The 72,089-nt window shown below is 34.3% G+C and overlaps 5 protein-coding genes across 12 annotated transcripts in view; 1 reads left to right on the forward strand and 4 right to left on the reverse strand.

The window, feature by feature from the left end:
• Nucleotides 1-12,931: 12,931 nt before the first annotated feature.
• On the forward strand, nt 12,932-20,649 carry LOC126703680 (protein PLASTID TRANSCRIPTIONALLY ACTIVE 10). The gene is made up of 12 exons (XM_050402729.1): nt 12,932-13,767; nt 15,172-15,231; nt 15,315-15,344; nt 15,579-15,652; nt 15,769-15,850; nt 16,048-16,121; nt 16,295-16,358; nt 17,510-17,602; nt 18,442-18,618; nt 18,697-18,747; nt 18,902-19,053; nt 19,788-20,649. Exons 1-12 carry the CDS (start codon nt 13,009-13,011, stop codon nt 20,254-20,256), a joined length of 2,085 nt encoding a protein of 694 aa, XP_050258686.1. The 5' UTR covers nt 12,932-13,008; the 3' UTR covers nt 20,257-20,649.
• Nucleotides 20,650-21,164: 515 nt separating this feature from the next.
• Nucleotides 21,165-25,729, reverse strand: LOC126703681 (3-oxoacyl-[acyl-carrier-protein] reductase, chloroplastic-like). Of its 3 annotated transcripts, none has more exons than XM_050402730.1 (11): nt 25,453-25,729; nt 25,208-25,350; nt 23,870-23,923; nt 23,478-23,558; nt 23,349-23,394; nt 23,186-23,280; nt 23,062-23,094; nt 22,392-22,526; nt 22,127-22,220; nt 21,504-21,586; nt 21,165-21,410 (listed from the first exon to the last, which is right to left on the reverse strand). In XM_050402730.1, exons 1-11 carry the CDS (start codon nt 25,610-25,612, stop codon nt 21,378-21,380), a joined length of 957 nt encoding a protein of 318 aa, XP_050258687.1. In that variant the 5' UTR covers nt 25,613-25,729; the 3' UTR covers nt 21,165-21,377. The 3 variants fall into 3 exon arrangements, with proteins under 3 accessions (XP_050258687.1, XP_050258688.1, XP_050258689.1); XM_050402731.1 differs by having other exon boundaries at nt 25,213-25,350; nt 25,678-25,699; XM_050402732.1 differs by having other exon boundaries at nt 25,213-25,350; nt 25,453-25,613.
• An 810-nt stretch (nt 25,730-26,539) lies between these two features.
• LOC126703682 (transcription factor GTE10-like) lies at nt 26,540-32,648 on the reverse strand. Of its 3 annotated transcripts, none has more exons than XM_050402734.1 (11): nt 32,452-32,648; nt 30,412-31,845; nt 30,281-30,329; nt 30,020-30,178; nt 28,377-28,450; nt 28,186-28,255; nt 27,989-28,069; nt 27,791-27,909; nt 27,609-27,675; nt 27,351-27,481; nt 26,540-27,270 (listed from the first exon to the last, which is right to left on the reverse strand). In XM_050402734.1, exons 2-11 carry the CDS (start codon nt 31,747-31,749, stop codon nt 26,998-27,000), a joined length of 2,361 nt encoding a protein of 786 aa, XP_050258691.1. In that variant the 5' UTR covers nt 31,750-31,845; nt 32,452-32,648; the 3' UTR covers nt 26,540-26,997. The 3 variants fall into 3 exon arrangements, with proteins under 3 accessions (XP_050258691.1, XP_050258692.1, XP_050258690.1); XM_050402735.1 differs by having other exon boundaries at nt 30,287-30,329; nt 30,412-32,228; XM_050402733.1 differs by having other exon boundaries at nt 30,412-32,228.
• A 13,106-nt stretch (nt 32,649-45,754) lies between these two features.
• Nucleotides 45,755-46,974, reverse strand: LOC126703102 (uncharacterized). Its single transcript, XM_050402015.1, has one exon. The coding sequence runs from the start codon at nt 46,888-46,890 to the stop codon at nt 45,973-45,975; it is 918 nt and encodes a 305-aa protein (XP_050257972.1). The 5' UTR covers nt 46,891-46,974; the 3' UTR covers nt 45,755-45,972.
• A 24,553-nt stretch (nt 46,975-71,527) lies between these two features.
• LOC126702916 (F-box/LRR-repeat protein At1g55660-like) overlaps nt 71,528-72,089 on the reverse strand; it is a 7,699-nt gene continuing 7,137 nt past the window's right edge. For all 4 annotated transcript variants that reach the window (XM_050401781.1, XM_050401777.1, XM_050401779.1 and 1 more), the window contains one exon: nt 71,528-72,010. In XM_050401781.1, the coding sequence (XP_050257738.1) occupies nt 71,705-72,010 (306 nt within the window). In that variant the 3' untranslated portion in view covers nt 71,528-71,704. The remainder of the gene's footprint in view (nt 72,011-72,089) is intronic.

Below are 72,089 nucleotides of genomic sequence, written 5' to 3' on the forward strand. Positions count from 1 at the left end.
GAGAGATAGTTGAGATATTATATTTCAATCTTGTTCAGATGGATTGCTCCAATTTTAGAAAACAAAGAGGAAAGGAATTTTAAGAAAAAGATTCATGGGTTTTTCTTTTAAAGAAAGAGGTTTTTTTTTTTTTTAAAAAAAAAAAAATCTCCAGTTTCTTCTAATTGAATTAATGTTGTATATGGAAAAGGAATGTTTTGAATTATTTTCTTTCAATACGTTTCTTACTTCTTATTTGATTATATTAATAGAAATCAATCACATGCTGATGCTAAAAAATAAAATCAGTTACATTAACAATAAACATGTGCTCCTATCAAAAATAATAATAATAATAATAATAATAAACAATAAACATGTGATTATTTTCCATAACAATAACTATAAAAATAGCAATTACAAATTTTATAAAATTGTGTTCTTATGAAAAAAAATTACTTTGCTTCATACTGGCAAAAAAACTAGTCTTTTAAGAGTTTAGAATATAATGAATGAATTCTTATGAAATGTAGTATAATAAAAATTATTATTTTGTTATATTGTGTGTTTGGAGTTTATAAACATATAAACGAAAAGCACGAAAATAACTTTATTATTATATCCTTTATATTTTATTTATGTTTTTTAATTGAAATTTCTTTTCAAATTGAAGGGAATGGATTCTTTCACTCGCTAAAGCCACAGAGAAAAATGAATAAAACAATCTATTCATCATGTTTCCCAATTTAATTATTCTAAAAAGTTTTTTTTTTTTTTTTTTCTGCTCAAATTTTTTTCTCTTCAAGTAATAAAATTAAAATATCTTATAATGCAACGGTTTACCTATGTAAAACACCTATATGCGTAAACCTTGTGTATAGTTGATAGAATTTGTTTAGATGAGTTTATTTTTGTTTACTTATCTATAAACATTATATTATTGAAGCCTTCGATTTTTTGTTAATTTCATAAGAGCTTGTCGCCTCAGCTTTGCAGCCTTCACAATTTGACACCTCATTGTTATTTTTTACTTTCTTGTGTTCCGACCCGATAAATTACCTCTCTCCTTCCAATGAAACTTTCTTCTTTACCTCTTTGCCATAGCCGTTCTCTTTGCCTATCTGAGTCATTCTCTCTACCTCTCTCTCAATCTCAAAACCTAATTCATTTTTTATCTTTGAAATTTTAGAACATATTATGAAATTTTAGCGCAAAGGAAAGAATGGTGCAAATTTATGTTCTTATTTTTTTTTTGAACAATTAATCATGATTTGTTTTTGCATTGCTTTTATTATTTTGTGAGAATGCTTCAAATCTTCCTTATTTGGATTGGTTTCAAAATTTGAAAATACAGGTTTTGTCGTAAGCAAAACTTTGACCCATCTCACCATATATGTACATGCTATCATATATGGCAATTTGCTCTAATGAATTCAGTTATCTATACACTCTCAAAGTGCTAAAGCTAAAACTTAATGAATGTTAAGAGGATAGTAAAGTTCCAAATTGTTTGTTATCTATATCTATATTCTATATATTACTAAAAGTTGAAGCGTAGCATTTAATGTTGCTACACTCATATTAAGCCACGTTAGCTGCCATGTCATTCCCATCCTATTTTCTAAATTTTAAATTCAATTTTAAAATAGTTTTTACCAATTAATAAAATACTAATAAAACTAAAATTATATCCAGCCCTATCTTTACATTAAAGTACACTTCTTATACATTTAAATCCAATATAAAGCCCAAGCCCACACCCAAACCCTTTTCAAGTAACTCCCTTTGTCAAACCGAATTGCTTTTCACGGTTACAACTTATGCTATTCCCTTGCCTTCTGTTACAACTTATACAACTTATGCTTTTCACGGTTACAACTTATTCATCGTTTCAGGTTTAGTTTCTTCCCCTTCCCCACCTTTTGATTCTCATGGTTTCAGCTTCTGTTTTGGATTCTAACGGTAGCCTCTCTTTGTCTTCCTTCCTCTCCTCACATCTATATAAATACTGATGTAAGTTGGGTGGTTCAGTTGAGGTATCCCTACATCCCAATTTCTTGCTTTATTATTTTGCTTGATGGTTTCTTTTTTCCTTTCTACGTTTGTTTCTGCCTATTTCATTTGTGGTGTGGATGGTTTCATTTTTGTTAGGGTGTTGAATTTGTTATTGCTGGACATGGTTCTTATAGATGAATAGGTTAGATTTGAATTGAGAATCTATTTTGTCATATATTCTTTACTCGACTCACACCTTAAAACTAAAATTGTGACTAACAAATTACTTATTTCACTAGCAGGATGATACTATACACGCTACAATTCAAAAAAACAATGTTAAGAAGTTTTAGGCACAACTACGAGAAGGTCAATTATATTCACTGTCCAATTTTCGAGTAGATACTTACAAGGAAAAAGATAGCTATCGGCCTATAAGTAGAGAGAAGAAAATAAACTTTCTACATACAACAGTTATTGAGGAGCTAAAAGAGGCTGAAGTTACTATCTCTCAACATAAATTTGAATTTGTTGATTACCAAACAATTGTGGATCGCTTTGACAATAACAAACAATTGACAGGTAGCCTAAAAAGTCTCAAATTTATTTTAACATAATTATGTTTCAAATTACTTAATCAACTTTATTTGCTGCAGACATCATTGGAAAGATAGTTGGTGTTGGACCACTAGAAAATGTTCATGTTTAAGGATCTACTGTCCCAATGAGAAATATAGATATCATGAATCCAGAGTAAGCTTTAGACTGTACATATGGATTCATTACATAATACTACTTCAAGCTCTTTATCACTTACATATTTGTTTGCCACAGAGAAATCAAAATAGGAATTACTCTCTGGGGACCAACATCAAATGAAATTGAGGACAATTTTTACACCAACAATCAAGGACCCTTTGTCATAATAGTGACATCTACTATTGTGAAAAGATTTAGAGGTAATGACTTCTTTTAAACATATTTTTTGTTTTACATAATTAACATATTTTTATTAAATACAGGGGAACACTATTTGTCATCTACAAGTGCAACAAAAGTGTACATCAATTTAGAAATACCTGAAACTGCAACATTGATTGATAGGTATTTAGATTTTCCATACCATACTTTTATTCTAATTTATTATTTTAAAAATAATCTTGATACTTTTATATAGTACAATAACAATCTTCATATCAAATAATTATTCACTATGTTTGATTTAAATCTTCTACCATCAAAGAAATGTGGAAAAGACTGAAATTGAAGGAATTCCTCTACAATTCAAGCAAGAAATATCAGTTGAAAAAAGAATCACTCAAAATAGAAGAACAATCAAGCAAATAACATCCTTGGAATGGACGTCAGATGATCAAGCACTTAAAATTTTTTCCTAATAACGTTATACCAATAATATATATAGTTCTCAATAAGCTTAACATTAAATAAGTTTCTTTTTTTCTTTTGTATTATAGGAAAATGTCTTCACATGCCTTGCAACAATTGAAAATATTGAAAAAAACTTTAGATGGTACTATATCGGATGCACAAAGTGCAACAAAAATGTTAAATCTGAAAATGATTTTTGGTGCAACCATTGCAAAAGTAACTCTAATTTTCCAATTCCAAGGTAAAATATAAATTACCAATTTTAGAATCGTTCAATATATGTAAACATAATATATATATATATATATATATATATATATCAAACAAAAATGAAACAAATTATATATTTATATTGTTGACACCTCATTTTGCAACCCGTATTTAATCTTACATGAAGGGTAAAAGGGTAATTTCACCTTGGGAATATGCATCTTAATTCTGGTTACTAGATCCTTAATCTCATTTTACCAAAAATGATCTTGATGTTGTAACGATCAAATCGACTGGTCATAAGCCCTAATCGAACCATCAGATTGAAAGTTATCATCAAATCAAGTTCTAATGGCCGAGATGCATTATCACAAATTGAGTTCGACTATATGTGATTATGAACAATTGATTTCAATTGGTTATAAGTATAATCAATTTGAGAACGATGATGTGTCATAATTTGATTGGTTAGGATTACATTTTATGGTAGGGTTGCACACACCTAATTAACTAGATAGTTAAACATTAATTATTCAATGAGTAATTTGTGTAATTATCTTTTAATTAGGGTAAATTTGGAACCAATTAAGTCTGAAATGAGAGTGATTGGAGCCATTTAATGTTAATTGGGAGCTAATTTGGGATCTATTAATGCTAATTGTGTTGAAATCATTTTCTAACAAATGACATCTGCTCACGATTTCATTGATATCTCTCAGAATATTTTGAATCTGTGAATGAGGTTGATTTTTTCAGAAACTAGACATCTGGAGCTTCAATTTGAGCACAAGAATGAGACAATTCCGATCAGAATTGAGTCAGATATGATTTTTCGAAATTGGCTCTACAAGCTGTTACAGCAACTACGGAAAAACCGAATTTTGGTTTGCTCCTCACTCCCACCAGTCTTTCCATTTAATGCATCAGATTTCCTCCAAGGCTAAAATGAGGTCTAGGTTCATGATTCTTTTTCAACCCTCATTAAATGGCATTCCATTTATATTTCTTCTACCATTACTATATAAACCACCCACTCTCCTTCATTTCAACACACAAAAAACCCCCTCTCTTAAGTTCTAGTGAAGTAGAGTAGTCTTATTATATCTTGGTCTTCCTGAGACTCAAGGTATTGAGTGAGACTCACTCTTCCTTTCCTAACTCTTATTTTCCTCCATCCTTAGGACTTCTACCAAGAGTCTCCTTCTCCACCATATAGATTTTGTATGAAAGTATAATCTTTTTCCCTAACTTGTTTTTTGTGTTGCCATGATGAGAATTTAGGATTAAAGCATGATAGTAACTATTTAAATTCTCTTGAATATGTTTAAATGTTCTTAAATGTTCGAATGTTCTTAAATGTTCTTATGTGTTCTTCATATGTTCTTGGTTGTTCATTACATGTTCATGCATAACATTAGTTTCGATCTTAAATCCACATCAAAAAACATGAAAAAGATGTTTGTTTAATAATTCTTTTAAGTTCTTGAATCTAGGATATCACCATCCACACACATTTACTAGAGTTTATTTTTCAATCCAAATGTCATGCTTAATAAATTGAATTAGGGTTTATCACATGCACACATTAAATTCAACATGCAAATTGATTGATAACATATTGGATGATGTGATATGAATGTTGGCCACCATCGTCTAGAAGACTGGTTTCACCAGACAAGATGGGTGCCTAACACCTTCCCACCTTGTAACATAGCCTCCGACCTTAGATCAAGGGTTAGTAGATCAAATGTTTATCTATGTAATTTTCGATTTTTAGATTGTAACTAGAAAATAAAGCCATGTACTTTATCTTAGATTGTATCTAAGACCAAAGCCATGTAATTTTCCTATGTCCAATGTAAATTCAATTTCAAATTAATAAAATGAGGAATTTTTCAATTATGGTTTTCTTATTTTTCCAATAATTAAATAAGTGGCGACTTCATTGTAAAACCCTTAATCTAAAGGGGAAAATATAACTAGTTGAACCTCCATTTTGAGAAGCAATAACACAACTCCACCCATTCATGTGGGTTTGGCCCAACATCCTACAAAAACGGGCCAAAGGCGCGGTCTCTCACATATACATGCAGGTATAGAATTCAACTTAACATTGATGATGGAAAAGAGAGTGCCGTATTTATTTTGTTTGACAAGGAAGCTGAAAAATTACTTCACATAACAGCAAGAGAACTATCAAACAAATATGCAACTGTAAGACCATACAATTAGCATGTATAATCTTTCATTTAATTTGAAAAAAATATACAAAATTATATTTAATATTTTATTAGATGAATGCAAATTCCACCATACCAAATGAAATAGAGAAGCTCATTGGAAAAACATTGGTGTTCCAACTAAAGCTTAACTTAACGACTGTAATTGGAAGGAAGGATGAGAATTATATACAATTGAAAAGGTATTTGACAACATTTCAAATGACGAAACGGCAATAAAACTTGATCATATTACAACAATAAGCTGTCAACTTTTACAAATTTAAGATTATTTGCAAATCCAAATATTATGTTTTAATCCACATATCGTGTTTTAGGAACCATTGCAAAATGATGAAATCAAGTCCAAATCAGACTTTTGACAAAAACACATTTGAAGTTTTTGATACAAAACCATCCACAAGCACAAATAACAATCTAGGTGACCCACCCAAAAAAAAAAAAAAATGGTGATATCATAACAATAAGCTTTCTACTTCTACATTTATTTGCAAATTCATTCAAAAAAAAAAAAATATATATATATATATATACTATGTACTTTAATAAACATTCTTTGGTGTAGGAAGCATTGGAGAATTATGAAGTCAAGAAAAATGCAGACCAAACTTCTGAGAAAGACAAATTTGAAGTTCTGGATACAAAACCATTAACAAGCACAAATAATGATTAAAGTAGATTAAAACAAGAACACAATAACGGTGCCATCCCATCAATGAGTTCTGCCTCTAATGTTGAAGATGCGGAACCAAGTGATGATAACATGTTCCTTCAAGATCTAATCAATCGGTGAAAAGCTACAAAACACAAGTCATCAAATAAGAAGAAGCTTCAAAGACGCAAATGATATTGGACTTCTATATTTTCTTCCTTTTATGAACTTATTTCAAGTTTCTATTATATCTTCATATTGTCTCAAAAAAGTCAAATAAAAGACTTTGCTTTATTAAAAATAAAAGTTTTTTGGAAAATCAAAATGGCGTACAATTAAGCACTAGCACTAATAAAATAAATACCAGTCACCAACTATAGCTACTCCTATTACATGAAATTCACTCATTTAAGTTTAATTACAAAGTGACCCGCTTTTGGACATGGGAACCTTGCACTAACAAAGAAGATGCAATTAGCTTTATCAATACCAAAGTTATTCCACACCCATGGTTCAGGGCAATTTGCCTTAATGGTAAGCCCATTGGTTCCATTTTAGGGACCAAAAATTCAAACAATGATAAGTGTAGAGGTAAACTTGGCTATGTTTTGGGCTCCAAGTACTAACGCAGAGAAATTGCAACTAAAGCAGTTAACCAAGTGGCTAATACTATATTTGCTGAAAAACCACACTCGAAAAGGCTTGAAGCTATAGTTGATACAAAAAATGTGAGCTCCTAAAGCTCAGTAATTGAAAGTTTAGTAGTTTGATGGTTATGATGGTATGATATTTTGAGTGTTATGTGGAACTTCGTGGAGTTTAGAAACCCTATATTTATGTAAGATTTTGGGTGCAAAAGTTTTATGCTCTATTTATATGAATTTGTTTGTTTGTGTTTGTGTTTAAATTAGACGAGCATCTTTGGCATGCCATTGAGGTTTTTGTGAGATTGCCTGAATGTCGTTTCAAAAATAAAAGGAGCTATTTATGTTGCTCAATAGTGCTATAACTTAACAGCCAAAAACACTATTTTATTTTACCTTGGTTTATTTGGAAATATCTCAGGTCTCATTTTTTTTAATGTGTTGTGGCTTTTTGGAAGAATGTAAGACTCTGAAGTAGTGAAGTATAAAGTGTTGGTGGCATGTCTCAAATCACCTTCCAACGTATTTCAACATGTAAGACTTCATTTCTTGAATTGATCAGATTGTACTTTTTATTGATGCGTCCATTGTATACTACATCATTTAGATTGGTATCCACATATACTAAAATTTTTATTAATTTTATTATAATATTGACAATGATAAGGTTATGCATTATGCCCGTAATTAATAAAAGTAACAGACAAAATTTTTCTTAATTTCCTAGTAGACTATGCTACTGGGTACTAAGCTTGGCAAATAGTATTACTTTATTCAATTGAAAATTCTAAATTGTAAAAATTTGGGCTAAAAGTGTTATAATATGTCTTTTCAGATGAAAGCTAACTTTGAACTCTTTTATCAGTTACGGAGTAAATTGGCTCCTATTTTAAATGATGCCAAAGCCCCACTTGAGGTAATTTACTTCATTGTGCTTTCTAAGGGTTTAATATTGTGCGTTCCTGCAATGAAGAGGTTCCTCATGCAATTATATTTGCATTAATGGATCGAAGTGCATCAGAGTTGGGGGAGCCCCTAATTCAATTTCTACCTTTACACCTTCGTCTTCTGTACACACACACAATATAAATATAAATATAAATATATATGCGTGTGTGTGTGTGTGCGTGCCAAAAAAAAAAACCAAATGAACACTGAACAATCAAACATAATTTACAATTTATATATTTTTATTCAAAACTATAAGATTTAAGATTAATAGAGAAGGGTATATGAAAGGCTTCTATTCAAAAAAAAAAAATTAAAAATAATTGCAAATAAATTCAACAATCACTCATCCATACAACAATCAAAACACTATAAATTACAAAACAAAACAACAAAAGATTACACACAAAAAATATCATAAAAATACTCTCTACACAATCACAGAAATGAGCATGCAACATGAATTACCAACAAAATTATTACTCGAAATATTTTCCAATGTTGGAAGACAATCGCCAAAATTTTTAGGCAACATCAAAATCAGGTACACAAATTTAAATTCAAATCTCATGTTTGTTACTTTCACATGAACTCCCCACTTTTTCTCTAATAATCACAATCTACCATGTCCAAAATTGTGGCACAAAATATTGATATCCTATATTTTCTCTTTTTATTAACTTTTTACTATGAAGTAGTGTGCAATTCTAGAGTCATTGTTATATTTCTAAAAGAAAAAAAAAAAATAGCTTCATCAATCCAATATTGCAATTGTGATGATAATAATGTTCATGTGTAATTCTTAGTATATGATTATTGTCATGTTTTGTCACCAGTTGATTTTTTTTTTAATGCATTAGTTTCTTAATATGTGTTTTCGTTTTTCAAAAACAACTGCAAGCAATTCAATTGGCTAACCAAAAGGAAAAAAAAGTTCTTCACTACATCAATCTAACTGGACTGCTCCAAAATCCTTTATTCCTTCAAAATGATGAAGAAAACTCATTCATCAATGCTTTAGGGCTGGAAACAAACAAGCACTATTTTGGGTTGGAGCTCACAAATATTTTGTACAAGATCAAACTAAAGTGGGAAAAGAAATCCTTCTTCAAGCAAACATAGGAGGAGACAAAAATTGCAAAGTATGGACTGGTAATTGCGTTATTATGCGAATCAAATGATAAAGGAATACAACTAATATTATCAATTCTAAACCAACTAGATGGAAAACAATTGCTGCAAAACTATCGACAAATCCTTCAACATGCAATTTTTGGAACAAACACATTTCGCATCGCAAAAAACCAAGCATGCAAGAAAAATGGAGTGGGTCATTGGGATCGTGAATGCCCTTACCCATATGGAAACGAAGAATTACATGTAACATGCAAAATGTGCTCAATTGACTTGGAAATGTACAAATTAGCCAACCGAGTTTGGTAGAAATTATGTTTCCAAAAAACATAATACAATAAAATTTCTTCATCCTATTTATAATACTAATCTCTATCTTCAAAGGAATAGATCTTTTTTAATTATTAATATTTATTTAAAAAGACTTGCAAGGACTTAATTACAGTTCTCTAAAGTTTTCACCTAGCATGACTCTAACTTGAAATTTATAAAATCATTTCTATTAAATTTTAAGTTAATTAAATTTTACTAACTTGGGAAGACGGTTGATTAGCTCTGGAGTGACTACAAGGCCAAGTATGGCAACTAAGTAAGGGCTATGGTTAAGAGCCTGCCAAATTGAAATGAATAAATTATAGTTGTATCCTTTCCACATCTAATTCCAAGACCAATACCTCCTATCATCTTGAATCCTACAATATATTGGTCATACATATATAATGCAACTTAAGTAGTAATACATTAAAAAATATTCAAAATAATAACATGATCATAAAAAAAATCAATCACGCGCAACGCGCAGGTCCACGACTAGTTATTATAATATTTATGAAAATTCTTTATCATGTGCATTTTTTTTTCCACTAGATAATAGTATATTACTCTGCATATATTATATATGTTACACATTTATGTAAAACCTTTTCGCGCATAGCACAGGTTGGTGACTAGTTTTTTAAGTAAATAAGAATAAACATAAGTCATGATTCTATTATATGGAGTGGAACACACATAAGAATTTAGACGCACTATATCATGATTCTATTATAATAAGTCATAACATATGAATCTTACCAATATATAGAATCCACATGTTATGAGTGCCCCATTTCATACAATAGAAGTGTGAAATTCTCATAATATATTAGATTTTATCAATACTTGGAATCACATATTATTGTGTATTATGTTGTAACTCGTGCTTACCCACATAAACTTTTAACAGTAGTGGCAAGTAGTAATTTTGATTTTCGTGATGAATATTATAAATGAGTTACTTGATAGCAAAATTAAGAAAATTAAAATGGGCACTTGCCTTTAAATTAATTTACATTTAAAAGCTAATATGGATTTTATTTAGATTTTGGTTCTGCTTCAACTTTAAAATATATATTCTATTTAGAATCTACCACTTTAAGCATAGCCATCCAAAACAAACATCCAGTTGTTGTGCATCTATTACCCAGCTAGTCTAAACCATTTAACAACACAATTATTCCAATGTAATTACTCAGAGACGGTAATGGGCTTTACCGAGCTAAAAGTTTTCCATAAGAGAGTTGCAATTAATTACATATCAAAACTTCAAATACTTTTTTTTTTTTTTTTTTTTTTGAGAAGATAAAACTTCAAATACTTGGTAAGCTAAAAAATTATATAAATTGGCCTAAATAAAAAAAAAAATTGATATAGAATTTTAATTCACACAATAAACTAACAATGCTATGTCTACATCAAACACTTTTTTGGGGGAAAACAATATTAAATGTTAAGGGCATGTTTGGGTAACCTTTTTTCATCACTCAATTTCCGTCACTCAATTTCCATCACTCATCACTCATCACTCATAACTCATAACTCATCACTCATCACTCATCACTCATTTTTTCACACTCATTTGGCAACATCACTTTTATTTTCATCACTCAATTTTTTCACACTATTCATGGGTCCCACACCTGTCAGCCAGTACAGTAGTTTTTTTTTTGTTTTTTTATTAATACCCAACTCACCGAAGCTTAAAAAAAAAAAAAAAAAAAAAAAAAAAAACCGAACAGCCAACCCAGAAAAGAAAAAGAAAAAAAAAAAAAAAAAAGAACAACGCCAACCCAGAAAAGAAAAAAAAAAGGAAAAGAAAAAAAAAAAAAAAAAAAGAACAACGCCAACCCAGAAAGAAAAGAAAAAAAAAAAAAAAAAAAAAAAAAAACTGAACGGCCAACCCAGGAAAAGAAAAGAAAAGAAAAGAAAAAAAAAAAAAAAAAAAAAACAGCCAACGCCAACCCAGAAAAAAAAAAAAAAAAAAAAAAAAAAAAAAAAAAAAAAAAAAAAAAGTCAAAAGGTGGTCAAAAGTTGCGGCTGTGGGTCCCTCATGTGTGTTTATTTACGGAAATGCCATTGAGTTATGAGTTATGGAAACTGAAAACAGCCTTTTGTTGTTTTCAGTTTCCATAACTCATAACTCAAAAATCAGATAATTGAGTGATGGAAACAGAGTTATCGTTTGGCCAAACAACCTTTTTACTATGGGTCCCACCATTTTTGAGTTATGAGTTATGGAAACAGAGAATTGAGTTATCAAAAAACTCAATCCAAACAGCCCCTAATTCACCAGCAGATTGATTAACACATATTAGAGAGCACTCTTAACCAAATATGTACATGGCTAGTCTTGTGTTGATGTCAATTGCTATCTAATCCCTCTCTTAAGTCTATCACTTTCCAAGTTGTTCAACCAATGAGAAGAAACATAAAACACTCAAAAATCATATTATATATTATTAAATTAGACAAAAGAAAGGTAGCCTTTTCCATGAAGATAGAAGGGATTCCTCAAAGAAAGATTATAAATCAATGAGAAAAGTTAGATAGAGAAAAATTAGATATTAGATAGCATATTAACAAATTAAATGGAAAAGGTAGCTTTTGCACTACAAAGATATAAGGATTTTTTCAAACAAAGATTAACAAATCAATAAGAAAAGTTAGAGAGAGAAATATTAGCAATTAGATAGCAAGATAGAGGGGACTAATAAGTTGTTCATGGAGGACTCTTTTGTGTGAATTGCATATATAATTATTGGCAATCACAAATATGATTCCTTTTGACATTCCATCTTTATACAAAATTAAATCGCGCCAAATTCATTACATTTATTAAAAGCAAAAAATTGACTCTTTGATTTTTGCAATGTGTGATAAATACTGCAGCAAAATTAAGAAAATAAATTGACACAATGACTCACTCGGTACAAAGATTGAAAACTTTAAATGGGACATATGGCGTAAAATTGCGAATCCAATTAAGAATCTAATTGAATTTTCTTTCAATTTTGGCTATTAATAGGTATATATAGATTATGTTTGAACTTTGAATAAAATATAAACATAAGAATTTTTTTTTATAGTAAAATTAGTCATATATATATTTTTTTTTACAATTGAGTTTATCAACTCAATCATTGATTCATTATGAAAAAAATATATGTATATAAACTATAAAAGACGTCACTACCTTCTAAACACTAGGTGGGTTCCAGTTAGCTCAACTGGTAAAATCTCTTATAGTTGAATAAGAAATTTAGGGTTTAATCCCCGCCTACACCAAAAACTGATTGGTGTCTTGGTCTGATAATAAAGAACTATAATTAAGAGCAGATGCCATAGGTTGAACTCTCTCTAAACAAAATAATAAAAATAATAATAATAATAATAAAAACACTCTTTATCCACTCATGTAAAAACACTTCCAGGCTCCACTCTCTCCACTCTCCGCACTCTCTCTTCATTCATCCCAACACAGCACTTCTACCAGGTCCAAATGCAACTCCTCCAAACCCCTCATTTCTTCACCTTCCCTAAACCCCTAAACCCCATTTCCAAATCCCATCACCATATCCAACCATGTCACTCTCCTCTCTTCCTTTCCAAAACCCCACTTCAACTTCATTTCTCCACCACCACCACCACCCCCCATTGCTTTAGCTCCGACGAGTTCCCTGTAGACGAGACCTTCCTCTCAAACTACGGTCCCAAAGACAAAGAAACCGAAGACGAAGCTCGAATTCGCAACTGGGTCGAGCGAGATTGGGCTCCTTGGGAAGAAATCCTAACCCCAGAAGCCCGTTTCGCTCGCTTAAGCCTCAACGAGGGTGAAGAAGTCCCTCTCCAATCCCCAGAAGCCATTGAAGCTTTCAAAATGCTCAAACCCAGTTACCGGAAAAAGAAAATGGAGGAGGTGGGTCTCACTGAGGATGATTATTATAGAAAACAGTTTGATTATAAGGGTGAGGTACCTGAACCTTTGGAGACTTTGTGGGCTACTCCAATGATTGCACAACACGTGGTGCCGAGGGATTGGCCACCGCGGGGTTGGGAGGTGGATAAGAAGGAGCTTGAGTATATAAGGGAAGGTCATAAGTTGGAGGGTGTGAGGAGAGTTGGGTTGGAGGAATTGGAGGAGGCACAAATGGTGAGTGATACTGAGGATGTGTGTTTTGATAGGTACAAGGTGTTTTTGAAGCAGTACAAGGAGTGGGTTGAGGCCAACAAGGATAGGTTGGAGGAAGAGTCGTATAAGGTAAGGAAATTCTAAAGCTACTTTAAATTTTATGACTTTACAACACTGATGTGGAAATGAATGTGATTGGTGACACTTCGATAACATGATAAATGAATTTCTAAATTACTTTTTAGTGATTGGTAACATATGAGTTTGTAAAGCTTATGTGGAAAATTTTGTAGTCTCTCTAGCTTCATTCATAAGATAATGTGAGATTGGAAACAATGAAGAGGGTAAAACTTATGTATAATTACTGTAGCTTAGGTTCGCAATTAAATTCAACTATGTGGCTGAATTAGTCAATGCAGCACCTTTTTTCTGTAAAGACAATTAAATTCAATCATGTGATTTATTGGTCAATGCAACCATATGTTAAATTTAATGGGAGTTTAAGGTGTAGCATCTAAAGAATTGTACCTAAGTTTTGCCCCAGTGAAAAATTATAAAGATGGAAACTTTTGGTTGTGTTTCTTGTTTAGTTGTGTGTAAGTGCTTATGTTTATTGTGATGTTTGCGTGTTTATGGTGATGTAATTCATTTCATGCTAGCATGGTTTTATGGTTTGTTAGTAAGCAGGGTTGGACTGAGTTATTCATTTTGAATTATATGAAGAAAATTTAGTGTAAAGTTGGCATTTTTGTGGGGATTGTAATAATATTAGAAGGGTAATTATTTTTTAAATGTTTAAGGTAGCTTTGGGGGTTTTATATGTGGTAGTATATTTCATCCAAAAAAAAAAAAACTTTATGAATTTTGGAGTTTACGACAATTAGGGATTATTAATTGAGGTTGATATTGTCAAATTGGCTTAAGTTTGCCATAAGTTTAGGATTTTGAATTTGTATATTGTATGGAGTCCAGCTGAAATATATGGTTGTGAATTTGATGAAATCTTCATTCATTTTGTGATAAGTATGTCAAATAAGTATATTCTGAATTTCTGATTAGTTGGCTACAAAATTGGCTGAAATCTTTAGTTCATCTGGACGGATTGGGAGAATTAGGCATATACAGATTTAGAGGTTTCAAGATATATGTTAGAATTATGATTAAATTTACCATTTCCTAACAACTTAAGCTTTGGGAGAATTTGTAATTTAACATGATATCAGAGTAGGTGGTCTTGAGTTCAATCCTTGTCTCCACTTTATCTTCCATTTAAAATGTCAAAAACCCATGTGTTGGGTCTCACTTATTAAGGGGGAGTTCAGGCCCACACGTGAGGAGGAATGTTAGGATTATGGTTAAATGATTAAATTCATCATTTCCTAACAACTTAAGCTTTTGGGAGAATCGGTAATTTAACAATATATATTAAATTTATGTGCAATACTTGAAGCAACTAACTTTGCTACTCTATTTTCTACAAGTTTGAGTTGTCCATGCAGGAGACTAATGTGCATGTTTTTAATGCCTTTACAGTATGACCAAGATTTCCATCCTGGTAGGAGGAAAAGAGGCAAGGACTACAAAGAAGGAATGGTAACATAGGTTGCAAATTTTCTGTGTTTAGTTTAATTTGGATTGGGAGAAATGATGACATTTATGATCCTTGTTTTCTGCAGTATGAACTTCCTTTTTATTATCCAGGACAAGTAAGTTATTTTGCTCATTCTCTTTCCCTTGAGCAATCTCTCTCTCTCTCTCTCTCTCTCTCTCTCTCTCTCTCTCTCTCTTCCTACTGGAAATTGTACTTATAGGTCTCATTCCAATAATGCATTTATGGACTTGTGTGTCCTCACTACCATCCTCATACTAGAAATATCATCTACTTGATGCTATATGCAATTTCATGGTATGGAAAGTCATTGTGGGAAATTTCTATGCAGATTTGTTCAGGGAAGGTGACTACCTTGCACCTTTATCAAGGAGCATTTGTTGACATTGGAGGTGTATATGATGGGTAATAATTCCCTGTGCTGGTATTCCTCATGGTTATGTTTTAGTAAAATATATCATACATACCTATGAGTAATGCAAAAATTTACCTGTTAATTCATGTGTCTTGATTTGTTTCAGGTGGGTCCCTATAAAAGGTAATGATTGGTATTGGATTCGCCATCACATAAAAGTTGGTATGCATGTCATAGTTGAAATTCTGGTGAGTGTTTAAGACTATCAGTACTGAGCTAGTTTCCCACTCCCCCCCCCCCCCCCTCCTCCTTTTGTTTTTGGGAGTTGGGACCAATTATCCCTGAATATTGATTCCCTTTGTTTGTACAGCATCCAGGGGTTAGTCATTATAAGAAATTGACCTTTTCACTAAGGTTGTCATTATACATTTCATTGTTTTTGCAGGCAAAGCGAGATCCTTATCGCTTTCGATTTCCTATTGAAATGCGTTTTGTCGATCCAAATATAGATCACCTGATGTATGTAATCCTGTACTTCTGACTATTCTCCACACCTTCAAGTCTATTTTAGAATATTACTGAGGTCAATCTCTGTTCAGTCTATAACAATAATTACCGATCTTATTTGATACTGTCTATAACTCCTAATTTGCTCACTCATTTATTTTTGACACTTGTGTCCATACTTCCAGCTTTAAGAGATTTGACTATCCACCTATATTTCATCGTGATGATACTAATCTAGATGAATTACGGGTTTGTACCTTTCCTTTTATATAGTGCCACTATCTCTATTTTTCTACCTTTGATATGTCTATAATAAGTTTATCATATCTTTACTCAATTACATGGGTGCTTTACAAGAGACTACTAAAAATTAAAACCTAAGATTACACAAATCTTTTGAGTATTTGAGGCCAGATTAGTCTGTTGGACCTAGGATTTTAAGCTAGTGGGGGCCGGAGTATAGAGAAAAAAAAGAAAAGAAAAGAAAAAAACTCCAAATAGGCATCCATATAGTATTATAAAATTATATATATACAAAATCGTAGTTTATAAATACATTAAAATGCAATCATCTACCAATAAAGACAAAAACAAAAACAAAATAATGTTTATTTTTTAATCTAGGTTGGCTAGGATTTTTTTTTTGGTTGAAGTTAGAGCATTCACAATGGTAGTGCTAAATATTTTAGCTTTTAGCACTTCAAAAAGTTACTTTATCTATTTTATCACCTCACTTTACAATACACCCAATTAATATTAAATGTTCTATTTTTTTTTATCACTTCATTTAAAATAATGTAAATATCTCATTAAAATAATAAAGAAAGAGAGAGAATTTGAGTTTTTTAATTGAAGGTAACAACTTGCTATAGTCAACTGGTATTTATACTAGTTTACTGGAGTTGCAAAAAATTTAGTTTTTAACTTTTCCAAAAATACAATTTTTTGGTTCATTGGTGGTAAAATAATTTTTTTTGCTAAAATACAATCACTATTGTGAATGTTTTTATTGTTTTTGTTAAGTTTTCGCGTTTGATAGTTGCTATTTGGGTTAGGCTAGTTAGGTTGATTAGGGAGAAGGGGGCGTAAGGTTTTGGAAGGGGGGCCCAACTACAAAAAAGAAATATATTATATCTATAAAAAAATAAAAAATAAAATTTGGACCCGGGGGGGCTGGGCCCCCTCCTGTGTCCATCCCTGCTCCTAGCTCATTGTTTTATTTAAGAGGCAATGGAGAAGGTTTCTATTGTTCCAAACTTGTCAGTTTTGGATACGTTTTATATAGGAAGTGGAGCAATCAATTTCCTGCATGTGCAATCTGCTTTAAGATTGTTTGTTCATAAAATTTGTATCTTTTCAACCATCCTTATGCTTTTGATTTTGAATGTCTCCGTTTGCAGCGTGATTGTGGAAGACCTCCGGTTCCTAGAAAAGATCCAGGAAGCAAACCGGAAGAGGAACCTTTGTTGTCAGATCACCCTTATGTTGATAAGGTATGTTTTTTTGCAAGGAATTCTTTTTTTGAGAAGTCACTATATTATCAATGTTGTGATTCATTTGTTTTCAATTGAAGCAAAGGGGCATATGCATACAAATAAGAGAAATGCTATGTCCACAACATTTTCACAACAAATCCTAAGTGGCAGGTTGTTATTGGTGGGGCAAAAAAGTCATTTCAGTGGTAGATTCAAATTATAACCAATAACAACTAACTATCTATGATTTGTTGTGAAAATGTTGTGGACGTAGAACTTCTCTACACATAATGTAACATATTTATGGCAAGCCTCACTAAAATGCATATTCTACATGTGTACATTATGACTGCACCAGGAGCTGGTTGCCTATCACATCTTAAGGAAATTTTCTGTCAGTAGAATTTAGAAATTGTGGATGTACATATACATAATTTCATGTTATATGTGCTCCTTTCTCTATTAGAATTTGGACATGTAAGGAAGTTATGTAAGTGTATTTGAATGCATCATACATTTAAATTTCCTCCCTCCACATCTCCCTGCTAGCTCGTGGGACTCTTTCCCTTTGATGTTTGCTGCTGATTTCATATGCACATGCAGCTGCATGAACTCCCTAATGTCTTAATTCATTAAAGGCTAAAAAGAACAATGGAGTACATTATAGAGAAACATATAAAAACTATCTTAGTGGACCTTTCTCTTGTGTCTTTAGTTTTTAAATTCTTTGATTTGTTGCAAGTTATGACCGAGTTTCCGCCATCTTTGAACAATTTTGTGTGTATGATCAATATTTACCATTGTCATGTTCATCACTGTGGACTTTCGATTTTTTATTTTTTATTTTTTTTATGCAGTTGTGGCAGATACATAATGCTGAGCAGATGATTTTGGATGATTTGGAGGCTAATCCTGAGAAATACAAAGGCAAAAAATTATCAGAGTTAACCGATGATGAGGATTTTGATGAGGAAAACAGTGTCATACACACCAAAGCTTATTATAAGAAAGCTTTACTGCCAAAAGTGATTCTGGTGAGCACTTTTATCCAGTCATTGTATTGACTTGTATGCTGTTGCATTCACCTGCTTTTTATGTATATTAATTGGCAGAAAACAAGCGTTAAAGAACTTGACTTGGAGCCAGCCTTTGCTGAGCGTCAGGTTAGCCATTCCCTTAAGTTTTTGCATGTTTCTTGGTCAAAATGTTAAATTACCTCAACTATTTGATATTTATATTTTCTTTTCATGTTGCTTGATTTTCCATTGCTTTGAAATTTGAGAAGGTCCTTTTCGTTTCCTGTTCTTGTGGATACAGCACCATAATAAACTAAGAAGGGAAGCAGAGGAAAGAGGAGAGAAATACAAAATTGACAAGCTGAGACGAAATATTGAAATGGATGAGTATGACTTATTACATTGGCGTCGATCATTTGAAGAAAGGGAAGCTTTGATTAGAGACATCAGCTGGTATTCCCATTGGCATTATTATATTAATACTTGATATTAGATCTCTCACAATCTTATTGACCTCTCCTATTGGGTTCTCTCCATTATGGTGCCTGCAAATAAAGCATTTTATTTCAATTTGACCATCATACACTTGAGATTTCCAATTTCAGATATACTGAATTGTGGGTAAGCTGGTCTGCATAATTAAGGTAGTCAACTTTTCCATAGAGAAAAGTAAGTGATGCTGACAAGTACCTTTTCCACAGTTTGTTCCTGGAATAAAGTTCGTTTACCAGCATTACAATTGGATTTATATAATATAGATGAAGCATTGATATATGGTGATTTGAGTTTCCACTCCTTATATTTGACTGTGCAACTGCAGAGATATCAAGCTAATTGTTAGACTGATCTCGTGCTTATGTGAGATCAGACTAAGTTTAGAATTTAGATAGCCCTGAGCCCTGTGATGGTCACTTAAATAAACTTAATTTAAGCAGCACAACTAGGTTTAGAGGCATGCATTTGGTTCACAGAAGGTGGATTTCTACTTTACATTTTGGATCAAATATATTTAGAGAATCCTGCAATGCAGTATCAGTGAATATTTTCAGACTAAAGAGTCCTAAAATGTATCTTGCTTTGCATTTACATGATATTCACTACCTTCTGTTGCTGATTTGCTTTAGCTGTCCCTTTTATATACTCCTCCTTTTACTTACTGAAAGCTGTACTGTTTTTTTCTTTGGCAGCCGTCAAGCTCTTGGTCTACCATTGGAAGAGCCAGGAAGGTATAAAGATGCCAGTTTCTTTGGGAAGGATAAATATGACCCTTCAAACCCTCTATATCGATATGACTACTGGGGAGAGCCCAAGAACTCAGAGGAGAGTAAGCAAGAGCGGATGACAGATGCCCACAACAAATCTATTGTGGGTAATGGCGTTGTCTGGTATGAAATGTCATATGATGATTGCATCAAGCAGAAGATGAAAAGAGAAGCTGAGGAACAGGCACAAAAACAAGCTGATCGTGAAGATTCAAAAAGAGACCATGATGAGGATGAGGATGAGGATGATGATGATGAAGATGACGACGACGACGACGACGACTATGATTTGTTCAGCATTTTACGAAACTATAATGTTGATGATTCAAACCAACCCCATGTTAATGGGACTGAATCTTCCAGAATGTCAGATGAGGGTATGTTTGAGGATTAGTTCATGGTATAAGCGAGTATTAGAGCATGGTTTTCTGTACAGTTGTTTATATAAATTGTTAATGAGGAAAACCCATTTACGGTATTCAGAAATGCTCTCGTTTTTCCTTTTGGGGAGAGGGTCTTGAATATTATGTGAAGTTGTAAAGAGATACTTCTTCTGAGGTATAACTTAGGTTCTTTAAGTTGTTAGCTTAGTTGGGGTTCGAGGGATGCCCTAGTGATTCCAACACCTCTTGCGGGGCCTGAGCACTGGGGTTCGAACCCCACCAACCGTCTCACCGTATTTACAAAAAAAAGAAAAGGATAAAAAAGAAGACAAGTTGTAAGTTAAAAGTATTTTCTAATTGTCTTTGCTATTGATAAGTTTATATATCCACTGAGACTTGCATTACATGTATGGTCTCACTGTGTTTGACAGTTCTTTAAAAATTGCAAATTTATTTATTTATGTGTTGTTTAAGTTTCAAGTTTAAAAACTGTATCCATCTTACTCTACATCAATGAACCGAACTGAAATTCAGGAAGGCACAATTTCATTTGTTCAGATTTAAGTGAATCACAACAACCTTGTAAATCTTAGCTTCTGCATGACACTGCAATCTTAAAACTTTCATCTTTGAAATTTTTTGTGCTAGTGAGTCCGACCCATCGGGTTGCAAATAAGAAAAATTTACAAACAGATGTTGGTCTTGGCCCACCAATTCAATGCATATGAGGTATTTTCTGCATGCATGCCTTTTACAATGTGAGCCTCACACATTTGTGAGATCCACTTGTTATGAGAGGCCCTTTGCATACGATGGATGAGTTGATTACTATGCATATCATGCAATTGTAACAAAACCCATTTAATACTAATAATGAGCCTCTACCTCTTCAGATTTGATTATTGTGTCAGAAGCATGATTGAACACAGGTATTAAGTACCAACCTTAAATTAGGGGATAAAAATCAACATTTCCTATACTTCAATTATATAATTCAAACACAAAACCTTGTTTCTGCTTAATAATTACTGCTACAACCAAAAACTATATTTATAATGAAAATTGATAAAGAGCCTTTTCAGTCAGTTTTCCTGTAAGATGAAGCTGGGCAAAGGTCTTGGGACAAAGCTGTCTACATCACCATTCCTCCATCAATGGTAAAGACCTGCAATAAAGCAATACAAGCATTAGAACCCCTAAACTGGAGTAAAATGTTCAATGGTGGCCAAGAGAGAAAATATCATTTGCTAAACAATACCTGCCCAGTAATGTAACTGGCAGCTGGATTAAGAGCCAGGAATTCCACTAGTCCTGCAACTTCTTCAGGTTGGCCATATCGCCCTGCAAGGACAGTTAAAATTTTAGATAAGCAAGCATAGTACTAAGATCTGAAGCATTTCAATTTCACATAAATGATTAAATACTATAGTAAAATCAACAAAGCACAATCATCTTATAGGATCTTGCTTCAATTATCAAATGCAGAACAGCAGAAACATGTGAAACTCTTATCCTGACCCAACCTCCCCACCCCCCCACCCCCCCCCCCCCACCCCCCACCTCCCCCTCCCCCTCCCCCTCCCTCCCTCTCTTCTGTAGGAAATTCTTCTGTAGTATTAATTGAACCTCCATGTTAAAATTTGCCAACTGACTGAACTAAAATCAATGGACGACTGGGGCAAATCTGAAGGGTATGAGCTACAGGCTTTATCAATGAAATCACATCATAGTTGTTCCATTGCTTATAATTTTTCTCTCATAAATAATTCTTAAGGAATTACAATAGATTTCATAATAATGCTCAAACAAAAGTAGTGATAATGCAATTTTAATGATAAAGCAATACCACCATTAACCTTAAGAAGTTATCTTTCATCTCACCTAAGGGGATGGTCTCCAAAATTTTCTTCTCTATGTCTTCTCCAAGCTTAGCAGTCATATCAGAGGAAATAAACCCAGGAGCCACAGCATTAACCTACAGAAAGAGAAATTTTTCTTAGTTGCAATAGTCAAGTAGATGCAACATAATCCTGTGAATAAATGCCAACTAAAAGAATAAATTATACTTGAACAGGAAGTAGCATTGGAACTTTGTTGGAGTATATCTTGTAACTCAAACATAAAGGTATTCATCCTAGATACTTACATTGATATTCCTGCTTGCATATTCCTTTGCAACACTCTTTGTAAACCCAATTACTCCAGCTTTTGCGGCACTGTAGTTAGCTTGTCCAGCATTGCCAACCAGACCAACAACAGATGCTATATTGATTATTCTTCCCTGAAAAACAAAGAGCAGAATGCAAAGGATGTAGAATCAAAAGAAGAATGGCCTGGACATATAATTTCAAGTAAAAAGTATAATTACTCAGACAAATAAATTTCAACTGCATTTGTCAATGAGAAAAGTCAAAACTATGTTGATTGAGCTGAAGCCTAATTTAAATGCATGAATCACCAGATGAGGCTTTTAGTCTTGGTTTTTTCTTCTTCAGTGTTTGTTGTTGAAATGTGTAAACAAAGATTAGCCTTTTGTTTTTACCTATTCACAGTTACGAGGTACCTTACAAATGCTTGGCTTATGGGCTATGACCATATCTAGCTCCATCACCCCACTGAAGGACCCGATTCCACCATTATCCCCACTACAACTTGATCTATACATATTGCATCTACAGGTGTACTTACTGTATTACAATTGTACCGTTTCAGAATATTATGAAGTTGTGGCACCCTATTGGTTTTACATCGTGCCAATTCATTTGTTTAGATCATTTGTCTCTATTGTCAAAACCAAAAGCGCAGATGATAAATACCTTTTTCTTTTTTATCATAATTTTGGCGGCAGCCTGCAAAAAGTACTAATAATGTAGGTCAAAAAACACAGAACCAAGCTTCAAAACACAAAAACGCTAGATAATCAGTCTCCTGAATACACACCTGTGTGCAGAGAAATACACCAGTAAGATTCAGATCAATAACATCCTGCCATTGGGATTTTTTCATTCTCATCAATAATCCATCTCGTGTTATACCTGAAAGATTTGCCAAACAATTGGTGGAAATTACCAAAAAAGAAAAGAATAGCTGAAATAATATTAACCTGCATTATTTATCAAGACATCAACTGTTCCCCAAGCATCAACCGCCTGTAAATATGAGAGTTGAGTGACATTGCAATGCAAACAGTAATTGAAAGGCATTTCCATCACTGTAAAGTGCATTTTCTTACAATTTTAATCATCGATTCCACATCTTCTTCTTTTGAAACATCAGCCCCAAAAGTAAGAGCCTGACCACCACATGCCACTATCTGCAAGAAAAGACAAGCATTCACTCTCTTGTGTAATCTCATGACTGAGTAACAACTTGGTGTAGTGGTGTAGCCACTTATTATTTATAAGCACAATTTTATTCTTAAAGAATGATATAATGGAACACTTACAATAAATAATCTGACATATCCAGATCACTGAAGCAGCAGTAAGTACACACAGCCACAAACCAAGGTGGCTGGAACTTATAAGCAATCAAAGATTGAGACAGAAAACCAAGAAATATATATATAGACACACACAAAGAACGAAAGAGAAACACAAACAGAAACAGAAAAAGAGAGCACACCTCCTTTGAAACTTCTTCAGCCTCCTTTGATGACCTTGAATAGTTTACGAGGACCTGTAACATGACGGAATTTAAACGTACAAGAGATATTCACCACTACAACTATTATACAGCTTGACAATGAGCATGATTGACCACCTTCACCCATAAACCCAACCTTTATTATAACTAGCAAGTAGTAACAATCCAAAAGCCAAACACATTTGAGATACCAAGTACCTTGTTCAGATTGAAGCTTTAGAAGCATAATATTCAAACAAATGGACATATATACTGATTAGAATAAAGCAATACATGAAGCATTCTCATCATTTCATATGCTCTATTCAGATAAAATAAATCAACATACGATGATGACGGAATTCCCATGGTTATGCTTCTTGGCATGCAACAGTGTAACTCAAAGATGTGGTAAAAGCATAAAATCCAGTAATTAAAGGCAATCCACATAAAATCGCATACCTTACTTTTCTAAAGAACATGTGTTAGACATATCAAAGCCCAACGTCCAAGCCCATTCTAATTGGTCTAGATTCAATATACTAAGAGCTACTTGTAGTGCAGGTTAAATGACCCTATGATTAGCAGCCTAGGTTTAGTCCTACTCTATGAAGCATGGATATTGACACTAACACGAGACAAGACATGGTGACACGTCAATTCTTAAAAAATTAGGACACGACATGGTGGGATACCGCAATTAATTAATTAATATATTTAGTTATATATATTTATTTATATTCAAATTTTATGTTTATTTATAGATTCTCAATTTTCAAAATAAAATAACAACTATCAAATTCTTTAAAAACATATTTAAAATTAAAAGAATAATTTTTCAATAAAAAAATAATTTCTTTCTCCCAACATGACGAGGACACACATGCAGAAGTGTCCTTGACACAGACTCATGTTAGACACGGACACGTTTGGGGTTTTGAAGTGTCCATGCTTCTTAGGTCCTATAATTATATAATATATATATATATATACCCCAATGGACTCATTGTAACACACAATTCTATAGTAAAGTTGTAAAGACTTAGCAACTAAGGCTTTCTACATAAATTCGTTTTCTCTTCTCTGTCCCAATCCCAATTCCAACAACAAATTCTAACATAATATTAGATAGAGATAAGTCTCACCCTTTTTTCTAACATGCTTCCAAACTTTGTATTGCAAAAAAATCAAAACTCAAACTTTACCAGTAATTATACTTTCTTTCACTGAATTACACACATTTACACTTTTTCTATACCATCAAAATGATAAATGTTTAGAATTAGAGGTGAAATATGTTCAGTAGTTGTGGTTTCTGAGAGAGAGAGAGATAGAGACCTTACAAGGAGCTTTTCCAAGAGACAAAGCAATGGCCTTGCCGATACCTCTAGAAGCTCCGGTGACAATAACAACCGGAGATTCCACATTCCGTTCGACACCTACACTCGATTCCTCTACCGCCGCAACTTGAGCTCTAACACCTGTGAATTTAACCAAAACCTTATCAGCATTTGAGGCACACACACAATTATAATAGTAGAGCAATTGAGTTTGCAACACGGAAATTCAAAACTATGTAAGACCAGAGGAAGTTGTTGCGAATGGGAAGGTATGGAGGATATGAGGCGATCGGAGAGAGGCGGAGAGTGGAGGCCGGAGGCTACGGAGGTGAGAGAATCGGCGGACGGAGGAGGAAGAGAGTTTCGCGGTTGAATTGAAGGCCATCGAAAAAGTGGCCGCCATTGAGAATCTGAGAAAGCTAAGTATAGTCGCCAGAGATAGAGAGAGAGAGAGAGAGAGTTGCTCACAGTGCAGGCAAGTTTTTCTTTTTCTTTTGAATACAAGTCATGCTGGAGCGCATGTTTATGAACTCAATTATATATATATATATATTCTAAGCTTATTGGTTGATTAGCTTTTATTTTTGATTAATTTATTCTTTTTTACTGAGCAATCTTATTCCCGAGTTTATTCAAGCACCTTATTATGATTAAGCTCAACTTGTCTATGGATCAAGAATAACATTGGACTTGAGCTTGACTCATTTTCTACATAAACAAATAGGAACAAACTTTTTCCCCAATTCGAACCCAATCTCCTACTCAAACATCTATTTTTTATTTTAAATTTAGACATTTTATTTTTTTATTAATTTTTAAATATTCTTTCTTTATTCATCTTTAATCTTCCTCCTTTGTATCCTTTGTATGTATGTTTGTGTATGAGATAGTGAGAGAAATTCAAAAATTTATATGTGATTTTTATCTCTTTGTAACACTTCTCTCTCTCTCTCTCTTACTAATTCTATTTTAGGAATAATTTGATAGTGGAGGGATTTAAACTCAAGCCATTTCTATTTGAAACACAAGAAAGTACCAATTATAGCATTAAAAGCTATAAGACGAGTCTTAAGCGTACATTTGATAGAAGCATCAGAAGCAAGACATCATATGTTTAGGTTTTTCTTCAATTCAACTTGAGCACTTTTCAATAGGCAATTAAGAATTGGTACAAAGCGTCCACAAGGAGTCTGGTTCTGTATAAACAAACCCCACACCACACCCCCCCCCCCCCCCCCCCCCCCGCGGGGTCTCCTCCAACTCTACCCCTCTTTGGATTCCCCAGCCAAAATGCTCGGGCGATTTAAGGAAGAAACTAAAAAAACATGAAAAAAAAAACAAAATGCCATTTGTCTCAGCTTTTGAACATTTTACAATTGGAACTGGACCTCTACGGCTCTACCTTCACTAAAATTTAATACCACTAACTACATATATGAATTTCATTTTTACAAACAAAAATTGAATATCCTGATTGATACATCTCTTCCATCAAAAACCCACAGCACATCCCACCATGGGTGACAAAGTAATCATATGCCAATAATTCACACCTCATCCCAATCCAAAACCAAAAATTTATCTTAAAGAACCCAAACCCAAACCCCATTCCAAACCCATGGTTGTTGATCATGCTTCTTCCGTTTCATCTTGAAGCACACAATCAAATTGGCCCTTAAGCCAAAACAATGTAAATGGAGATCCAAGGTGCATGGCCAATGTTCCACAAGATCACCATTTTCAATTCTTGCTCCTCAATTAGTACCACTATTTGAAGAAATTAGTTAATTAATCAATTTCTCCTTCCTCAACATCATCTGTTGGTTCTGGAGCACTCTTGGGCGGTTCAACTTCTTCTTCATCATCCTCATCATCCGCCTTCATGTATAGTCCAAGTTGTTCCAGAGGGTTCCCCGGCAGTTTGAAGTTATACACATCTTGAGACACGTCTAAGATTGTCTCTTCTCTAAAACTTGGTGCATCTTCATTATGTGAAGCCCTAAGCATTTCTAGATCTTCCAAAAAGTGACTGTTCTCATTGATTTCAACAGTCTTCTCCATCTGCAAAAAGCCAGAAATTTTCTAAAAGCATTCAAGGAAAAGTTGAAGTTCACTTCTACCACATGGGCTGTACATCTTACCTTTAACAACGCCTGACGTGCAGCTTCTCTGTCCAGCTCCCTCTTCCTTTTGGCCTCAGCTGCAGCTTCTGCTTCAGCCTTCCTTCGAAACTCTTCAGCAGCCTTGGCCTCTGCTTGCAACCGTGCTTTTTCTAATGACAAAATATAAAGCAAAAATCAAAATCTAGTATGGCTTAGTAACTGCTTAGGATAGGCTCAAGGCATACAAAAATGCACTGATGACACAGAAGTGAGGCTTCAAGATAAGCAGATGCTGACCTTCTTTCTGCCGCCTTTCAAGTTCCTCTCTCTCTAATCGGAGTTTTTCGGGATCCACCTTTTCACCCTGAACCCAGTATCACATGGTAAATAACAAGTAAAATAAAGTACGGAAGACAGTTTGTAACATACATCTAGCTTCTAGATTAATATAGGGTAACAATCCTATAGGAGCAACCAACCTTTTCAAGTGCCTTTTCTTGTGCTTTAAATATGGTGTCCACAAATCGACGCTTCAACAGAGCTGCACGATAAGCCTTGTCGTCGGGAGAGACTTGCCTCTTAGATGGAGCACTCTCCCCTATAATGTTACAGCATGAAGGGTGAGATGATGCCCCAAAACTAACAGCAGATAGTTTTCTGCATGATTTCATGCTTACCATCTTGATGGCCATCTGCCTCAGCAGAAATTGGCTTGGACTGGGAGTCCTGCTCAACTAGCCCCATCCCATCTATTGAATCTGTACAAGAAATAGGCCATCAAGCTTCAGCACATTCACTATTCTAAAAAGAAGACAAATGCCACCATGTCATAATTGAAGCACATCCCATGTTACTATATAACCTAAAGACTCACTGTTTTCAATTTCTGCGTCATCAGGATCACTTTCTTTCTGATATAGATTTGATCCAGAACCCAAGTTTTCCTGCCACAGGAGATGAGAAAATTCTCAATGAGAGAGAGAGAGAGAGAGAGAGAGAGAGAGAGAGATAAAATTTCAATCAGCAGAATGCTCATATGAATTTTTCCAAGATATTATGACATACTTTAATAGCACTAGCAGGAGCTGAAGCTTTAACAGCATCAGGTTCACTCCCAGAAGAACTGCCTGAATCTGAATCTGTAAAAAAGATAGCATACAAGTTTTCAAAAAAAAAAAAAAAAAGGAGCATCACATGTTAAACTAAAATAATAACAAGTTATAGAACAATCATTCCAACTAAAAGCACAATTACATAAAGGCCTATATAAATTTTCATAAGCCCACTTCGGAAGATAGTTGATGAGCAGCAGCTGAAACTTGTAAGTCATTACCAGTATAAATGGCCATTCAATGCTCTCTTCCTCAGCTAAGAAATTTAATTCCTGATATATATATATATATATATATATATATTTTTTTTTTCCCCTTCTAAAGAGAATAAGTACAAATAAGTATAACCTAAGAGAGGGAAATTCTTAGCTTCACCCCCAGCCTACCCTGTAAGTCAAAAAGTCATCAAAAAGTTTTAGGAATTAAATGCACTGTTAACATCTAGACATCTTTAGGTCATGAAAATATATCCATTAGGACCTAGTCACATCAGCATGCAAATGCATTTCAAATTAAAATATGAAGTTTCTGTTCATTAAAATAGTATATAAAACATCATTCATTCATTTCAAAACAAACGGGCCCTGGACCTTCAACAACAAAGTTGCTGACAAAGCACCCTCTGTAGGAGCTTCCAGTAAACAAAAGCCAATAACCACATTACATGCAGGGGAAATTTACAGGCCATATTCAATCTACAAGTAAAGCCTTTTCTTTGATAAGTCAAGTAAAGGCATTACATGGCCTAAAGAACCACAAAACCAAGCTCTAGGAAAACTAAGCCAGGGCAGAACTACCTGCAACCTTGGGGGGCCAACACTCCCCCCACCCCCTCACACCTTAAAAAAAAAAAAATTAAAAAAAAAACCCAATGGTCCTCTTAAAATAAGAATTTGAGAGAAATAATGAACTTTTCCATGATTTCATTTTACATTGAAAATTTTGCTCTTCTATCAGTTAGTGTTTTTGTTCATTTATGGTTTTGAAAACTTCATTGGTTCCATCGTAATTTCTTTTATTTACTTTGGTAGGCAATTTGGTAATTTATATTGAAAATAAAATTTTTAAGAATTTCACTATGGAGATGCATGATAATAGATGAATTTTATTATATGAAAGATCAAACTAGACATTAGAGTTTAAAAAATAATAACAGCTCTTAAAAAATTAGTAAAATATATATACATCTAGTAGCATAATGAAGAAATGAACTCCCAATTTAACAGTAACTAAATATATTTGATAAGGTGGAAAAACAGACTTCAACTTATCAAAGGCACAATAGGAAATGTTTATACAAAGAAAACCATAGGTTTCTTTCTTAGGTAAAGGAATGATTTCCAGCTTTTTTTTAGGGGGGGGGGGGGGAATTTGGGAGGGGGTTGCAAATCTCAAATTTGGCAAGAGAAAAAAACGTTTCAAAGTGTGTATAAAAACTATGTACATAATATCTTCAAACATGCGTCTCTCAAATGAGAACTGATCTAAAATGGTTAGGCTTACAGGGAAATCCTCCACTCCACTCTCCAAATTTCAGTAAATTGAAAGCAAATTGTGAAACCAAAAAACAAATGAACACTACACAGAAACACGAACCACTGGATGAAGAGCCTGAATCACTACTGGAGCTACTTGAACTACTGCATTTACTGTTTCTATTTGCTGCATCTTTCTCTATCTCTACTGGGGGGTAACTTGAAACAGGAGGATCATTACCACCAACAATATCCACATCCTCGTCAACTGGGTCATTGCCTGAAAATATGAATGGAGTTAGAATTAATACAGCCATTGCCTGATGCACATTTTCAGCTGTTCGGTTATAAAGTTGAATAGAGAAAAAAAATAATAAATAACCTTTACATGGTTGTGTCGATGAATTGCTAATCCCTGACTCATTATTAAGCTGCATCAAGCAAAGCAAACAACTATCAGATAAAAGTTGCATAAACAAATAAGACAAATACAAGCAGGAAAGAAAGAAATACCTCCATTTCAGAAGGTTCGGCTTTCTGCTGGTTTTTCTGCTTCTCCAGCATGTAGTCATTTAAAAGCTTCCTTAGTGTGAACAGGGTATCATCACTGAGTTCATCAATACCAATTTCAATCTCATCCTCATCAGTTTGCTCATCACTATGTTGTCTCAAGAAATCAACAATATTTTCAGGCAACTCTGTCATCAAAGCCTGCAAATCTGCACCCACTTCCTGCCTCTGCTCAGCAGTCATTACCTGCTTTGGTTCAGCAGGCATTATCTGCCTATCAAGCTCTGACTTAACACTAGCATCATTCTGTGCCAGGCTTTTCTTCGTTTTAGCAGGTGGAATTTGAGTAGTAGTTTCACTTTCTATTAGAACGGGTTTTGATGAAGGCTGTGATTTCTCATCAGTCCTAACTGTAAGCTTCTTCTCAATAGTTCTCCATCTTGTTTCAAAAAATTTACTTAGTGCTTTGGCCATATGATGAACTTCATTTGTGGAAGGGTTGTAAGTCACAGCATTCGAGTAAGTAAGCCGCACATCTGCAGCAAAATCTGCTGGATTGGTATATTCACCTGAAGCCATCTTACTCTTAATTGTACCCAAATCCATTGGATGCTTAATGACAGTGAAATAATCCGGAATGTTCCACTTAACAACATCAACTGGTTCATTAAATGCCCAGGCAGACTGATGTGCCATCATACTCTCCAGCAATGTCTTACATCTTTCCATTAACGCATCATTGGAAGTGCTCGCTGGTGCAGCCCCTTTCACAGTTTCAAAACGCCCCGATGTACTCTTTTTCATACGGGAACCATTACGTCCTGGAGGAGGCCGTTTCTTGCCATGTGGGGCGGCAACTTCAGATGGCCTCTGAAAAACATCTAGTGGAGGCCTCTTTTGCCCGTCACTACTGCTCCGGATATCACTAGACGGTGATAGTAAAATAGGATTTGCACTTATACTAGCAACTTTCCTCTGAAGAACCCGGATCTGTTCGAGTTCCATTTTCAACCTAAACTCTAAATCCTTCCTTTCAGTCCGCGACATCTTTGATATAGACATAACCTCCATGGGGATACCAAAATTATCATAACCATCAGCATTCAAGCTAATGCATTTCCTCTTAGGGGCATATGAATCCTCAGAAACCACATTTACACGTCCTGAGGTAGCAAACCCTTCAGATTCACCCATCGTCTCAACAACGGCATGACGGTAATCTGGAACAAAACCAGTGGAAAGCCCTTTAGAGTACTTCCTTGACTTCCCCATTACTTGCAAATGTGAAAACTGGGTCGATTCTTTCTGTCCAATGAACTCTATAGGAACAGTGGGTGCCATAAGATAAACCTCCAATAACTGCACATATCAACTGTGACAATAAGCAATGTCCCCCCCCCTCGACAAATCTTTCAGAAATTTCCCAGATATCCAAATCTGCCAAACAATGCCAAAACCTGAATCAAATTTAAGACAATCCCATCATTACCCAATTGGGTAATTTCCCTTAATCCTCAGAAATGATCTCAAAAACAAAACTTTAGCCCAAAAGAGCTCAACTTGTTCAGTTCTCTTCAATAACATTCGAGCTCAAAAATAAATAATAGTATGCCAAATTTTAAACTTGTTTTTTTCTTATTTTTGTATAACAGTGTTCTTAATTCTCCCGCAAAACCAATCTCCAAATCCACTAAACGATAAATTACGATTAGGGACAAAATAACCCTAACCGCAACTAATTTCACAGACCCAATCCAAGCAATGCAAACCCCCCAAAAACCCTAGAAAAATTTCCTCTTTTGGTAACTCTCGATCCAAACCTACAACCAAAACAACAAATCCAAAACTTATAAAAAGGCAAAAAAATAAAAAAATAAAAACCCTAAACCCCAAAAAATGTAAGCCCTAGATCCGAATTCAATTGCAAGAACCGCACAAACACAATGCGAACAAAGAAAAAAAAAAACACAAAACGATTTAACACACGCAAACAAACAAAAACCCTAGAATTTTGCTTCGCTAAAGAATCCAATTTTTCAAAACCTGGATCTCTCTCGCTCGCGCGCGCGCGCAAGCAAAACAGCCGTTCCCAATTTCGGCCGACCACCACCACCGAAACCCTAGATTCCAAAAACCCCCAATTTTTTCTCTCTCCAGCCTCCTAAAAGCGAAAGCAAAAACACGAAACGAAAGCGAGAAAAAGAGAGAGAGAGAAAGAGAAGAGAGAAAAAACTAAAATGCTATATAATGCGTGAGATCGCTAATGAGCTGGTACGCTTTATATAGGCACACACGGACCTCGTTGCCCGCCGCAATTAAATCGATCCTAACCGTTAATTTCCCAAATCCAAATAGCATCGCACGGTTACTATTCGGACGTTGTTTTAGCACGTGAGATTCAGATCTGACGGTGCTGTGTGGGTCGTGTTGAATAAAAAATTTTAAAAAAATAAACTAAAAAACTCTGCGAATTAATTAATTATTGGTAATTAAGGACCCAGGGCACACGCGCTCGAATATGGAAACGCATGATACTCGCGATGTTATGGGACACGGTGTGGGTTTGGCGGTTGAGGAGGACACGTGTGGTGGTTTTTGATGCGAGTATAGTACTTTTTCGTTTAGTTGAGAGTGTGAGAAGGTTAATGTGAGATTTTGGCCGACCACATGTGTCGGTCTTGACTTTTTACCGCCACGTAATGCGGCTAGTGAATCTACTTTTGTCCGTAGTTCACACGTGCTAGATTTCAACTTTACAGCTCAGAGATTATTATTACGGCGGTGAGTAAAAAATCTTTATTATAATCAAAAAAAATTTTACCTATTACCCGCAAAGGAAAAAAAAACAATTTCCTTCTAGAATGATGAAAGACCAGCCCCTTCAGGCTTTCTTGTGGTTGTAGGCTTAATGGGCTTTTTTGGATCAGGCCCAATAGAGTGTAAATTTCTTCATAACCTACTCAAAATTAGACATAAATAAGTAATCATTTTTTTTTTCAAGGGAGACTTCTGCAAAAATTTTAAGTGCAAAACATGTGTATATGTGTGGGCCAGATTGATAAAAGACAAGCCCAATTTGGGTTTCTAATGGTTGTAGGCTTAATGGAAAGCTTTTAGGTTGAAGGGCTATTTTTTATGAAGCCCAATGGGTATAGATTTTTTTCTCTTCTTTTTTCGGACAAATAGATAGTTATAATAAAAGAGAAGAGATTAAATTCTGAATGTTTTAATAAGAAACACCATAACATATCAGTTGAGCTACAAAATTCATGTTGTTGGTATAAATTTCTTCTTATTTATACTCCAAAGCACTCAATATTAGAAATAACATATACTCTTATTTTCTATTAAAGTGAGAGATAAAGAACTTTGGTAAATTTGAAATTTTATAGCATCTCATGGGAGAGACTTATGTAGAAGTTATAAGAGCAAACATGTGTGTGTGTGTCTTAAATTAATCTTTGTCATTGAATAACGAACTTGGGTTCAAATCTAGTTTACACCCAGAATCTATTGGTGTTTTCATCTAATGTAATTTTTTTTTTTTTTTTTTTTTTTGTAGAGTGGACCCCATAGAATCAAATTCGATCATATCCATAAAATATATATTTCTTCACAAAGGAAATAGAAAATGCAATTATTATGAGATTTTTTTTTATTCTCTGCTGTATCATAATCATCAGTTAAAGAGAATGGGAGGGGAGGACAAGAGAGTTGACTTTTCCTCACTTATAATTTTTTTTTTTTAAGATTTGTTTATTTTTTTTAAATATATATAATTGAAGTTAATATTACCCTATATTTTGTATTGGTTTAGTATTTTTTTTTTTTACATTTATCTATATTTTAAATTGCATTTTTTATTAAATTTATTTTAAATATTTTTTACCTGCAATTATGGATGTGATTATAAATTTTTATTATGTCATTATATGTGTCATATACTTTAATAGGGGTGGTAACTAGTACTCCTTAAATTTTGCATTTATTTTCATGTTGGTCCTTTCTAGCCGCGTTAAATAAGAATACAAATTTTATGGGTCCGTTTGGATACAGTTTATTTTGCTCAAAACTGAAAACACTATAGCAAAATAATTTTAGAATGTATAAATAGTGCCGTGTGACCCATTTTTAATATTTTTTTTTTCCCTAAATAAAGTGGTTATGGGTCCCATGAATAATGTGTGAACAGTAACTTTGTCTCCTACCCAGAAACGCATGCATAAAAAAAAAAAAAAAAAAAGGAAAATGCCAGACGTAGACGTGCTGGTTTTTTTAGCCAGATCCAAACAATCACTATTGTGAGGCCCAATAATTTATGGGCCAGGCCCACTTACTCAGGGGAGAGTCCAAGGGCCCAAGCCAAAGAAGGCTATAGCCCAAGCTCAGTAACATAAAGTACGAATTGGCCCGGAGATGCAGTCGAGGACAGCTCAGTCCTCGGCTGACCCAAAGTTCCACCGAGAAGAGGGGCAAAAACGGTATAGGAACAAACTTGAAAGGAAATCTAAAATATCAAGGAAAAGCTGCCCTTACTACCCTTCCCATACAACATTCTGCACCTAACAGAGCCGTATTCTTCAGCTTTATCAACCACCCCCAACGACTTTGGGTTGAGACTGACGGGACAAGTACTAGTCTTGGAAAGTTCGACCCTACACATGGACGAAGGAAAGCGAACACAGACTAGTATAAAAGAAAAAGTAAGTAATCTGGAGAAAGGACTGGAAAAAAATGGCCAAGAAGGGGGGCCTCCCAGTCCACCTCCAGGAGAAAGACTCCAGGGGTGAAAACGCCTTAAACACATATGAACACCACAAAAACCCACCGTCGGGTAACCAAGGCCTAGCTTTTCGAACCCACTCTCTACAAATGATATTGTATGGGCCTTTTCGCATGCGAACCCAAAACTGTTGTGGTTCGTTGCGTATCGTGTCCCTACAATTGGCGCCGTTTGTGGGAAAGGCTTGCGCGTTGGCTCAGGCGATAGTGGAGTTAGGCTTTTGTCGAGCAAGAGTCTATGAGTATGCCTTTACGACCGGCGACACATTGTTTTTGTTCCAACATAAGTTCCCACTAGGGGCTACGCCTCGCAGTGCCCATGGCGTGGGCAAATCTAGGGGCTTCAAGCATCAAGCTGACTTCCTCCACCCTATTCGAGGAGCTAACCTTTAAAAAATAAATAAATAAACAAAAAATACAAGTTTTGGACAGAACCAAGGCCTTGCATGGTCTTCGGACTCAAGCCTTTGGGGAAACCAACTACTTACAACAAAAACTACAAGTTTTGGACAGAACCAAGGCCTTGCATGGTCCTCGGACTCAAGCCTCTGGGGAAACCAACTACTTACAACAAAAAATACAAGTTTTGGACAGAACCAAGGCCTTGCATGGTCTTCGGACTCAAGCCTCTGGGGAAACTAACTACTTACAACAAAAACTACAAGTTTTGGACAGAACCAAGGCCTTACATGGTCTTCGGACTCAAGCCTCTGGGGAAACCAACTACTTACAACAAAAACTACAAGTTTTGGACAGAACCAAAGCCTTGCATGGTCCTCGGACTCAAGCCTCTGGGGAAACCAACTACTTACAACGAAACTACAAGTTTTGGACAGAACCAAGGCCTTGCATGGTCTTCGGACTCAAGCCTCTGGGGAAACCAACTATTTACAACAAAAACTACAAGTTTTGGACAGAACCAAGGACTTGCATGGTCCTCGGACTCAAGCCTCTGGGGAAACCAACTACTTACAACGAAAATACAAGTTTTGGACAGAACCAAGGCCTTGCATGGTCCTCGGACTCAAGCCTCTGGGGAAACCAACTACTTACAACTAAAACTACAAGTTTTGGACAGAACCAAGGCCTTGCATGGTCCTCGGACTCAAGCCTCTAGGGAAACCAACTACTTACAACTAAAACTACAAGTTTTGGACAGAACCAAGGCCTTGCATGGTCCTCGAACTCAAGCCTCTGGGGAAACCAACTACTTACAACGAAAATACAAGTTTTGGACAGAACCAAGGCCTTGCATGGTCCTCAGACTCAAGCCTCTGGGGAAACCAACTACTTACAACAAAAACTACAAGTTTTGGACAGAACCAAGGCCTTACATGGTCCTCGGACTCAAGCCTATGGGGAAACCAACTACTTACAACGAAAAACTACATTACATGGACCTTAGGATCTATCCGAGGGAAACTCTCCACTAACAATTGGGTTAATTCCTAAATTGCGAGGATTCTCAAGTCTGCTCTCGGATCTTCAGCACCAAAGGGATCGATGCAATATAGAACAATATGTTGCCTAAAATACAATCGGAGTTCCCTACTGCTCAGTCACCTCCTCGGATGAATTATTTAGAGATTATCATTCTCGGACGGTACTCTCGCACTTACTACAGAATATCCAACTGTTACCTCGGTTAGTTTCCTAAGTCTAACTTGCTATGAATTATCGTTATAATGCCTGGTAGTGTCGGTAAATCAGAATTAGTTGGATTATGTTTCAAGGTTTCCTGCTCTAAGTATCATTGAAGAAAAACACACATGGAGCACACCCATTCACAAAGTAGTGTTGCAAAAAGAAAAGTATTCAAAACAAGTAAATAAATTTCCCTTTTTACTAAAACAAAGAAATAGTACAGCGTACAATGAAAAGCTGGAATCAGCTTATATCAAAGCGAACTACATAATCGAAAAGAAAGGTACAAGAGAATAAGATAAAGCCGAGGAGGTGGCACAGAGGAGAGGTTGGCTGCTGCTTCAAGACTTCGTTCTTCCTCTATACTTTTACATGCCCATAACTCAGCCAGCAAAAGAACCCAGCTTGGGAACTGCACCATCAAAGAAAAGGCGCAGAGAGAGCCCAGCTTCAGGCTAGCGCAGCCGAAGAAAAGGTGCAGAGAACCCAACTTAAGGCTCACATCGTTGAAGGAAAGGTGCAGGGAGCCAGAAGTTGAGGAGCCTACCCCAAAATTTGCCTGCGACAAGGCAGAGACGCTGATGACGGAGAATCTTTCTTCTGACACACCTAAAATCTGGCGTGAACAGAACCTGCTTCGGATTTTGACTAAAAGAAGGAGAAACACCATTTCCCCCTTCGTCAAGACGGAGTATTTTCTTGAATCTGTGCCCCCCATGCCCAGACCATACTACCTTAAATCTCGTAAGGACCCGGCGCCGCTGTGGCGGAGGGAGTTCCTTCACCCCAGCCCGCGCCCCAAACATGTTATACTATGGGAAGATAGCACCGGATAGGGGAGTTGTAATTATGGCTTAGGGATTATGGTTTGGGAGGAAACTGAAGGATTTGTGTGTAAGTAAAGCAACTTCCTCCCCTATTTATTTAAAATGATAAGGAAGTGGCATTTAATTCACGCAGTGTCCCAAGGAACGTTACAGACAAAATGGCTCTGGCTCAATCTCCAACGCCACCTGCAACCATGAGATTAAAGGATTTTCGTGAAGGCGCATCTCGAACACTGGGACGTCAAAGGGGACCGCGTGACCAAAGGGTACAAGAATGCCTCTTAATCCGATATTGTGGGGCTAGTGAATTTGCGGCCCAGGCCCGTTCTGCATGGGAGCCCAAGGGCTACGGCCCACGCCGAGGGCTAGCCATTGCCGAGGACAACCTCCTGCTCGGCACCTCATGAAATACCTGAGGAAAGGGAGAGACTGAGTTCAGGGGCAGGGCCAAAGCATTGCATGGTCCTCGGACTCAAGCCTATTGGGAAACCAACTATTCGGATGGTTACTTCCTACACCGTATCTAGCATCCAGTTCTCATCTCGGCTAGTTTTGGGGTAAGTATCTTTCTTCACAGGTCGGCATTGTTGTGCCAAACAATTCTATTAAAGATATGGCGACATCTTTTTCTTAGCAAGTATTTTGGCCCTAATTGTCATTGATTCAAATGCTATATTACTGTGCCGAACAACACTTGCAAATTCGTAAAAACGCCTTTCTCTTTGATAAGGGGTTAAGGACCTAGGTATTGTACTCTAAGGTCGGCGATATTGTGCCCGACCGATTCGGGCAAGATCTTTTTATTAACCGTAACTTCGATCCTAGACGTCGGTCATGGTTTAAAAACAAAAACAATTTTACAAGATTGTATGTCTATGCATTGCATTATCATTTCGGAAACATAGAGATAGAGCATGCGAAGTAAAATGATAACAATTTTTATTAATATAAAGATGTATTACAACGTACAAAGAGGGGCTCAAACAAGCCTATACAAAAGGTGAACTGCTGAAACAATAATAAAAAAAAAAAAAAAAAAAAAAAAAAAAAAAAAACCAGCAATACAGATAAGTAAACGGTCAGGTGTCTTTTAAACTCGTCTCCGAAGTCCCTCCAAACTCTGCCTCAGTATCGCCCATATTGAGAGAAGGACCTTCTCTAGAAAAAGATGGAGGAGATGAATGAGGAAGATGGAGGAGATGAATGAAAAGAAAGAGGAGAAGAAGAGGGAAGAGATGAAAAGAAAGAAAAAAGAGCAAAAGAGGGAGAAAGAAAAGCACCAGGATGGATCTGGTGGTGGAAAGAAGAAGAAAGAGAGGCAAAAGGAGGCGCCAGTGAACGAAGAGAGGAAGAAGCAGGGACACTTAGTCCCTGCCCTAGTCCTGACTTCTAACACACTGGTGCCATGTTAGATATGCTCATGAGAGAGCGGGTGGTACTGATAATGGGTGTCCTCGACTCAGTCACGCCGAAAGTGAGACATGACGAGGCCCTGCTTCGGATTTTGGCTGAAAGGAAGGTGAGGCAAATCTTGAGTCTCCGCCATCCTTGCCCTGACCGAGCCATTTCGAGTTTTATTAGAACATGGTGTTTTTGGGAGGGGAATGGCTTCTTCATTGCTTATGACTATGATGAACGTATTACAGGTTGAGGTATAATCAGAGGGTAAAAGTAAACTCTGGGAGAAATCTAAGGATTTCAGATTTCCGGGGGATTAAAGGGATTCATGTATGGGAGAAACAACTCTCGTCTTTTCTCTTTATATAAAGAACGAAGAGGAGGGTACTAAATGTGTTCAGATCTCCAAGGAAACCTGCAAACAAGAATGTGCCCGTTCCGCTCCCCCACATCATCAGTAACCATTAAATCTGAGAGGTCTCGTGAAGGGAAACTATTAAAGATATGCTTCGGATAACCAAACGGCGTGAACGTATCGTGAATAAATCAAGAAGAACATCTCGTAGACCGGTGCATTTCCTGGGCAGGTGGAGAATTGCCAACGTCAGTGAAAGGCTGAATTAAATGAGCCATAATAAAGGCTCGGTATTATCAAAACCCCCCTCTCCAACCATGAGGTCGGACAGCAGGGTTTTGAGGGGCTGTTGTGAGGCCCAATAATTTATGGGCCAGGCCCACTTACTCAGGGGAGAGTCCAAGGGCCCAAGCCAAAGAAGGCTATAGCCCAAGCTCAGTAACATAAAGCACGAATTGGCCCGGAGATGCAGCCGAGGACAGCTCAGTCCTCGGCTGACCCAAAGTTCCACCGAGAAGAGGGGCAAAAACGGTATAGGAACAAACTTGAAAGGAAATCTAAAATATCAAGGAAAAGCTGCCCTTACTACCCTTCCCATACAACATTCTGCACCTAACAGAGCCGTATTCTTCAGCTTTATCAACCACCCCCAACGACTTTGGGTTGAGACTGACGGGACAAGTACCAGTCTTGGAAAGGTCAACCCTACACGTGGACGAAGGAAAGCGAACGCAGACTAGTATAAAAGAAAAAGTAAGTAATCTGGAGAAAGGACTGGAAAAAAATGGCCAAGAAGGGGGGCCTCCCAGTCCACCTCCAGGAGAAAGACTTTAGGGGTGAAAACGCCTTAAACACATATGAACACCACAAAAACCCACCGCCGGGTAACCAAGGCCTAGCCTTTCGAACCCACTCTCTACAAATGATATTGTATGGGCCTTTTCGCGTGCGAACCCAAAACTGTTGTGGTTTGTTGCGTATCGTGTCCCTACAACTATGTATCACATTTTGTATTCCACTTTATTTTCCACCAATCACAATTTATCATGACTTTATTTTTTTTCCATTTTAAAATTTGGCTATTTTATAAAGAAAGTTAAACAAATATATAGCAAGTTGTGATTGATAGAATATAAAATGAAATACAAAAAATGGTACAGATGATTTGTATTCATTAACAACACTCCATTTGTTTCGCTGGAAAACCTTCTGTAAAGATAGTTTTTCACATTTTCCAGTATTTGGTAGCACAAAAAAAAACATGGTCAATGAAAAACTATCTTTGATCAATAGAAAACTTTAATAAAAATAAAGCTTATTTTCTATAGGTTGTTTTCAAAAAAAAAAATATATATATGGAAAACAATATCTCTCTCACGCGTTACATCTCCTATAAATATTATCTTCATCTATAGTTGTGAGAAACATAATTTTTTGGCACCTTCTCTCTCTCATGGTAAGTTTTCTCTCCTCACACCCCCACTGTCACTAATTCTGATCTCTCTTCTTCCCATAGATCTCTCTCTTTAATTGTCTCTCTTTTCTCCATGTTTCTCTTCCTCTCTGTAACACAATTCTCTGATTAGATTTTTTTTTTTCCTTTACTGATCGGTCAATAGCTCCAACTTGCAAAAGAGAACAAATTTGCAACGGTAATTATTTCATTCCTCTCTACCAAAATCCCAATTCTTTGCTTTGAATTTCAAGCTCAATTTTCTTTTTTCTCTAAGAAATTTTCAGTTGGATGGATTCTAGGTAGAAGTTATTCTTTTTCATACTTAAAGTGCAAAAAAAAATAAAAAATAAAAAAAGATGAAGAAGAAAGAATGAATGAAGTAAAAGATGAAAATTTTAAACATATTACCTATATTACTCTAAATTGCTTTTACATGGGACAATCTTTACCGTGGACTAATAATATTGTTATATAATGAATGATAATTGTTTAGGAAAATTGCATTTGTTGGCAAATAATTTTTTTGTTGGTAGATACTATGTAGTGATGATAAATTATGCAGTATATTATGTAAATACATAATTTAGAGTAATATTGAAGACTTGTGGTAGACCATAGTAGACAAATGGTTAATGTGTGTGTGTGTGTATACGTTATTGTCTATATATATGAGCAAGATGAGTGGTAGAGATCATAAAAATTTGACAGCTAATTAATTTTGATTGTATTTATTGTCAAAATTTTAGATTAATTAGAATGAAAACTAAATTCATTCTTGGTTTTTTATTTATAATGATTATTGTAGGGACATAATTTGTAACGACCCACACATGATTGTGGGCTCGTACGTAAAGGGCCCAAACAATACAATTTGTAGAGCGTGGGGTTGAAAGGCTTGGCCTGGGTTACAGGACAGCGGTTTAGTCGTAGCTTTCATGGAAGCTTATATGAGGGTGGACTTGGCTTGACTAACTAAGCCTTCCGTCGGTGCGGCTTGTAGGGTTTAAGTCCTCGGACCACGTCCGAGGAGCGTAGTATCCTTCCCCTTCTCCCTTTTTTAGGATTTCTTTTTTCTGGGGATCCCCTTCCCCCTTAGCTCTCTTTCCCTTTTATACAAGTGTTTACTTCCCTTTCAGTATCCACGTGTAAGTTTCACTTTTTGGGGTATAGAGCTGTCCTATCAATCCATACATAGAGTGGTTGGGGGTGGTTGAAAAAGTTAAATAGCATGGTCTGCAGTATGGGCCTGTCAGATGCAGGGTTTTATACTACGGTGTTGGAAGCTTTTTCCCTTGTCCTGCCCCTGTACTGAATTTGTCCTTTTCTCCAGGCGTTTTGTGAGGTACCGAGCATAAGATCGTCCTCGGCCATATATTTGGGCCTTTTTTGGATTTTTACTTCGCGTCCTCAAAAATTATTCTCCTCGGCTTGGGTCTTGGGCCCTATTATGAAGTGGGCCGAGACCACAAATTCTCCGGCCCCACAATTACATTAGATAGTTTACATAATATATATGTTTTAAATTATATAAGAAATATTTTTAAAAAATTGCATACCAAACACCAGAAAACATTCTCAAGCTCATTTTCAGGGTTGTTACCAAACACTGGAAAATAAAACAGTTTTCTAAAAAATGCTATTTGGAAAATAAACCATTTTCCAAAAAACGTTAATGCTGAAACAAACAAAGCGCAAATCATCATTATTTCGGCACAAATCAGCGTATCTTATATAAGTAATTTTTAATGTTATTTAGTTTTTCTTAAACAATTTTTAAAGTTACATATATAATTTTCTTATAGATTAAAGATATAATAAAAATGACACATTAACCAAAAACCATATCTCTCATCTCATTTCTCTCTATCTCTACCTCTACATCTCTCTTCCTCTTTGCCACCCTAAGACACTACCGAAACCACCCCATCTCTTACAAAGGTTAATTGACAAGTTTAACTTATTTGGATTCCTCTCACTTTCACTTGTAGTCTCTGTCGAAGCCTTCGACTCAAGACCACATTCCAAGACTTAAGGCAATGCTGGTTAATTAATCAAACTGCCATAACAGCCCACTCGAGTCTATTATGTCACTCAAAGCCCAACACATATAACCACTCCTATAGGAACTGCTAGACTTTTTTTTTTTTTTTTTTTTCTTTGGTAGTGCAACAACAATGCTCATCGACAACTTAGGGCTTCAAGAGTGGCAGCTGAAATTGAGTAGGGCTTTAGAAGGCAAATTAAGCAAGGTGATTGTAATTTTGATCAAAGATGGTGAATATGTGCTAGTTATTTGGTTTGGGAGGTTTGCATGTGGTGATTTTGGGGTAGCCGAATGTTTCGTAAGTTCAATTTGGATTTGTAGTGTTTATGGGTTTGGTCAAGAGTGATTAGAGTATATTTTGTGATATGGGTACACTTTGTCTGGTTTTCACCATTGATGGAGCTCCACTCTAGTGATTTCTTTATATTTAAAATCTTAGGTGTTAGTGTGGCTTTTTATTTAAATGATTTTCATAGTTTAAGTATTATAAACAATATATAGTTTTTAATAGCTAATGATTGTTTATGGACGGAAAGATGAATTTGGCAACAAATATGAACTTTAGGATCAAAAAATATCACAAAATAAAACTTTAGGAACAAAAATAACAATTGACTCAAGTTTAAACTGTACTTTACAACTAAAACCAATTTATAATAGAAACAATAAGATTATAAACTAACTTGGCTCACTCTAGAAAGTGTTTATCATTCAATATCTTATACATTAAGAATATAATATGATGATGATCATATTGAGGATGAATGGATGATAACTAATTAAGCTTAATACATATATTATTAAGTTACTTAACAAAAGATAGGTATTTAAACCCATAATCCCACTTAATAAATAAGGGTAAAATGACATATTCATGTCTTTCTATGTGTTTTTGGTCCTGTTTCATTTGACCTACCTGACTTTCCAAAGGGTCCGAGGTCTAGAAAGATTCAAAAAATGACCTTCAAGAAAATGGCATTTCTAAATTCTTAAGAGTTCTTATCCCCTTTTTCTGTAATCGGTAGATCTAGCTAGAGAGGATTTGATTAAATTATTAAGGCATCACCCATCAAAGTTTGAACTATTTCAAAAGAATTGCTCTTTTAGAATTAGATCCAGACTAGGCTTTAATTCGATTGGTACAAGCTCCCCCCACGTGACATATTACGGATATGTTGGACCACAAAGAGTCCAATATATCAATCTACCTACAAAACTTTTTGTAAAAGATACAAAACCCCTACCAATCTATTCACATTTTCTCCTTATTTGATTTTTATCTATATTATCATATACGTACTTCTAAATCATATTCATTTAAATATTTTGTACTAAACTCAATATTTTATTTATTTTTATATAAAATAAGATTGGATTGCACAAGCAATACATGTGCATGTTTCCATTGGCTACTATATATAATTAATAAAGCACTCTTAGCTCAAATTAAATTACTGACTAATAGCTATTGATCTGTCAAAGCTTTATAGCCCAAATGACATTTTTTTTTTTTTTTTTTTTATATATTTTTAACGGAAACATCTAAGACTCACTCCTCCCATATTGTAACTATCAAATTATAAATAAATAAATAAATAACGATCAATCCCATATTGTTAGATTAATTAAAACATCATCTCATTTTTTTCTTTTCCCACCCCACTATAAAATAAAGGATTTATTATAGTGAGTGTTGTGACAACACACATTCACCTTAGTATCAAGATTTTATGGTTAGAAATATTTTGTTATTGGGAAAAGTTAATGATAATTTAAAAGCATTTTTTTATAAGAGGGAGAGTCCAGTGTCCAGTTGCATTGGACCCGTTGAGATGGTGACACGTATTCATTTTTAGACATGTGTCACAATCTGACTGGGTCCAGTACACCAAAAACACTAGACCTAATCTAGATCCTTTATAAAAATATGAAAAAAAATAATTAACTTTTTAGACAATTTTTTATATTTTTCATAAAATAGTATTAAAAAATGTCTATTAACTTTATTTGTTAACTCGAGGAGATACCATCTCGCCTACCAGGTGGTTGTCTATAATAAGAGGGTTTAACTAGTATTAATCCAATACTCACTATTTTTTTTTCTTTATCCCTTACTTCTTTTTTAAGAAAATAATAAGAAAGAAAAAGAAAAGAAAATATTCGTTAATCCGTCACTAAGATCCGAATCCAAGAATCTCTCACAGAAAATCAAGGCATCAATACCATATTTGAAACTAAGATTATAAGCTAAGATAGTAATTAAGATATATATACCATTTATGGGGAAAGGTAAAAAAGGGTTGAAGAGAGAGAACAATGTTCATGCAGCTACGTGGTGCAATAGAGATTGAGATAAGAGAGAGTTGAAGAACAAACATGGTAAAAGCAAAGTGATCATACCTATCACCTCACCACTTCACCAGCCAATTAGCCAACAAAAGATTATTCAAAAGATCTCAATATATTAGTATTACACACCCAACTTCTCTCATCCACCTGTCCCTAGTGGGCACACATGTACTCATCTCTCTTATTCCCAATCTCCCCTACAAAATCTACCCTTCTTTCTTTGCTCTTTTACTATATTCTCTCTCTCTCTCTCTCTCTGCGCAAAACCTAACTTTCCAAACTATTAGAACCCAATGAAAACTAGTCCGCTCTGGCACTATCTACACCATAACTTAAGTCCCTTTATATAGTTTTAATGTGATTTCAATATAGGTCATAAATCACAATATATAATATAATACCAAATGACAGAGAACAAAGGTACTATAAAATTACATGAGAGAATTAGTTTTTAAATTCACTTCTGAACAAAAATAACGGTCACATACAGATTAACACACAACAAAACACATGGAATAGCTAGGTATTAAGAGACAAGAACGTGGAAGAACAGTAAAAAGTAGACAAAAAAAGAAGATACATCATCATCAACAACCCAAAAATATTCACATTTATGAAAAGAAAAAAAGAGTAATAAGGTACCATAGGTCCAAAGCTTAGTACTTGTTATACATATATATATATGTTAATGATCAGAATCAGACGGCTTTTAGCGACCCAAAGAGAGGGCAGCCTTGACATCCAACTTCCATGCAAAACCACCACCGTCCATTCTCCACACATCACAAGGCAGTGTGATCGAGCTTCTCTCCTTCCCACACGTATCGTACTGGACCAGCCTCACCCTGCACGTGAACGACGTGTAGCTTAGCGTTCTCGCCATTATCTCTCTCAGACTCTCTTCCTTTATCACCAACCACACCGCCACCTCATGATGATGATCATGGCCCATCATCATCATCTTCCTGTAGGCCCCATTAGTCCACGTCACCCTCCCCAATCCATCAGATACAAACCCGGGACACGTGTCCCTCTCCAAACTCATCCTCCTCTCCTCATCTGTACTCCCTAGCTGCCCATCCACCATCCACGTGTCATTCACACATTCCACGATCACACACGACCCCACCCCCATCACCACCGTCCGATCTGATGACCAAAACCCCACCTCCTGGTTGCTGTTATTGTTTTTCCCATCAAAGCTCAGCAACACGGGCAAGTTAGCCCTAGCTGCTGCTTCTTTCTTCTCCGCCGGAGGAGACAGCCTCGACGGCGAGTCCTTCCGGTCAGGCGTCTCCGGCAACAAAGGCAGAGTCACCACCTCCGGCGAAGCCTTTCTCTTTTTACTATTGCACCGCTTATTATTACTACTATTACCACTGCTATAACTTCCACTACTATTACTACTAATACTATTATTGCTTTTCACATACTTCCTCTTCCCTCTCGCACCACTTTTCACGTACGCGTCAGCTTTCTCCGGCGAGGAACCGCCTGATGATCCAGCTCCGGCAGCCGGCTTTGGCGCTATTGGCCGGAACCTTAGCATTATCATATCCATCTTGGACATATCGTAAACCCCATTAGCACCATACCTCGCTATACAACACCCTCCTCTCCCATCCATCGTTCTCTCTCTGTCTGTGTCTTTTTGTCTCTATCTTTCTCTAGCAAAAATGCAGCGTTTTTGAACTGGGTTTTGAGTTTGGAACTGGGACTAGAGGTATATTTATAGGGAGATGGGGTCGCGACACGTGTGATGTGGGATACGTGCGCTACAGTGGTTTGAACAGCGCAGAGTGGGATTGGTTGAGAGAGGCAACGTGGGCACTGTAGTGAGGGAAGAGTACAAGTGTAGAACTGGGGTGTGGGGTCCACGGACAGCTTGAGTTTCTTATTGGCCCCCACGAGGGGACCAATGGGAGAGCGAGAAGTGTCGGGTTCTAGACACAACAAAGGGGCACGTAAGCGTTTTTATTTTTTTTGTGTGTCGGGCAATGTGTACTGTTGGGGTCATGGGGTGTACTAGTAGTAGTAGGGTTTTGATTTCGAGAGGTAGTGTATGAATTTTTTGGGGTTCCAGAAGGTGGACACGTGGGCCAATTGAATGGGGATTGTGATTGTGCCCTGTGGAGGGTTTGATAGAAGATTTTTAATGTTTTGGACCGTTGGATTTTTCATTTTTCTTTTATAGAAAACTTTGGACCGTTTGATTGATTGGGATGAGAGAGGATTTTTTTCTCTTTGGTCTCCGTGATTGGGGAAAGGGAAAGTTATTAAAAAAAAAAAAAAAAAAAAGTGGTTCTTTACTTTCTTTTTTTTTGGTTGAGGAAATGGGTCTTTACTCTTTATATAATGCCCTTAACTATCTTTATTTAATTTGGAGTACAGAAATAGCCTTGTGTTTGATATTAATTTTTTAGCTTGCCTTTGATGGTAATGGGTATTTTGGGATATGTCAGCCTTGCCTGGTCTAAAGTGGCAAGTAGTAGGAATTTCTGCTTGTTGGAAATTGGAATCAGCTAGCCTGTGAAATTGTGAGTCTACCTTGAGCCTCTAAAAGTCTAGAGTAAAAAAAAAAAAAAAAATTAGTCATAAAAAAATACTTATAAATAACTACTAATTTAACTAGTTGTCATATAAAAAAAAAATGTTAGAAGTAGATCTAAATAAATAAAAAAAAAAGAATTTGTCAATTCAGCGTGAATAACATTATTCATTTACAAAGGGAGATTAGCAACTTTTTTGGGGGGTATTGATCTAAGTGAGAGACAATATATTGCCAGCTGCAGGGCTACAAAGATAAGATCCTCCCATAAGTTAGTACAACTCTTGAAATGAACAATTTTAAAACAGTTTTCTTTTTTGTAGGTTTGCTGACTATCCTCAATATTTTGTTTGAATGTTGACCAGTACTATCCAAAATGCATATGCTTGGTCACACCAATTTTTTCTTTTTGCGTGATTCATATTTGGATGGGTCTGACAACACATGCAAATGAGTTTATGACATCCGATAAGATCGAAACGATAGTTGTTTTAGCATGTTTGTTCCAATAATAGTCAATCACTCGATGTTAACATCATTGTGTTATTCACAAGTGTGCATTCAGTTAATCATATCCACCATTATTTTTGTTGTTGATGTTGTTGTTCCAAAGATCATATATCAGATCAATCACTTGAACTCACTAGTCACTAAAAAGCAGGATGTACAAAATAGGTTAAAATTTTTTGTAGTGGTTATGATCTATTATTATTTACTACTACTAATTAGGGTTATAAACAAACTGAGTAGTTTTTTGATATGTTAAACGATATTTTTTTTATAACAAATATCATTATATATAATAGAAAGGAGAAATAAGGGGCATTCATCGAGGTAGACGGAAGCCTCCTCCATTGGCTGCCCCAGCAAAAACTTGGACTACACCATTTCCAATAAAAGCTATGCATCCAAAAGAAATATTTATAAAAATAAAAATGAAAACAAAAAGTTCTCATATTTCATCAAACATCAATCCCATTTATAAGAAGTACGTATTGTTCTCTTGAACGTTGAATTATTTGCGGAAAGAGTAGTTAATAATTCAATAATTATAATGGGGAGGGGAGATTAATTAATTTTAACCCTGATCGTCTTGGATTTAGCTTAGGAACATGAGTTGAGTTAGAAAAGAAAATGCTTCTAATTGTGACTGTGCTTCCATTCGTGTCTATAATTGTTTGAAAGGAAAGAGTGAGTATTTTTTTTGGAAAGAAAATTGTGAGTGATCGATAATAGAATATAAAAAAGGCCGTAACAAATTTCAAAAGAATCTTAGAGTTCAAAAGTTCAAAAGAATCAAAACATTTGAATATAGAATTGTTTCCAATAATGAAAGTTCACATATAATCAGAAGGGACCTTATCGACACAATGACATCATGGGGCTGTGGACGTTATAGGAAGCATAAATTCTCTATTATATTATGGTAGTATAAATAAATATCTTATACGTATCTACGTAAATAAAACACTTCTTAAACCTAAAATCAGCATCCACAATAGTAGCTAGTGATCCACAAAAATCAGAAGATATGACTGATTTGAAGTCGTAGCAATTCAAATACAACAAGTCCCCTCTTAAATGGAGTTTCTTGTGAGACAACGATTCTTTCATTCCATTTATTTTATTCATCATATATTATTATTGTTATTCTTTTTTGGGTGATGCTGAGGTAACGGTTCAATTGACTGAGAATAAATTTCAGACTTCAAATGAAAAAAGAATGCAAATAGAACCGTGAAGTGAAGGGAACTCAAAATGTTATGATTTTAGTTTGTTGGCATATTTCATGCCAAAATTTACATCAAATTGTTGAGTAATTAATTTTGTGGGGCCCAAATAATTTATGGGCCCGGCCCGCTTGCTCATGGGGAGTCCACAGGCCCAAGCCAAAGAAGGCCATGGCCCAAGCTCAAAATAAGAAGCACAAAATGGCCTGGAGATACAGCCGAGGACAGCTTAGTCCTCGGCAGACCCAAAGTCTCATTGATGAAAGTGGTATACGAGCAAACTTTAAAGATCAGAAAATATCTCAGGGAAGTTGTCCTTAATACCCCTCACTAATAAGACTCTACACCTAACCGAACCTAATTCTTAGGCTTTATTAAACATCCCCAACAATCCCGGGATTAGACTGACGGGACAAATATCAGTCTTGTAAAAGTTGACCCTACACGTGGACGAGGGACAGCAAACGTAGGCTAGTATAAAAGAGAAGATAAACTAATCAGAAAGGGGACTCCCATCTGACTTCCTGGGAAAAACTCCAGGGATGAGAATGCCCGGACAATATATGTTCACCGCCACGAAAAACCCACCGCCGGGTAACCGGAGTAAGACATTAGTGCTCCTCGGACATGATCCGAGGAGTCCAATCCCTCAAGTTATAAAGCTGTAGAGCTTGGATATCCAGGCTGAAGTCTTTTCTTATCTGAGTTTCCCTAAAGTCCGGTTTGGACCAACGCCCTGTGACCAAACGCTAGCCTTTCAAGCCCACTCTCTACAAATCTTATTGTGAGGGATCCTTCACGTGCGAGCCCAACATCATCGTTGGGCCGTTTGAGAATCGTGTCCCTACAATTTGCCGGGTAACCGGAGTAAGACATTAGTGCTCCTCGAACATGATCCGAGGAGTCCAATCCCTCAAGTTATAAAGCTGTAGAGCTTGGATATCTAGGCTGAAGTCTTTTCTTATCTGAGTTTCCTTAAAGTCCGGTTTGGACCAACGCCCTGTGACCAAACGCTAGCCTTTCAAGCCCACTCTCTACAAATCTTATTGTGAGGGATCCTTCACGTGCGAGCCCAACATCATCGTTGGGCAGTTTGAGAATCGTGTCCCTACAAATTTCATTGTAGCATGTACATTTGTGGGTTAATTTCTAATGGGTTGAAGAGTTCAAAAGCTAAAGATTAGAGTTATAGTCTACAGAATCTCAGTTGAGTGAAATTGTAAGGGTCAAGCGAATTAAGCTTTTTCAAAATTAGTTGCACAAGCAACAATCTCGCCTCTCTCTCATCTCTCACCTTGGTTGAGTGAGATTGTCAAAACTTGAGATAAATTTGTTATTCCCTTTTTTGTTGTTCCTACCTTCATACCTCTATATATAACCCTCATTTCCCATGAAATTCTACACCCAATTCCCATATTGAAAAGTTAGAGAGAGACTCCTAAGACCCTAGAGCAAAAACACATCTCTTCTCTAAAAATTTTCCCTCTTAAATTGCCAAATTGTATGGGAGGAGATTAAAATCAATAAACACAAAGAATCCTTTAAAGTTCTTGCCATTGTTTGGTGCTTGGGAATCATTGGAGCAATTCCAAAACCTGCAGGAGGCTTGGTCTTACGATTGGCAGCTCAACTCACAAATCTGTTGACTAATAAGATGAAAAGATTTGAGGAATCAATTGTACTATAACTATTCTTATTTAGTGGACCATTTGGTGCTATAGGCCAAGGAAAGTTTTTTGCCTGATTTTGAGTTTTCTATGTATTTGGGTTGCTTGTATTGTGATTGGGATTTACTTTAATATTTTTATGTTCATGAATATGTCAAATGGCTAATCATTTAAATAATTGAACTTAATTTTGTAAATAGTTTAAAATTGGCATAAGCTGTAAAATCGGGGTCTAAAAGTTTTACTCTCACAAAACATAAGTGCATATGTTTGAATATGAAGTATGTACATTTGAATTTTTGATATGTTGAACATCTTATTTTCTAATATTAGATATAAATACAATAGTTTTATCATTTTCTTGGGTTGATATTACTTTAAAACTATTTATTTATTTTAAGTTCGTATTAGAGTAGGTGATCACGAGTTTGAATTTGTATCTGCTTTATCAGTTTATTTTCCATTTAAAAAGTTAAAAATTCTATACATTGAGTCGCACTAATTAAGAAAGAGTCTATGTGAGAGAGAGTCTTAAAATATATATTACTAATAAATTCACAAATTTCTAACGGTTTAAAAACTTAGGACAATCAATAATTTATCATATGTATTGTTTCACATTTTGCACATTTGTCTAAAGCAATAAGAAAATCCAGCAACCAAATGTATGTATGTATAGTATATACATACAAATGAGTGAGAGAGAGAGAGAGAGAGAGAGGAACTTCAAAAAAGGAAAGAAAACAACTAACATTGACCTAACCTTTTTTTTGGGTCTTAAATATGCCACAAATAAGAATATTTTGTCATAAAAAGGATATGCTTTGGTAGTTAAAGGAACATTATAGAAGCCGGGCCACAACAAAAATGTTGAATCACGAATGTCATAATTCCTGTTTATCTTTTGGTAAGATACTAAGTTATGAGGCCATTAGTTTAAAGAAGCAATTGATGATAATAAGTTCCTTGCGGAACTTCTTGCTTGGAAACTTTTCTGTGATATGTTTTGGGTTTTTTATCAAATTCAATCTCAATGTAATTGTAGAGAGTTTTAAGGTGGATTGAAAGTGGTTGATGATTAATCAGATATTAAAAGAGCTTCAATTATCTCTTCTTCTTTTTTTTTTTGATAAAAAAAAAATCATAGGGCATTAGGGTTAATCAATAAAAAGAAAAAGAAGTAGGTATTATGTAGTTTGTAGAAAATTCCTTTAGCTGTATTTGATAGTTGTGGACCTGTGGTGTTCTACTTTTGGTTGTATTGCTATTTGTAGCTTAATTGTTTGCTTTTGTACTCTTGGTGTAATTATTCAATAATTGGAGGGTAATGTTTTCACAGTATGATAAAAAATTAGTAAAAATAATAATAATTATTATTATTTGGACCCAAATATTATTCGATAGCACTATCATGCATCAAAGCACATAAGAACTGTATATTCTTACCTAAAAAGAAACAAAGATTAAATTGGCAGGGTCCACAAAATTTTCGAGTTTCCAATAGAAAACCCTCAGGTCATAAACTCATAATATAGAATGGATTTGCTACACTTTCTTTTCGAAGTGGGGCTTCAATTTCCACACTCTATCCTGATATTGGCACAGATGGGGCTATGGGACTCTATGATGTTACCTTAATTTCATTAAGTTATCTCCCTCAAAAATTATATTATAAAGATACCCTTTTTAATTCCTTTGGTTGTTGTCAAAGGATCTAGCATAGGCAGAAAGATCATATGATCTAGCATAATGATATGGAGAACTTCGAAGCTCATCTGACTCACCTCCAAGAGCTTTTGAACTCCAATATATGTCTACAATAATATATCTTTGGCAAAAAGTTTAGCGTATATTACCTAATGCACGCATAATATACACTCTCTCTCAGAACAAGAAAAATTGTGACTTCACTTAGTTTTTGAAAATTGTGTGTACAATATGTACAAGCGTGTGTATAATAGGCACTCTTCACATCTATAGAACTATTTTTTATTTTTTTATTTTTATAATTAGTAACGTAATATATTTTAATTGATATTAATAAAAGTGATCTCAATTATATATTATATAAAAATGATGGTGGTCTAAATACAATTTATCTAGTCATCAAACTATGAAAAAAATATATAAAAATGTTAGTATCTCTTAGCATATATATATATATATATATATATTATGATTTGTCCTACAAACTTTCTGAATTCTGACCAGTGACCACATAGGATCAATGTGCTTGCTATTATCAATTAATGGCCACACCCATCTGTTCCCTTGCAATGATTTGAAAGTGTCTTGCACTTCTATTTCAGGGGCGTGAAGTTAGATTCCCAAGTTCCAATTTCTAGCACAAGTCTTGGACTTGGTTGGATTTTTCTTTACCTTACCTTATAGGCTATAGCCAAAAAGCAGGATTATATCTTTGTAAAAGACCAAGGCATCCAATAGTTTCATGACAAACTATGTCAATTATTCAGTTCTTTTGACGTATAATTTGGCTTCTAGATTTCTGCCAGATGTCTATGGAGGCACTATAATGTGTTTGGGAACTGAAAACTACTGAAACCTTCCTTGGCCTCTCATATTTGTAGTCAAGTTTTTGAAATCTAGAAATTTTTGTTCAATGATCCCGGAAAAGTAGAAACATTTGTGGAACTTTGCACAAAACCTTGACCCAAAATGAAGGAATAGAAAAGATGAGACAATGAACAGGAAGGAATAATGAAGTACCAATTGCCTTAATGATTGGTGGATACGTGGCCAGTGTCTCTCTACCTTTATGGGGTTTAGTCTTACCTAGGGATAGACATGGCAAAACGGGCGGGTCGGGTCGGGTTCGGGTCGGGTCAATCGGGTCACGGGTCAAACGGGTCACGGGTCAAAAACGGGTCATTTTAAGCGGGTTGAAATCGGGTTCGGGTCAATCGGGTTGCGGGTCGGGTCGGGTTGGGTCGGGTTGACCCGTATTTTTCACATGAAATTTTTTATTTTTTATTTTTTTTATTATTTATTTTTTTTTATAAAGAAAACAATATGTATTTGTCATTTGGATAGTTATGCAACATATTACTTGATGTAAAATGCATTATTTTGCATTCACTACTTATATCAAGAATAAACTCAGTTAAACTTATTAATATTTATTCAATAATTTTAAAATTATACAAATCCTAACATTGCTATCTAAAACAAAACAACACAAAGAGAAGTAAAACAAATATACAAGTTTTATTTTTACACAATATCAACATCCCAAAAAAAATATTACAAATGACTTATTGGATAACTCATTTGATAAAGAATAAAAACATATAAGAAAGTTACAATTTTAAAAATTAATTTTATAATCTATTATCAATTGTGGTTGACACACTATTTCAATTTGAGATATACATTAAAGTTTGATTGCTTACTTATTTATACCTAGTCTTTTTTATGAAGATCATATCACTGTTAAGCAGCACACACTCTAGGAAATATCATAATTTATTTTGAAAAGCCGTTTATTTTGAACATAAATTGTTAAAAAATAGATCTAAGCATTCATAATTTATGCTAATTTGATACTTTGGCTTTACTATTTTCACACTCGTGAATGTGTCTCACACATATCTACAATTTTAAATCTGTTTTTAACTTTACTGTAACCAGATTATCTTGGCATGTACTTTGCTATTTGATATCTAAAAATCTTTACTCATTACAGAATGCTCAACCATTTATTTTTTAATTAATTTGCATGCAGTTATGTAAATGTATCAATTGTTTCCTTAAAACTCACAATAAACAATTAAACCAATGTTGTCTTAATTTCACTATTTTTTTTACCAAAAAAAAAAAGTTTTAAAAAAATGGTTCGGGTTCGGGTCGGGTCGGGTTGACCCGCACAAAACACGGGTCGGGTCACGGGTCAACCCGTTTTTGCTTCGGGTCAAAAAAATCGGGTTCGGGTCGGGTATTTTTCGGGTCGGGTCGGGTCGGGTCAGAAAATTCTGACCCGTTTTGCCATGTCTACCTAGGGAGTGAGATTAGAATGATGTATTCAATATACACAAGCTATCTTGGTAGATAATAAAATATTCATTTAAACATAGATTTGGGATAATCCAGTGTTGGTGTAAGTATATATAGTCAAAGTAAAAGTATATATACTAAATTTGATGTGTTGGATAAATTCAGATTTAGGGTCTAAATAATACAAAATCAAACCAACCAGTCAACCCAAAGAAAAACTATCCCAAAGACTTCAAGCGGGTTTAGGTAATTAGGTTAGTCATGTTATCTAGTTATTTGCACTTTTGCAAACTTTTATTATTGATAATTGTAAAATATATTAGAATATATTTAAATTATTTCAATATATATTGATCATTTTTATACTTTTAGAAAGAATAATAATATTTTTTTTAAAAGAAGAATAATATTATCAAAATATTATGCTCAAAATTAGAATAGCGCAACGTTATTGACTTTTTTTTTTTGTTGGGGGGCGGTGGGGGGCGCGGTTGGACCTAATAATCTAGAAAATGTGTAACAACTAAGACCAAGTAGGCTAGCACCCGCTCAAGTTGGCCAACACCGCTGCTTGAGCAATGGACCTAACATGGCTATTGATTTATGGATACATTCTTTTTGGTCAATCATCCTTAAAATAAGTGTCACTTACCCTCCTCACATTAGCATTTATTTAATCTTAACAACTAATCATCACATTTAATGCTACTTAACAACATCCCATCCACCTGTAAATTTGGGTTGTCACCTTGGCACAAGTCCCTTTAGCTAACTTGAGAGGATGACTAAGTGGTTGATCTATTGTCTTGTTTCAAGGTGAATTTCATCAAAAAACCTCTCCCTCATGCTCTGTAGCTCATAAAAGGAAATCTCTATGCATTGTAGCTCTATCATTTTCATCTCTTATTTTCTCCATTAGTTTTCCAACTTAACCATCGGAGCCTCTTAGTTTGAGGACTTTTTCCTTCGCAATTAATTAGATATGGTAGGAGAATCCACCATGTTTCGTTAGGAAAGTACATCACAGTTCGATTGGGATTGAAGTCCTTACTACAATTCCATCACATCCCCTAATTTTCAACTACGCATAATTATTACTGCTTGTTTCATTTAGCTTAAGTGCACCAACTATAAATATCAAGTAGGAGGGGAGCTACATCCCAAAACTCTCCAAGATTTCAATTTGTACCTTTCTTTTTTATTTTTTTTTATAAAAAAGTGTACCTTTATATTTAGTTAAATCTCGCAATAAGCACATGTATGGCCCCTAAACTTTTTCATTATCACTATATATGGCTTTCTTAAAGTTGTTGACCTTTAGTGTGCATTTGGACAGGGTTGAAAACATAAAATTATTTTACTATTCAGCTTATTTTTGCCATTATATATGGGCCCCACGGTACTTTTTGGTACTATTCATAGGTCTTACTGTACTATTTCAACTAACTTTTACCTTTATCTACAGTACTTTCAGTAATAAATTTTCAGTTTCAGCAAAATAAGCAGTATCCAAACACACCTTTAATATTTGTTCTTACCGTTTGCCTCCTCAATCTTGAAGTTCTTGTTATGCCCTTGCCATCAAGCATCATTGTCTGTATCTTTTTCTCATCCTATCATTATTATCTATAGACAACCTAACGATGTGACATGAACAAGCTCAAACTTACTCCTTAGCTTAGGTTCATTGTTAACACTGAGATTGAGCTAAAGATGGAGGCAAATGACCAAGATAGGGACAAGCAAGCTCAAGCAATTCCTGAAGCTAATCCTAAAAGGCACTGGATTAGCTTGAAGAGTCTTAATTCCTTAGAAATCTAGCTTAATTTGAATTACAACTACTAGTAGATAACAAAAAAATGTGATTTGACTTTGAACTCCCTATATAAAAAGATCATATTAGCATTAATGGAAGGTATGCACAAACAAAATTCTAGTCGTCACCTGACAAACTAGTGATCTAAATCATACGTACCTTTGTTTAAGTATCATCAAATAAAAGTCCCTTAAGTTAATAACCCAACAATTCTTCATGTGCTACCTATTTTTTTCTCATAAATGTTCATGAATCGAAGTCATGCCATACGATCAACTAAATTTACAATTATTATTTATTCACATAAAAAAATGGTATTTAAGAATTGAAATACTATTTACCTCTTTAGATCTATATGTTACATCAATATCCCGTTTTAACACAAAAAATGAATGTAAAAAACTTGAGATAAAAAAATACAAGTGTAAAAATATCAATACCCTTTTTGGATTTGAAGTTTGAACCCTAGCTAGGAGGAAAAAAAAATCAAGAAACCAAACTACCACCTTTAAACAACTGCCAACCCAAGCCTATCCTCTTAAGTTTCAACAGCTGTGACCAAAATGATCATTAGTTCCGTGTTCCTCTATGCCGCAACTTTATCCTGTCACCTGGCTTGTCTACCCGAGCTGAATTGGTTGGTAGAGTTTTGAAGACTTTGTGGAGACAACAAAGACAACGGGATAAGGTCTAAAAGCAAAACAAAGATCTCAAAGTCACAGGCTTGAACAACGTTTTTTTTTTTTTTTTTTTTGAAGAGAGGCTTGAACAACGTTAAAGTATCTTTCTAAATTTAGGCAATAATGTCATCTTGAATATGTATCATTGACAGTAACATCGAAGCAATAACCAATAATTCTGGACACCTCAGAAACTAAAGTATCTAGCTAGTCTTTGTATGTATATTATTAAACATTTCCGATACACTAGAACTAGCTACTACTACATCAACAATATATTCATGACAATGACTTCTTTAGCATTTGCCTCACAAGGGTTCCTGATTAATTAATTAAATCTTCATCTATTATAACATAGATGGGCTATTCTACCCTACATTATACAATGCCAATGGACAACCTGACATGAATTTTGTATTAATGAATTGATTAGAATCAGCAACACTTGAACCAATATGATATTTAGTGTCCGTTTGGCATGATTAATTTTGTCAACTTATTTTATTATTCAATTTATTTTTGCTACTATTCATGGGTCTCACTGCACTTTTTGGTACTATTTATGAGTCTCACAATACTATTTCAGTTAACTTTTACCTTTATCTACCGTATTTTCAGTAAAAAGTTTTCAGTTTTAACAAAATAAACGAATACCAAACAGACCCTTAGTTAAGAGCTTTTAACTTTCTCAAAAAAATTAAGAGCTTTTAAAAGCCCAAAAATTCAATTTTAATTATATATATAGTACATGATTAGTTTTAATTACACTAAATAAATCATAAGATATTATAGTATAATACATTAATATTGTTGTAAATAGGCAAGTCAAATGATGTTACAAAGGTAAAACTGCATTGCCGAGCATTCAAACAAATCAAATTTAATAGATTGATAGAAAAATGACCTATGTTTAAAAACCACATGCACAATGAATTTAAAATGGAATAGAAATATTAATTGAAAGAGCAAGACTTAGGTACAATACTTTGGTGTTGTTCCTTAGATTCTCCTCTTAAGATTCTGCCATATAGATTTTTTATCATGAGATGGAAGTGTATTTTTTAGTTAAATAGTCACGTGGCTGAATTTTAAAAGGAGAATTTAAGGAACAACACCTAAAGTACTGTACCTAAGTTTTGTCCTAATTGAAATGTTTAATACAATCTCATAACTCTTGAGCAAAATTATAAAATAGTCACACCATTTTTTTTTTTTTAAATGTTAATGGGTATAAAAAATAGCCATTATATATATATATATATATATATATATATATATATATATATATATTTTTTTTTTAAATCAGGCACCAAATCTAGAAATTTATAAATTTTCAGTGAGTGAATCTCACGCATTGTTTTGCATCTGTTAATTTCTTATGTATTTCAGCTCTATATATCAAGAATTGTGTCATCTTTTATATAATGATTCTGTTGTGGTCAAGATTCTTCAAAGTTTTTGCCTAACTCTGTTATAAAACTTTATCCTTCAATTGTGTATTAAGTAGTTTAGAATTTCTATTCATGTTCAACATTGAAAAGAAAGTTGATTTCCATTTCAAAAAAGAGTATTTTAGGGTCTGTTTGGTATATGACATTGATTTTGAGCAATAATTTTTAGTTTTTAAACATTATACATGTTTTTACACACTTTTTCATCCACATATATGTCCAAAAAATACAAATAACATTACTAGAACAATATTACTAAACACCCCTTAAATTTTGATTCTAAAAAAAAGAATAAAAAAGTGGTTTAGATTTTTCCATTCTATTAATAATTTAAATAGATACTAAAATATCTTAATGAATATATATTTTTAAATGTTAATAGTAACAGGAGATCCAATCTCCTGAATTATATATAATTTTTTTTTCTTGATAACCTCCCTTATATAGATTTTTAGTAACTCTACACATTAACTCTACAAATAAATGGTTTCTAATTTTTTTTTTTTTTTTTAAAACTCTACAAACAAATGATTGTAATAACTATTGGTGGAGCATCAATCAAAGTGATGATGACTTCTTTCAATTGTCAATCAGACAAGATCATACTCAATTCTTTCAGAATAAGTACCAATATAGTTATATATAAAAAAATATAAAAAATTAAAAAAAAAATAATAAAAAAGAGTACCAATAGAGTTAGGCCAACTTTCAGATGTTTCTAAAAGAAAAATCAGATAACTAAGGACTTTTCCCTAACCAGACGCAAATACTTTTAGACACTAATCATCAAATTTTTTTAAATACAAGATATATAGAAATTTTACCCTAACTAGTATAATTTAAGTGTATATGTGTATGAAACTCCTTCCTAGAAACTTGAACTCCAACCTTTATCCATCACATTTCATAAGCACTTATATTTGTAGAGTGATCATCACGATAAGGATGCGCGATAGTACACATGTCATCATTCTAATAACTTTAGTATTCTAGACTACTGAACTCAAATCAAGTCAAGCCATCTGTAAATTATGTTTGTATTAATCATAACAATAAGACAAAAGGAGACAAGTGAGGGAATTGAATAAGATGAATAACGTATATCTCAGGTATCATGCTGTACCATTATGTCACTCCTAGACATTAATTTATTTTCATCAAAAGTTTCCAAATTACGACTACTGACTAGAATTATTATTATAATACTATCAAGATCCTTCATGTCTCATCGTGTACAATCCAAGGAGAGGAAAATTAGGGCAAATATTCAATCCCTTTTGTTGATATTTTAAAGGAGAGGGAGAAAAATTTAAGAGGAGTTACAAGAAACCCCTCCAAACTTTTCTTCTTCTTCATTTCTTTTTTTTTTTTTTTTTTTTTCAATTTGGGAGAGTTTGAAAAGGAATGGATTTTAGTTTAATGGATTTTTTGCGTTTTTTATTTTACTTTTTATATTTTTAAAGCATAGATATTAATATAAAAATAATAAATTTGTCTATTTCTTCATACATTATCTATTAATCTCTCTCTCTCTCTCTTAATTTTTAATTTTAAAGATTCAGACAATGAGTGGGACATTGATTTTAATCACTAATATTCCTCTTCTGTATTACTACCCTCTCTTATATTCTCCTATCTTCTCACTCCACTTCAAAACATAATATAATTATATAATAAAGAATCCAACCCTTTAATAATTATATAAACAAAATATCTCTAAGGGTGTCTTCTTTATTTATTTCCTAAACTCCTTTAATTAAAAGTTACTCAAACAGAAGATAAGGATGGGGGAAAGAGAGTAATATTTAATTTAGTATATTAACTTTATAGTAATAAGTCCATGTTTCTAGCAGCCACATGGCGCTTCAAAAATGGATTGGACTATTTGATTATAACATTAAACTTTTGAGTTGGCCTGTTTATTAATTTTATTGGATATTTGTCAATATCACTAGATTTCTAGTTGATTGAATATGAAGTCAAGATCTAATGCTATACGTGCATGATAAGCAAGTTTATATATTGGGTACATCGTACATTTTAGTATCCCTATGTTCTTTGTCAATATGTAGTTGAACTGTATGTGCAATTTTTAACAATTCTATACATAGAAAAGAATTAATCACTCGGTGTTGACACCATTCAACATGCTGCATGCATGGCACAAAATGGTTGAATTTTTTTTTTTTTTTTTTTAAGAGATAAGTTCAGATTACGTTCTTGTTGATTTATCTTTATTATTAGACCAAGTCACCATTTGGTAATAGACAGACATTGAACCTTAAATCTCTTATTCGATGAAATTTTTTTTTACTAATTAAGCTAATTGGAACACACAAAATAGTTGAGCTTAATAGCATGAAATTTCTACAATGCTCATTTACTGGTTCTCTCAATCTATTATGCCTCACAGGCTTTTTCTTGTTCTTTCTTTTATTTTTCTTAAGAAGTTAGGCCACAGCCACATAGTGAAAATAGTTCGTCTCTAGAAATTATTATATCATGGGGGGAATCTGATTTTTGGCCTCTAATATAATTTGTATAAAATTTTACATAGTTGCATTCTATATATATATATTCACATAATCGGTTTCGATAGAAGTCTTGCCACATATATTACGAGGGGTTATTAATTTGTGATTTTGATGTTACATTCATATAATAAGTCCATATTTAATGTGTTATGTAAAAGCATGATTTTCAATAACAAAGTAGTGAATATTAACATATTATTCTATGTTAAGCATGCTTTTTTGGGGTTTGGGGTTCTTAAATATATAGGGCATGATAATTCTATATGCAACTTGGCTATTGATCACGATGTTGGTAGTTCAAAAAACAAGGGCAAATTGCTCTTTCTAATAGTAGAAAGTATTGTCTGTTTAAAACGCGGAATGCCATTTTTAGCCAAAAGTTGCATGCTTCCATGAGCTAATTATAGACATGATGATGTCTAATAAGCTACTCTATTTATTTCAGCTGGAAACAAGAAAACAAAAGCGCAGTTTTTAGTAAGATAATCATTTGCTTTTGCTAATTCCCAAAGTTAATTGGAAATTTTGGAACACCCTCCTTGATTTGTGCATGACCATTGACCAGCCAATTATGAGATTTCAACACATCAAAGCAAATAGATTCCACATTAGAATTATATAATCTGAGAGACCTACATTTGTTAATTAATTTAGCCATTCTTTTAACTTATCAAGTTTTATGCTTTAAGTCATAGAGGGAGAGAGAGAGAACATGGGTCTCAAAAAACCCTTTTCTCAATGCTTCTTAATAATTTGATCTTAAGCTTAAGATGTTGGGTTTGTGACATGGGTTATGTGCATGGGTACCAATCACACAATGTAGGGTATCTAGGTAAGTGCAAAAAAAAGTCTCTAGGACATAGGTCCGGTCTTGTAACTTTCCTAGTCAAGAAATGACTAGAACCAAAATGAGAATTATAATAAGTATTATTATTATATGCTAATATGCCATATTGAGTAAGATTTACGTTTGAAAAGAACCCAATTTTGCTTCTTTCAAGGTCACCATATGATCTTAATTATAAAGAAGTTACTTGGTATAGCTGTGTCATGGACATGCATTTTTTTTTAAGCACAACACTAGTTCCCTAATTTTGTAAGAGAGAATGAAAAGTGTCAGGGAATCATATATTTTATTATCATAGAATAGTTACCAAAAAAATAATAATAATATAGCTATAAATTAAGGCAAATATTATTAGGCCTAATAATCTTATCCTTTGATTTTGAGTCTAGGTCTCTTCTTTGAAAAAATTTTCCCCGTTTTCTTAGTGTTAATGACCATTTTATGCAGAATCAGATTTCATTAGGTTATATATGGTTGCAAAGTTGAAGAGTACTGGGGCCACAATATTTATCTCATCCAATATGTACAACTTTTCTTGTCAAAGCCTTTTTATTTTTATTTTTCAACTCATTCAGATTAATCTCATCCAATAGGCCATAATTAGTACTTACCCAAATTTTTATTTTTTGAGAAGATACCCACAAAAATTAAGACAAAGCCCCCAATTAGCTATCTCATGAGCTTCCCAACTATAAACCCTTAACAAAATTAAAAATTACAGTGTAATTATTTTGAACTAAATCTCCAATTTCTTCTAAAATATTAACTGTCTACCCGTTCATTAGAATCTCTTTAAAAGCCTACACTCACCGATTTAGAATCCCCTTCAACTTTTACATTGGGGACAATTTTTTTTTTTTTTTTTTTTAAAGTACTAATTCAAACAGCTTTCTTAAGATTTAAGAACCATATCTTTTTCTACTTGAACAGCATACTAATTGATTCTTTAAAATAAAAAAGTATACTAATAAATGATTCGTTTTAAATGTGCAGATAGTCTTGTAATTAATTACATATAAAAAAGAAGTTCTTTTTTTCATTAATTTGATACTAAATTACAAATTGTAGTAGGTTCTTCAGACTCTGGAAAATTTGAGTCATATTTAGATAGAAAATAACAGTAAGACTGCTCTTGTCAATATATCATATATGTGTAGTGTTATTGGTACTTGCTATCTAGTGATTTCTCTTTTTATAGTAGGAAAATCACTGTTATTCTAATGCACATTACAAAGTCATCAGGATTATTTATTAGATAAAACCCAAGTAACAATTACTCATCGTCGTAATATATATTAATTTAGATTATGTTTGGTTTGAGGGAAAATGAGAGAATGGAAGAGAAAGGACTTTTTTTCCTTTGTTTGGTTAGAATAGAATAGAAGGGAGAAATGAAATGTGCAGAGAAAAGATTTCTATAGGTTCTACCAATTTTTTATTTTTAACTTTTTATCCAAATTCATAAAATTACCTTTATACCCTTAAAAAGTTTTAACCTTTTACATAAAAGTACATTTATATCATTATTTCTTTATAGATTAAAAGGATAAAAAGTGTAAAATATATTTTATTTCTTTCATTTCTCTTCTCTTTACATCCAAACACATATTTTCTTGTGGGTTCCAGTTAGTTCAACTGGTAAAGTCTCTAATGGTTGAATAAAAGATCTGGGATTCAATCCCCGTCCACGCCAAAAACTGATTGGTGTCTTGGTCTGATGATAAAGAGTAATCATCAAGAGCGGACGCCATAAGTTAAAATCTCTAAAAAAAAAAAAACACATATTTTCTTTTCCCTTTATTTTTTTTTCCCTCATACTTTTCTCTTCTCTTCCCTCTGACCAAAAATAGCCTAGAAACGTAAACGGGTGATATGTTACCAGATTTAGAACCATCTCTGCTAAAAGTTAAAAATATAAAATATTACAAATGAAATGAGATAAGAGGAAAGATGGATTAATTTCGGGTGCAAATACCTAGGTACAATTGAATCCAATGACAAAAGTTAGAAAGTCCTTAACGTATTAGTTTAGTTTTGGTAACGTACATCTTTCTCCAAAAAAATAAAATAAAATAAAATTTGGTAACGTACATTTATATATACATTTTTAATAGATAGAATTTTAACTTATAAAAATTCCATAGTTCTAGATAGTTATATTATATCTTTAATATTTAATTATGTATCTTATAAAAAATTATGTATCGTATATTGTACTCATATGTTGCACAATGCAGGTTAATATTCAGCTTTTTATCTTACTTTAAACTAACAGAATGATTTTTTTTTTTTTTTAAGAAATACTAATAGAATTGTATATATCTTATATATACTACATATATAATTAATAAAATTAAAGTCTTAGAAATTGTGGTTTCACTAAATAGATTGATTAAAGTCTTTTGCAAATGATAAAAATTCATAGAGTAAAACTCATCTTTAAAAACTAGTTTACAAAAAGAGGGTGCTCAAGATTTTATATATGCATTTTTTTTTTTTAAGGGTGAAACCTGAGATTAACTTACACTTAAGTCATATGGAACACTCGAATTATAATATAGATATTTAAATTGATTGTCATATGCATTGTAACTTTTACTATGGATATAACTTAAGTACTGATCGATAAGGCATATCTTTAAGATAATTTTTTTTTTTCTTTGGAAGATTTTGATAGAGGGAATGTAGAATAAGATAAACAATACCTGAAGACATTAAGTGGAGTTCCTTTGACAAAGAGGCCAGTTGCATATTCTTCCATTGGAAGTAATCTGAGGAAGTAATGTAGGTCAAGTCAATGGGGATTTGCCTTTTGCGGATTTTTTTTTCCCCATTGGATTGAGGATTTGTGGCTTAATTCTAAGGAAAATAGTTTTCATTAATGGTCAGTGTTTGCTTTGTGTTGCTTTTAGTCTTTTATGTAGTTTGGTTCTTCTTCTTTTCTTTTCTTTCTTAAACCAAAACAAAAGGCTTATCTTTAATCTCTCTCCAAACAACTACACAGCATATATCACAAACCCCATAAAGCACGTCCAGTTGATTCAATATTGGTTTTGCAGCTAGGACACCAAGGTTCCTGCAAATTTTATTTTGTTGGACTTATATCATGGCTCTCCAAATAAAAAAACTTTACTTGGTACACGTATATCTTCCAATTTTGGTTCTTAAATTAAGCTTATATTGCTCTGAAGTAATTATAATGTGACTTTTGTACAATTTGTGACAGCATTCCATAGCACGTGAGTATGTAAAACCAAATTAGTTTAATTTTATGAAATGCTTCTAATTTAATCCAACCATCAACATGATTTTTAGGGTCTGATTGGATAACACTTATTGTTGAAAATTGAAAATACTATAGCAAAATAATTTTTAAATATGTGAATAGTGTCGCGAGACTCATTTTTAATAAAAATTTTGCTTAAAAAATGGGTTTGTGGGTCCCATGAACAATGCATGGGACCCACTGACAGACATATTTTTCAATCTTGGGCGTGATTTTTTAGCTACTATAGCCATGGGTCCCACGGAGCAAAAACACCAGACGCAAAATGTTGAGGGATTCAGCAATATCTGAACGCTCACTTAGAAATTAACATCATTAAATTAAAACAAACTCTGAACTCATCTATAGTTGAGACTCAATATGATTTTAGAGAATGATTCACCCACCGTAAAATTTTATTTCTTTCAAAATTCAATCCTTTCTTTCCTTCCTTAATTTCCCACATTGCATATAGACCATCAAAGTCCAAACTATGAGTCAAGAATGGGCACAGATCTATGGGAAAGAACACTAGTTTTAAATGCTTCCTTTGGCGTCAAGAAAGAAAGACCAGAGATAAGCATTTCATATTGCAACTGACTTATGAAGTCCTCCTTGATTGACTTTATTTGCAAACACCAAACACCCAAAAGAAAAAGTAAGTAAAGCTACCAAACATATCCTACAATGTCTAATCCCTCTCACCTTCTCTCACATTGAGGCCTTATGTTATGATCCTAGTATCCCACATTAATTAAATGTAAGCTTAACAATGTGTTTATAAGCTCTTGGGCACCCTCCCTTTGCAAGCCGGTTTTCAAGAGTGAGTTCTACCCATAAGTTCCAAACATTTGGTTTCAGAGTCAACCACCACCCAGATTAATCGGACGTAACTCATTGAGTATGTGATCAAATGAGTTGCAACTTTGTAGTCAGATCTCGGAAGGGGCAACCTAGAGGCTAGATTAAAATTGCTGATAGTTGAGTGGAGCCACCAAAAAAAGAAATGGCTACCAATGGGTTAGTGTCGCTAGAGTGAGCCGTCGTGGACATCAGTTGTGGAGTGTGGTGGTATATTATGATCCTAGTGTCTCACATTGATTAAGCGTAAGCTTAACAATATGTTTATAAGCTTCTTGGGCACCCTCCCCTTGCAAGCCGGTTTTCAAGGGTGAGTTCTACCCCTGGGTTCCTAACACCTAATGGTTGAAGTTTGCTGATTTCTTCACCTGAGAATGAAGAATGGTGTTCCAGCCCTAGCTCTAATCACGTTGCAACATCATTTTGCTTAAAGAATAGATCGAACACACTCACAGAGGAAGAAGAGAGAATTAAATTGTAGATTTTCAAAATGGTTTTTTAAAGAATTTGAATTTTAGGTTTGTGTGTTTTTTTTGGTTATTGAGAAAAATTGAATGAAAAGAAAAGAAAGAGAGAGATAAGTTTTTATGTGATTAGGTTTTTCATTTGAGAAGTTGATATATCTCAACAGTTAGACTAACGCACTTTTTTTTTTTTTTTTTTTAATTCAATTTCATATAATTTGAATTTTAGGTTTGTGTGTGTATGCGTTTTGTTTGGTTGCTTAGAAAAATGGAAGGAAAAAGAGGAATGATAACTAATTTTTTAATTTGAGTTAAAGGTGAAATTTGGGTTTTCCTGAAAATTTAGTTGATTTTCTTTTCTTGATTTATTGGGTTTTTCTCTTTATTGATGAATACAAAACTAGTTGCTCCTAAATTGGTTTTCTGTTCAACCCGTTACAGATTATCAATATATATATATATATTTTTGGTGAGTTGGGTTTTAGTTGGACTTGGTTTTAATTCATGAAATTTTATTTGTTATTTGTTTAAAATTGTTTTATTTGGTATTTTGGGTTAAATGGATGGGTCAAGGATTAAATGGGTTAGGTGGGTAATGGGTATTTAATTTGTATTTAGCTGGGTAGAAAATGACCTTTGAAGAGTCAATTGCCAATCCTAATTCGTGGGAATTGAAGAGTCAAATTTTTTCGAAGAAATGACATTTGAACACCATTTATAGTGTTTAAAGTTTGAATTCCAACATGGAGAGATGGAAATGAGATATAGATTTTATTGTTCTTAACTTTTACAAAACCCCAACTTTTAGATCTCATTTTCTCTTTGTTTTTTATGTGTTTTTTTTATTTTGTTTTTTGTTTTGGAGGAGAGGAACATAAAAAAGGGAGCAAAACTACATATTTATCTTTATTTTTAACAAAAGTGAGTTACAAAAAACAAACGGAGCAAACCTTAGGTGAGCAAAGTGACTCAACCCACGTGTAGGCAATATGAATTTCAACCAAACCACAGGTGGGTTTACTGTAAGTTCTAGAGGCACTATACTTACACAATGTGCGCAATTTGTTTAATCGTATAACTCAGTAGAGAAAGAAAGACAATATATCATGAGATGACTAATGAGTTTAAAAGAAAATTTTAGTACGTTGATGTGGCTAATTTTGAGGGGTCGGAAAAAAAAATGGTGGTCCACAAAAGTAATCAACAATAAATCATAATGTCCTACATATAGGATAATGGTAGAAAATTGTGTGGTAAAATCGTAAAAGGTATCTATAAAATTAGTAAATATTATTATTGAATTCTATCAGTCATGGGGACCTCTAATAAGAGGCACCACCACAATTCGTATAAAAAAGAGAGACATATCATTGTACAACTCATCTAACATCCCAATTCTTATATTTCACATCTAAACTAATACTATTCATTAGTTTATTCATTTCACTCTCTTTATCTCTATACCTCATTGTTTCTCTCTTCATCCATTGCGATTTCTCTCTCTTCTTCTTTGTCTCTTTCTCTCTTCACCCACAATCAAAACTAGCCACCACAACCACAATGAATACAAGCCATTACCACCACAATCAATACCCATCCCAAAATAAAAATAAAAATAAAAAATAAAACTCAACCAAAACAACCACCACCACCAACACCACCATCAACAACCAACAAAATCACATATCTATACATAGAAAACCAAATTTAAAAAAAAAAAAAAAAAATCACATACTCATTTTGAAATCACATAGTCATATACCCTGATCTCCCCGACCAAAATCTTCAAAACTGCCAACCCACCAATCACAACCACCACCACAAACACTAATCTACACTTCGGAGGACACAAAATCACCGAGTGACCACCCGAAGTGTCTAGGCTCGTGATAGGAAAACCCACCAAGATAGGGTTAAGATACCTAATCCCGATGTGTTGAGAAACTTGGAGAGAGAGAGAGAGAGAGAGAGAGAGAGAGGGGGGGTTTGTCGAGAGACTAAAGAGAGAAGATATTTTTAATTTATTTAGGAAGAGAGAGACAATAAAATTGTATATTTCAATTTACCCACACAGCTACATTGATTAAAGGTGTTCGCGATATGGTTCGGTGCGGTTTTGAGAAATTTTAAGCACCACATGGTGTAGTTTGGCCAAATCCATAACTGCACTGCAATTTTGCGATTACGTGTGTAGTGTAATTTGGTCAGTTTTGGATGGTATATTATTGAAGATGTCATGACCAATTTCTAATTTACTATTCATAATCATGACAATATAATAGGAAGTTTTTTTAAGATATATATAAAACATGTGTAACAAAAAAAGTAACACAAATATATACAAAGACAACAAAAAAAAAAAAAAAAAAAAAAACCTATGATAATTTGACAGTAAACTAAAAGTACTACAAATATATAGTGGGGGATATTTGCAGACAAGCACAGTAAAAAGATAAAATATAGTAAGTTAGCACGAGTAAAAAAGATGTTTCCAAATTAGCATCTCGAGTTTTAGAAACTCGAGTTCCATATAAAACTCGAGTTTTAAAAACTTGCTTCCTACTTGCTGATTTGTACAAGTTTTTGCCACATAGATTTCGAGTCTTTTACACTCAATTTCAAAATACACAGAACAAAAAATTACAATCCCAGAAAAAGAAGAAAACCCAGAAGAAAGAAAGGGGTTCCGACAAGTCCAACAACCATTCACCATAGCCACTTCAAAAAATCCAAAAAAGAATACCTCAGTAACATAAATAACATTAGGATCCAAGAAAAAAAAAAAGACCAAATCAACAAAAAGGGGTTTCGGCAAGGATTACCCACACTGAGAATCAAGACATGTTAGACCAAAGACAAGGAGTTGAACCATAGAAGAGCATATTGGTAACCAAGAAAGAAAATCCAATGGAGGCATGGTGGTCAGAGCTACGGTTGGTGGCTAAAAAGGGTGTCTGTGGATTGCCAGTGGAAGCCGACTAAAACCACGATGGAATTGCGGTCAGGCAACAAAGAAACAATGTCACGAGACCCACAAAGTAGTCGTTGGAGCTAGTTGACGCCTCCAGCCCAGCGAACCTGGGTTCGTTGTGGTTGTCGGAGTTGGAATGAGGGATTGGTGATGGACGACAACAACAAATGTGATCTCCAGTGATGGGAAGTTGATAGGTTAACAGCAGAGGGTGGCCAGATTTCTTACAGTTATGCCCCTAGCTTTATACCCATTTAGGTCTTCTTCTTCTTCTTCTTCTTCTTCTTCTTCTCCGCTGGAACTCGAGTCTTAGAGACTCGAGTTCCACGTGGAATTTTTGTCCAGCTCAGTCAGTTAGAATTCTGGAACTCGAGTTTTTAAAACTCGATTTGCTATTGAACTCAAGTTTTAAAAACTCGAGATGCTAGTTTTTCACATTCTTTCATAACTTGTCAAATAACAAAATCCTACTAATAATAAAGTTAAATGGAAAAAAAAATTCATATATAGTGTGTACAAAACAAAACAAAAAATATTATTAAACTTTTGAACTTTTGATTTTGTGAGAGTGGGTGTGAAATGGAGAAGTGAATGATGTTTTGAACTTTTGATTTTGCATCTAACCAAAGTGAAATCTTTTTAAAATGAAACTGAATGCAAGATTAGGCTGGCCACATACTTCATATATCATTAAATTATTAATATATATTTAATATAAAATAAATTAAAATACGAGTGCGGTGTGGTTCATTACCAATTGCGGTGTGGTACAATTACTTCATTTTGCGGGTAGTTTGGGCCTGTTTGGGTGCGGTCATGCGATTTGGTGAACAACTAAACACCCTTAATAGTAATATCTGTTTTTAGAGAATTTACTATTCACAATTGCTAAAAAAATGTTAGCAATACCCACCCAATGCTAATGCTGGAAGAGCGTTAACATCATTTGTTCTAAAAATAAGTCATTTTTACATCAAAAAATTATTATTTCAGCACACAATTTTACAATACACTTTACATCATATCTTCTATCTTTCGAATCAATACATTAAAATAGTGTTAACTCAAAATTCCTATTAAAAAAAAAAATCACAACCCAATGGCAGATGAACAAGTGACCACCAACCAACAACCACTGTCTCAACCACCGCATCCTCCACTCCATAACCCAAAAAGCAACACAAAATAAACCCAACCAAATCTAGCCAAATACCTACAACAAACCCGTAGCCACCAGCAGCAAAAACACCAACAACAACCGCAAAAAGAACCCACCAACCACAATCAGACCACCACCCACGAAACCTAAAGGCCACAACTGGACCACCACCACCACCACCACCGAAACCCAAAGGACAACATCAACTACAACAATTGACATTACTCGTTTTTCAATTTCAATAACAGAAAAAACAAATCAAGTAGAAACAATAGAAGACAACCATCGCATTATAAGAATTACTCGTCCATGTCACAAGTCACAACTGCTTTGATATAAATATCAAATATCACTAAAACAAAAACAATTCAAGCTCTCTACATATTGATAAATATTAACTTGCACACACCAACACTCACTAATATTAACAAAGATGATTACATTATAACAAACTCAGCTCTTGTAAGTTGTTTTTCCTTAAGCCGCTTGGCAGCTTCTCTGGCACCTTCGAATTTAACAGTAGTCCTCACATTCTCTGGGCGAGGGATTCCCACTATATATGGAGCATAAGGATTAACAATAATCTTCTCAAGGTTGATGGCACTTTCGAGTAAGTAAACAACAAGCTGAATGTCTATTGCACGCCCTGCAAACCCAACTATTTCCACCTCCTTGAGGTGTTCATTGGGATATTTCTTCACCTTCCTTGCCTTTTTTGGAAAATTGATCTTCGACAATATCAACTGTAATTGGGAAAACGATAATAAGAATCATGTCATGTATGCAATTGCAAAAGGAAAGTAAGGAACTTCAAAACAAAGA

This window comes from Quercus robur, chromosome 10, assembly GCF_932294415.1.
Source record: "Quercus robur chromosome 10, dhQueRobu3.1, whole genome shotgun sequence".
NCBI lineage: Eukaryota > Viridiplantae > Streptophyta > Magnoliopsida > Fagales > Fagaceae > Quercus > Quercus robur.

Bases quoted from the DNA above. Each gene is read 5' to 3' on its own strand.
- LOC126703102 (XM_050402015.1), bottom strand. From the start codon at position 46,890: ATGGATGGGAGAGGAGGGTGTTGTATAGCGAGGTATGGTGCTAATGGG.
- LOC126703682 (XM_050402734.1), bottom strand. From the start codon at position 31,749: ATGGCACCCACTGTTCCTATAGAGTTCATTGGACAGAAAGAATCGACC. The intron at 30,330-30,411 runs GTATTTCTTTCT...TGCTTGATGCAG, and splicing joins CCGAACCTTCTGAAATGGAG to CTTAATAATGAGTCAGGGAT. The intron at 27,910-27,988 runs GTAAGCATGAAA...GTAACATTATAG, and splicing joins GGCAGATGGCCATCAAGATG to GGGAGAGTGCTCCATCTAAG.
- LOC126703680 (XM_050402729.1), top strand. From the start codon at position 13,009: ATGCAACTCCTCCAAACCCCTCATTTCTTCACCTTCCCTAAACCCCTA. The intron at 13,768-15,171 runs GTAAGGAAATTC...ATGCCTTTACAG, and splicing joins TGGAGGAAGAGTCGTATAAG to TATGACCAAGATTTCCATCC. The intron at 15,345-15,578 runs GTAAGTTATTTT...ATTTCTATGCAG, and splicing joins CTTTTTATTATCCAGGACAA to ATTTGTTCAGGGAAGGTGAC.
- LOC126703681 (XM_050402730.1), bottom strand. From the start codon at position 25,612: ATGGCGGCCACTTTTTCGATGGCCTTCAATTCAACCGCGAAACTCTCT. The intron at 23,924-25,207 runs GTCTCTATCTCT...GTCATGTTACAG, and splicing joins TTGGAAAAGCTCCTTGTAAG to GTCCTCGTAAACTATTCAAG. The intron at 23,095-23,185 runs GTGTGTATTCAG...TACTTTTTGCAG, and splicing joins GTGTATTTCTCTGCACACAG to GCTGCCGCCAAAATTATGAT.